The sequence below is a fragment of the Epinephelus lanceolatus genome, chromosome 10 (assembly GCF_041903045.1).
Source record: "Epinephelus lanceolatus isolate andai-2023 chromosome 10, ASM4190304v1, whole genome shotgun sequence".
Lineage (NCBI taxonomy): Eukaryota > Metazoa > Chordata > Actinopteri > Perciformes > Serranidae > Epinephelus > Epinephelus lanceolatus.
The window spans coordinates 18534151-18606239 of record NC_135743.1 but is presented as its reverse complement, the minus strand read 5'-3'; the positions used below and the strand labels follow the sequence as shown (position 1 = coordinate 18606239).

General features: G+C 43.6%; 3 protein-coding genes across 3 annotated transcripts in view; all 3 read left to right on the top strand.

The window, feature by feature from the left end:
- Nucleotides 1-2647, top strand: part of LOC144464503 (uncharacterized) — a 2926-nt gene extending 279 nt beyond the window's left edge. Inside the window, exons 1-7 of the mRNA XM_078171722.1 lie at nucleotides 1-11; nucleotides 152-463; nucleotides 581-865; nucleotides 943-1167; nucleotides 1251-1370; nucleotides 1512-1552; nucleotides 1642-2647. The exon at nucleotides 1-11 is cut by the window's left edge and continues 279 nt beyond it. Of these exons, the coding sequence (XP_078027848.1) occupies nucleotides 1-11; nucleotides 152-463; nucleotides 581-865; nucleotides 943-1167; nucleotides 1251-1370; nucleotides 1512-1552; nucleotides 1642-1761 (1114 nt within the window). The 3' untranslated portion in view covers nucleotides 1762-2647. The remainder of the gene's footprint in view (nucleotides 12-151; nucleotides 464-580; nucleotides 866-942; nucleotides 1168-1250; nucleotides 1371-1511; nucleotides 1553-1641) is intronic.
- A 377-nt stretch (nucleotides 2648-3024) lies between these two features.
- Nucleotides 3025-5404, top strand: med18 (mediator of RNA polymerase II transcription, subunit 18 homolog (yeast)). Its single transcript, XM_033640868.2, has 3 exons — nucleotides 3025-3394; nucleotides 3570-3670; nucleotides 4721-5404. The coding sequence occupies exons 2-3, from the start codon at nucleotides 3598-3600 to the stop codon at nucleotides 5275-5277; spliced, it is 630 nt and encodes a 209-aa protein (XP_033496759.1). The 5' UTR covers nucleotides 3025-3394; nucleotides 3570-3597; the 3' UTR covers nucleotides 5278-5404.
- A 7335-nt stretch (nucleotides 5405-12739) lies between these two features.
- LOC117266516 (forkhead box protein O6-like) lies at nucleotides 12740-47335 on the top strand. Its single transcript, XM_033641763.2, has 2 exons — nucleotides 12740-14043; nucleotides 45474-47335. Exons 1-2 carry the CDS (start codon nucleotides 13555-13557, stop codon nucleotides 47193-47195), a joined length of 2211 nt encoding a protein of 736 aa, XP_033497654.1. The 5' UTR covers nucleotides 12740-13554; the 3' UTR covers nucleotides 47196-47335.
- The last annotated feature ends 24754 nt before the right edge of the window (nucleotides 47336-72089 follow it).

Genomic DNA, 72089 nt, shown 5'->3' with positions numbered 1-72089 from the left:
CTCAGGAAACAGTAAGTAACTGATGACATTATTGATATTACATTTAGGATACAGTCTTGTGAAGTGAGTGTTGTTTGATGATACATTATTCTTATTTTCTCTGTTTTAAAGCTACTGTATGTGTAAAATGAAAACTTTTTTGTGTTGGCAGCCACAAATCTTAAATTCTCGCTGGGATGTCAAGCTGTGATACCTTGTGAAAATTACAGGAGTGATTCAAACTCTTTAAAATGGATTTATAAGAAAGATGAAGATCGCAAAGAAATCCAGTTATATCTTATAGACAGAAACGGAATAGAACGCCTTCAGCCACTCTTTCGCCCCAGAGGGAAGGTTCTGCCCGATGGTTCCTTGGTTATTGATCCTTTCACGGAGGATGATCAAGGCCTTTACTGGTGTAAACATTGTTTTCAAGATAGTTGTCGGAAAAAACAGCCCTCATCATTCATCAGCGTGAAGAAAGGTCAGATCTATTGTGATAGTCATGATTTGTTCTTTTAACGTACCCAACTACTTTGTGTATGCAGTTCTGTGCATTTACCTGTCATCAATTAAAAAAATCTATCTTTTTTTTTTCCAGAAATTCTCAAAGAATCTCTTAAGACAGTCTACATTATTGCAGGCAGCACTTTCACTTATTCATGTCCGAGTAAACTGACTAACTTAAAATGGACATTTGAAGCAAGTAGCATGACTGCGCTCAGGAACTCGCTACGAAAACCAGAATCAAACTTTGTGACTTCCTACAAGTCTCTACACATTGTAAATGTCACAAGAGCAGATGCTGGGAAATATTCCTGCTGGAAAAGTGGATGTGATGGTCACAGTCAGAAGCTACTCACCATCAACTTATGTGTAATTACAGGTGAGAAAATAACACGTAACATGTTTTACACCAAAATTGAACAGTACAACTTACAATATATTTTTTCCATATTACAGTAGACGACAGTGAGGATTCATCTGTTTCTTGTGCTGTTATGTGTGACACGGAATTCAGAACCATCACACATAACAGCACATTAAATGCGGAAATAGGCACAAGGACAATATCAGTTTTTGTAGATCCACATGGGTCTTTAAATTGCACTGTAAAGCAGATGTTTAAAGGACACAGTGCAGTCAACAGCACTCATGGACCGTCAGATACATTACACAGCACAACAGGTGAGCATTTTGCTGTATCTCTCTTAGAGGAGTTTGTGGCCTTAATTAAAAGAATATTAATTCTTGTGTGTTTGGTTTTGCAGGTGTACCTACAGAGCCTGAATATCAGTTTCCAGTTATTTATGGGACATCAGTAGCCCTTGTGTGTATTATTTTAATAGCACTTTTGGTAATTTGGTACTTACGGCCAAGACTGCAGGCAGGTAAGATATAAAGCTCTTTGTCTTGTTGAGTTTCCTGTTCTTTGTTTGTTCAGTGGTCTGCTGCCTGGAAACAGAAACAGATATTTCACATTGGGCTACGCATGTGGGCCCCCTCCTAATTCTGTATCTTTCTCCTCAAAGCATTTCCTGTTCATGTTTGTTGCTGTGGCTTGAATGGCAGGGTAAGTTTACTTGATGAGGATGATGATGAACCTAGTCTCATATGTGTTGTTGTTGTTTAGGTAATGGAATTTCTTACTTCTTACTGCAGGTCGAAGAGGAGACGCCAGTGGTTTACTCATCCATTGTCATCAGGAGACCTGCTAAGACAACAAACATTGATATGACTTACTTTGACAGTAGTTGTGTGTATAGTGAAATAAAAATATAGAGAAAAGTTACCAAAGGAAGCGAGGGGAAATTCTCAAGCATAATGTTGGCCTTTTTTTTTAATTATAAAGTTTCCTAACTGGGTGAAATGATCTAAGCGGCAAGTGTGATAAAAGCTGATTGAGCTCCCTTCACAATAAAAAATAATTTATTAAACACATGATAATTCTTTCCACAATTTCCTGTTTCGAGACAAAATATTTATAGGCTTTTGTTCCGAAGAATTTTAATGAGAAACTTAAGTTTGCCACAAATAATGCTTTATGTATGGCGTTCAGCCATAAACACAAACGAACAATGAGGACTTTTATTTTTAATTCTGGAGGAAATTTTACTGATTGTACTTTTAGCTTACTACCTGAGGTGAAATCTATATGCAGGGGTTTTATTTAAGTATTTTAAAGCAGCAGTAATTCACCTTTTCCATCACTTTTGTCTGGTTGCAGACCTTTGAATCTGCCCATTCTTCTGAGTTCAAGTCAGGCAAACTATAAAGAATGGAATAGAATATAAAGCCTTTACTGTCACTGTACAATGACATTAACTACTAGCTACTAGCTACTTCTAGTCAGTGCAATCTGTGCAAGTAATAGGACAAATTAAGACAGACAAGCACTCATTCAATAAATATGAAAATAAAAAAATACTATACAAGAACAGATATGTGAACTGAATGTATTTCCTTTTTTTCTCAATCTTTATTCTTTATTTTCTTTTTTTCTGTTTAACTTTCATATAAACATAAGCTTTGTATTTTATAATGTAAATTGATGAAATTGTATGTTTTATATGTAATGTAGTGTAATATATTGTATGTAAGGTGTGGACCCCAGAAAGAGTAGCTGATTGCCAAGGCATTCAGCTAATGGGGATCCTTAAAATAAACAAATATGCATAAAAGGATGGATTTTTCTCTTAAAAATGTGTGTATTGCATTGCATTTAAATGTTGAGGGTTGAAGGGTAGAGTGCTCAGCAGATGATGGTAATTCTCTGTGGTGTGTGTGTGTGTGTGTGTGTGTGTGGTGTTGGAGTTAAGTGTTCTGATGACCCAGGGAAAGAAACTGTTCTTTGAGCCTCTTTGTCCGGCTTCTATGCACCTTAAGTCGAATAAAACAGAGTCTAACAAGTTGACAATTGTCTGATATCAGGCAACTAACACTCGCTCTGTAGGAAAATAACGACAGGAAAATATGTGTACACCAGTAGGTGGCTGTAATGCGCCATAAAGTTGGACGACAACCACAACCGCTATGAGAAACACCAGACTGAGAAAAGTATGAGCCTCATTCACCGGTGCTGTGGTCATTCATTCTCTGATAACAAACCGAAGAGCTGAGCTATTTTTGTTTAAGCCGGCTCTGCTTTCAAATATAGATATCTGTCACCCCATTCAGTAACTTGACTGACTTTGAAAGCACGGTAATAATTTAGATAACACAGCTTACGGAGTGGCTAACTGAATAGCTTAGGGAGCTGCTAGCTAGCTAGCTGGTTAGCTACCAGCCGTTTGTTCACTGAACGAGCACGGTGAGGCCTAACGTTACCGCATCCTCGGTATTTATTGTGGAGGCTCTACCGAAGACCAACGTTTGTTTCCCAGCAAGAGGACAGCTGCATTTTGTAATTTCTCAGGTAACGTTAACTAAACAAGCTACTCTGGAGACTGAGTTAGCTGTTAGCTAGGTGAATTAGCTACCTAGCTTGCTATAGTTAGCTAACTTTGGCTAACATTGCGTGTTAAAAGTTGAGACGGTCAAATGAAAACGCTGCCGCTTTAACGTTAACTATGAATATTTCCTCCTTACAGACAAAAACAACTCGGTGTCTGAGAGAAGATGGAAGCTCCTCCTGTTACCGTGATGCCTGTCACCGGGGGCACAATCAATATGATGGAGTACCTGCTGCAAGGTATGCTAACGGTAGAGACCTCCACAGCTGAGGACACTAAATGTAACATCTCCAAATATTACCCTACTACTGATGGGTGTTATGCAGTACTCGCATGGTGTAATGAGATGTGATAAATCCTTACTTTAGCATGTGGATATGTCTGAAGGTGGTGCATATATAGACAGTAAATCACAGTTTTTATTTTTAAGATAACTACATGTATCACTATAATGCTCAAAACAGGAAAGAGTCAAAACACAGTGTTCCTATTATCACTCAGAATAGCTATTAAGTGTGCAGGTGGATGAGAAATTAAAGATAAGGGTTTGGACACATCTATTAGATTATTATGATTGATTTAGCCTGTGCCTCTGTGAGCTTATATTTACAAGAGGGTAGTGTTAAGGTGTGAGCCATCTGTTAAGTTTACTGTTGTCGTTAAATATATAATGAAATATTGCAAAAGAGAATGGCAAAAATGTGTTTTGTATATATTTTTGTGCATGGATAAATCTATGGTTATAGGACAGGCATTTGTGTATTATATATTTGAGCTATTTCCCATATATATTTACCTTTAACTTGAAACAAATGTTCGGTGTCAGAGTGGTTTTGAACATGCAGCAACCTTCTTTGTATCCTTGAGTAATAGAGGGAATTTTGACTGGTTGTTTCTGTGTGATAATCAATCAGTTATTTATTTGTCACATGGAATTATAGAAGGTACAACTCCAGTGAGAAGTGATCCCCTCAGTTTCTTACACTTCTGCACTGTTATATAGACTGTGTCATAGCCAGCATGATATATTGACAGCAGATCCTTACCCTGAACAGACAAAATTGAAGAACATCTGCTGTGTTTGTGACAAAGGCCCATTTCCTTCCTGTTTCCTTAATGATATCCAGCTGTCTTAATGTTGGAGCCTTTATGTTTCTTATGTAAATGTACTGTATATTGAGACTGCAGTTTTAAATACAATATCTTGTGCGGTCCACATCATCACACCACATTGTTTTTATGTTGTTAATGTATTCATGCATCTGTTTCTCTACCCTTTATCAATGCAGGCAGTGTGTTAGACCAGGCCCTGGAAAGCCTCTTGCATCGCCTTCGAGGTCTCTGTGACAACATGGAACCTGAGACCTTCACAGATCACGAACTGGTTTATCTTCTGAAAGGCCAACAAGGGAACCCTTTCATTCTGCGTGCCCGGCGCTCCCTCTCCCATCCCACATCACCATGGCACCTACGCTACCTAGGCCAACCTGAAGTGGGTGACAAGAGCCGCCATGCCCTGGTGCGCAACTGTGTTGACGTAGCTGCCTCTCAAAGCCTGCCGGAGTTCCTCAACGAGATGGGCTTCCGCATGGACCATGAGTTTGTGGCCAACGGGCACATATTCCGCAAAGGGGCTATGAAAATTGTGGTCAGCAAGCTGTCACGCATCCTGGTACCAGGTAACACAGAGAACACAGAGCGACTATCACTTTCATACCTGGTGGAGCTGAGTGTGTTGGCTCCCGCCGGGCAGGACACTGTGTCAGAGGATATGCGCAGCTTTGCTGAGCAACTTAAACCCCTGGTTCACCTGGAGAAGATTGACCCCAGCAAACAGAGACACTAAATGTGAACATTTTAAGGGTCAAGTCATCTGTGACCACTATGGACCAATAAGACTTCATTTTTTTTTTTTTAACATTGTTTACATTCGAACTAAAATTAAATACAGTCCAACTTTGGCTTAAAATTTACGCTCTTGGTAAATTTGTTATGTGAGTGGGAAAATGACTCTACGATTCCTAAGTGGTATATCATAGGCAACTAGACTTCCTTGAGTTTTGTGAAGATGTTTCACCTCTCGTGAACTGAAGCAAATCCCCCTTAAAGCTAAGCGAGTCCGGTTTTCTATAATAAGCACTTAGGATTAACATGAACTGGATGACTAAGAACCTTCACCAGCATGACTCTACAGTTACTACAGAATATTACAGCATATCATCAGTTTCCACCAAAGAATTGTCATAGTTTTGAGTTTTGACATGTTAAGCTTATCACTCTTTCACTACATAATACAGTTTGCAGATTTTGGGCTCGTTGCAGACAGGCCGCTATCCCAGCACCTGCTAATGTGTGCTCACATTTTGTCTCCAATAACTTAACCCTATGGGCCCGATCGACGCATAGTGCGTCCAAATTCACACCTGTTCTTCTCTATTGATTTTCTCCGCGACGGTGCGTCATAGGGAGAAGCCACGCATATCACGTGAAACAGCGAAATTGTAGCTTTCCGACAAGGCCAAGCACTTGTCGGTAGTCCAATGTTTTCATAGCGAAAAAAAATGATAAAGTTACACTAAAATCATGAATAACAGAGCTTTCATACAGCTCTGCACACACATTACTCTTGGATGGATTACTCGCGAATGCAGGCTCGCACAGAAATGCCACACATATCACATGAAAGCGCAGGAGCAGAGCTTTCCAATGATATCACACATCATTGTACTGTCATCCCATCATGCTATAAATACAGATTTATTGTCTACAAAATAAAAACCTGACAAATTTCTTCACAACCCATTATAGAGATCTTGTTATCAGTCACTTCATATAGTGAGAAATATTGTATCTTACCACGTCTTAGGCTTGCGTGTGTTTCTCCCTGTCTATCCACATTTGTAGTCGGCTTTCAAGATGCAGATATCTCCATATTGTCCAGTTGACACTCCATCAAACTTTGTATGACAAGACCAGCCACTTCACCTTTGCGCACCCGGACAACTGCAGCTTAATTATGCATGCTGACAGGGAGGTAGTCACCATATACATTGAGGGGGACATGTGTTCCCCCCCCAATGCTCAAAATGCCCCCCAATATATAACTGAAACTGAAAAACAACAACAAACTTTGTTTACTGCAAACAAAGTGGCAAATATTATCTTGGAGGACATCATTGCACTTGGTTGACTATTTTTCTATGATCTTAGATGTAAATATTGCATGTTTCTTTCAGATAAAACACATTTTTGACTTGTGAATGAATCGATGGAATTTCTTGCAATAATGAAAAAATACTGGCAATCATGTCCGCCTGGCACAAACCACATGTTTTGGACAGCTGTGAAGTGACAGAATGTCCCAGCATCATGGTTCTTATATTGCCAGATTCCAGAGAGTCTCCCCTCTTCATATATGGCAGAATATGTCTTCTTCCAACTTGCTATGGTGAGATGCATGTAAAAATGTAAGAATTTAGTTACACGGATTTGTTTTTTTCATTTATATAAAAATTAATATAAAATACAGGCACATAGAAGGACATGAAATCTGGTTAGCTCAGATTGTCCTGAAAAAAAAAACAAGATATAGCATGTGTATGTAGCCTTTATAATGATTGTGATATGAGCTTAAAAGTAAAGGCAGTAAAAATACTAGGGCCCATAGGGTTAAGATCCAGACGTTTAGCAGAATTATCCTCAGAGGTCTCCTCTTTCCAAAAAAAAAAATGGACAAGTTGATTTAAATTGGTAAAAACACTGAATAAAGCCGTTTCATGTTAAAAAACAGTGTTTTTCTGACACGGTTGGGCTCTTTGTGGAACAGCTACTTATTATGGTTGCCGTTGAGAAAGCGCTAGAACACGAATGGCCCTATTTTGAGACAGTATTTGGTTTGTCTGTTCTGGGCTACTGCAACATGGTGGACTCTGTGGATGAGGACCCGCTTGCTATGTAGTTATAAAGGCTCATTCTGAGAGGATAAAAATGTGACTGTAATTATTTTCAGATTATTATACACTAAAGAAAACTTGCTTATTATATTCCATTTCTGCCAATATATCCCCCTAAATTCTACACACTGGACCTTTAAACTGATTTTTAGTTAATTTATATTTTTATATTTGTGATATTAATAATAACTTTATTTGTAGAGCACCTTTTGAGCTGAAAGCACAAAGTACTTTCCAGTGTGCAGATAATACAAAACAAAAGGGATACTAATAAAATATAAGCATTTACATACGCCTACACTAACATATACACTTAAACACATACATACCTGTAAGCATGCATACATAAATACACGGCTGTAAATACATACACTCCCGTACACACAATAAGTCTGTCAACTGTCAGAAAAGGCCAATCTGTCAAAGTTTTCAGATGAGATTAAAAGACGTGAACAGAGTCAGTTGATCTGATGCTCAGTGGGAGGCTGTTCCGAAGCCGGGGAGCAAGAACTGAAACGGCTCGATCACACTTTGTCTTTAACCTGAACTAGAAGACCCAGACTAGCAGACCTGTGAACCATAGTGACTCTTCCCAGAGTATGGTGCATGTTGCATAAAGACCTAACATAAATTTTTTTAAAAATGTGATCTTATTTGTGTTCTTTATTTAAAGCTATTACTTTTTATATCTTATGTTGATTCTATAGCTTCTCATGAACACATTCATTTTTCCCCACTAGGGGTCTCTCTTGCTCTTCATGTAACTGCCTGTCCTGCCAGCTGAGCTACCTCCGATCATCTACAGGAGCTGTGGTTGCCATGGAAATAATTAGCTGTGAGATCTGCACATCTTTTCCCCCCACTCTAATTAGCTTTCTCAATTGCTTAATGATACATAGACCTGTGAAAGCTTTTCTTTCTCCCCTCAACAAAAGCATTGATTTTCCCTCTCTTCCCCTCTCATTTCTACTGTTAACCCATTAGTGCTTCTTTCATGGGAACTTGAGCTGGGACTATTACACGTGAAAGCACTACAGCTGCCTCAGGTTCTTCTCTCCTCGTGCTGAATTCCAAAATGGCTCATACACTCGTGTGTCAACATTATGGCCGATGTGCTGCAGAGACTGAAGTAACTAATGCACATCCTGTCAGTTATGATAATAATGTGGGCAATAAGACATGAGTGCTTCTAATAATACCCCCAACAGGAAGATGCATTTGCAGGGGCTGCGATGTAAAGTGGTCGCGTGCATGTCTGAAGGGAGAGCTGGAGGGCAGATGGCTGTCTGTACATGTTGACCTACCTGTATATCACAGCTGATGAGGACAAGCTCGCTGAGGTGGAAAGGTGAGATGACATTGCCTCCATATACATTTGATGCTCCTTGAAAACCATTTTTCATTTTGAGATGTTACCAAGGGATTTCGAAGGCAGAGCCGATCTGCGCTCAAATTGAATTTTAAAGTTTGGTACTTTGTACACAAAGTTGCCCGTCAATGAGAGACGCGTTATCTGATGGAGACAGTTTTATGTTCCAACAACCACAAGTAGACTACTGGCCCTTAGGACTAAAGCATGATGTTTCAGCTCTGAGTGAATTATGTATTAAAGAGGCAGATGCCTCCTTGCCCAAGGCTTTATATGTCCAGCATGGATACACTACAGTCTGCTGGCTTTCTTCCACTTAAACTTGTGTTTAGCACAGTGCTCTTTGGTGATGAGCTGGACTCCCACTGCACCTCCACTCCACATTGCTTGGAGAACAGAGGCAGAGTTAGGCTAATCAGTGTCTTGGCATCAGGCCTTCTCGGCTATTGTGGATGTAGCCAACCACTGACTTGCACAAGTGAGGGATTTAAGTCGTTGCTGGAGGCAATATGATATTCTGCATGGTTTATTTCAAGAAACTAAAAGGAGCGCAATACCATCTCCCAACACACACATGCAAAAATTCTGAGAACTGTATGAAAATGGTTTCATAAGGGGTTAAGGTTACAGTTTGTGATTGATCATCAAACTGATTGCTTTTCATTGTGGGATTGTTATTCTCAGTTATGATAAATCCGTGAGTTTAGGGTCATATGGGCATTGCTATTTACAGAATTCTTGAAAGCTTAACTGCTGTAGCAGAGCTGCAAGTACTTTCTTTTTTACAAATCAAATTTAAAATGATTTAAATCAGAGAAAAGCAGCAGATCCTCCCATTTAATAAACTGCAATCAGCTACTTTATATATAGATATTCAGATTTATATAGGGATAATATACCTAAATTATTAAAATCATTAATTCATAGATTCTTTGTGGAAAAAGGCAACACAGTACAATAGTATTGCCCTAGTTTGTTCTGTGTATCACACACACCTGCACCGTTATTTAGCTACTGTCCACTCACCTCCACTCTCTTGAAGCATCTTTGACATCACCGATTTATTAAAATACAATTACGCTCGCCGCTCTTTTGGGTACGAGAGCAGAGCACACTGATTTTCCTCATCAGGCCATTTGGTTGTTCTGGGTCTTTGGTTGTTAAATATAATTAATTGGCTAAGGCAGATAGTGTTAGTTAATCATTTTTTGTTAAACCTTTTGAAATGGGGAGAGATGCCATTACCTGCACATGCCTTTACTTTCCATTCCACACAACACAGTCTTAATTAAAACTCTTGGCACCAATTGTCTTTGCTGCCTCTGAACATAATGTTCATAGTTGGCAGCGGCGCACATGCCAAGATGCCACAGAAAGCTGGCTCTTGCTTGGGGCAGGAAGTCTTTAAGTCATCCTACTTTGGGCCAGTGCCATGAAGGGGTGAAATCCAGCTTCGTCTACTCAGGAATGCTCCCAATACTTGGATTTGAGCCCTCTCCTTCATGTGTCATTGGGAGCCCATATGCTTGTTAGAGAGTGTGGGTTCTGTGCTGAGAGGGGAGGAGAACCAGGGGAAGTGTTTTCCCAAACAGGCATCGATCTCCCAAGGGTGTTCTTGTGGCTTCTCCAGCTTCCTCTCGTCCTAATCCCACTGGGCAGAATGGGTTGCAGGGATAAATTGCACAACATCATGAGGGTTGCGAGTGACGTCTGGAGTGGCAGGGGCCAAGGCAACGAGGATGGGCCTTGCGGAAATGGGTGGGAAAAAAACGTGTCCCTTTCCTCATGTGAATGAGATTCCAGAGCACTTTTTCAGGGTGCAAATTGACAGGCACAAAGCTCTGCTTGTTGTTGATGTGGTGCTCTGCCTTGCTTGTGGCTGGCTGAGGTGATTACTGTTGTGCAGAACATGCTGTTCCAGGATCAGCCACTCAGAGCCTGAAGCCAGCCACGCTGCCTCTGGAATGTCTGGTATGGGGACAGCATAGCAGTCAGCCTGGAAGGGACCGAACATATATGTAGTTTTTAAAGTCGTGTTGCCCGGGCCTCCCTCCTCTCTGTCTGTCTGACTCCTCTCTGTGTCCTCTGAGTCTTGTTTTTCTGGAGATCCAGTCCTGCTGTGAGCCTCTCAATCTGGCCATTTGTCTTCGCAATTACATTTCTTTCACTGTATGTGTAATCAAGATCCATTGTGTGGTACTGTGTCACCAAAACTCTGGCACTCAGGAGAATTATTTGCAAACCAGTGTCACAAGTAGCACCTTAGATTTCCACTCCTGGCACAAATTTAACTGACCAAATGATGATTACAATATAATAAATAATTTCTCATGAATCAAATTTGTGAGTGCAATAAGGCCTGGGGACTTTTTTTTACGCAAACTATTAGCAACATGGCATTTTAACCATCTGATCCCACTGATGCTCAGCGTTAAGTCATTTCCATGACACACTATGACACATCCTCCCGCTTTAAAAGTGTGCTATTTTTGACACACATTTCTCAACATCAGTCACGCCTGAGCGCATACAGTGTGGCCGCGTTGAGCAACTTTTAAATACAGCTTCCCTCCAATGCGCACTTGGCACGACGAGGGCGGGCCCCCTCAGACAGTTTCAGGCACCTTGCTGCACAGGTGCTTGTTTTGATGGCGCTCGTGACCTGCGAATGTGTCACTCTAAAATATGAGGGGGGTTTATTTCAACTATGAGTAGAGTCCCCTCCCCATTTTGCTGTTGAATGTTTTGACAGCAGTCCATTCATACTAACATGCCCCCATAGGTCATAGTGATTATGCATGGGTGGCTAAAATGCTCGCATGGAGCAGCCTAACTTCCAAATATTATCAGAAATTGTAGTGTGCAGAGTGAGCATGTAGGACTGCCTGTGAAAGTCCATGAATAAGTAATACTGTCCCCACAGCAACCATCAACATAACAGGTGTGAATGTGCATAAAAATGCGAAGCAGACTGTTGCTGTTGAATAGCTTGTGAGCTCAGCAAATCTTTTGTATAAAGGGTGAAAGGTGAGGGGCAGTGTGGGGATGAAATAAAAAATAAAATGACATTTATGTGTGAAATAAACAGCCAATGGTTTTCGAGCACCTTTGACTGTGCGCCCGCCCTGCTGTCAGATTTTGGGAGGGGGTGGTGTTGGGACGGAGGGGCGGAATCCCCTTCATCCACCCCATCCAGCACACACACGCACACATACACATACACACACGGCTCTGACCACTGCTGCCAGAGCAGCGTGTCTTTGGCGTCGACGTGCAAGTGTTTTTCTGCCTCCTCACTTTGGTTGGAGTGCGGAGCGGAGATGATCTTTCAATCTGGCCTTTGAAAAGCCCCATTTCACCTCACTCCTCCCCGGATTAAAATCTAGGGTTACCTAATCTCTTTTAATCTGGACTAAATCTGTCTAATCGGCATAGAAAATTACACTGGCTGAGGTATAGCTCGCAAATAATCAGCAGAGGTGAAACCTTTTGCGCGCCGTGAGTTCAGCCTGGAGGGCATTTGGACGCTGCGCACGTTGCACGGGACAATTTGTTACGCACAAAGGCAGATCAGACACTGTATTTTTTAAAAGACAAACCTTGTCGAGATTATGAGGGAATTTCCCCTTGTGTAATTTCCACATTGTCCTGTTTTATCACCGCTGGACGTGGTGGCTGGCACACAAAGCGCCGGGTGACGCGCCGCCATAAAGATTATTATGCAGAGTTTTGATTAAGAATTTGGGGTTTGCTCCCTCCGTTCATATCAGGGATGGTGGAGACTAGAGAGAGAGGGCGGGAAACAGAGAGGAGGGAGAAGAGAGAGAGAGAGAGTTCGGGATTTCGCTGTAATCATGTTAGGAGAGTATTGATTTCGTGAGCGCACTCCAATTGGCAGCATCTCCACTACAGCGCCGGCGCGTCATCCTCGGTTCACATCGACGGAACGAGTTGTAAGCAAATGAGAACATGTGTGGGATCTGAGAGAGTGAGAAAAGGCAAGGGGGGATAGAGGGGAGCAAGAGGAGGTGTGATAAAAGACTATTTTATCAGCCTGACAAGTGGATACGAAATTTTGATCGCTGGACTATTTTTTTTCTTCTTTATGTTTTCCAGACTGGGGAATTTATCGATTCGTCACATGCGCACGCCTCTTCATTATAATTGCAGACAGTTGGGTGCTGTTCAGGCTGAATGGACTTGAATGTGCCGCTGCCAGCTTAATCCGTGCAGACTGGAAGATTTAATAATTCACGGTAATCACGCATTATCGCCTCAGTGGATGCTCTCAACACAGCTCTGGTGATTTTTTTTCCTCCCCTTCTTTCCCCCCATTCTTCCTGTTGTCTTCTGGAGGATTTATCGACGACTGCTTTGCAAATATGCTCCTTATCTGAAATATCATCTGTTGCTGCAACTGGATTGAAAAGCCCCCATGTCTGGCTCTGACACGCGTTTGAGCTTCACCGCTCTGAGGTGATGTGGACTGTTGAATAAGAAGCGTTTTTTAATCACGGCTTGATATTTTCACTCCAGGTAAAATGGACGAAGAATTATTATTACTTTTATTACTTCTCTTGTCTCTACACGCGAGGCTGTGATTCTGCTTGTGTTCATCATGATCCTTTTACTCTGCTGAATTGCCTCTTATTGATTCGGACTGTAAGCTTAATAGCAGTATTACAAGGCGAATTTCAACGTGAAGTGAGACTGAAGACAGTTGGATACGCGGATCGTGGAGGTATTTCCCTCCCCTTGCTCTCCCGTTTGATTTATTCCATTTCTCCCAACTGAAGGGTAAATGTTGATGATGGAGGACGACGAATTAGACGCTCATCAGGTTGATTCGGATTTCGAGCCGCAGAGCCGGCCTCGCTCGTGCACCTGGCCGCTGCCATGCCCGGAGGATTTCCCCGGTGGGCACGAGGTCAGCGGGGGTCTTCCACTGGCCAACATCAAGGTGGAACCGGAGGACGTCCCGGCTTGCATAGCGGGGCTCGTGGGCGGAACGCCGGGAGAGCTGAAGCATCCAGCCGGCGCCCCGGCACCCACAGGCGCGACGCACCCATGCCTGGCTGGCGCGGCGCTCGATGTGACCGGACCGCTGCGCAAAGCCAAATCCTCGCGGCGGAACGCGTGGGGGAACCAGTCCTACGCGGATCTCATTACCCGCGCCATCGAGAGCACCCCAGAAAAGAGACTCACGCTGTCACAGATATACGACTGGATGGTCCGTTATGTGCCCTATTTCAAGGATAAGGGCGACAGTAATAGCTCAGCTGGCTGGAAGGTAAGGAGTGAAACACACGACGGGGGTTTTGACGTGTTAATCACAGAGTGTCTAGAGATAGTATCATTCCTATTCACTAAGCCATTATGGTTTTTTCACCTCTCGTGCCATACACATGTCACCGTGGGATTCCGTGTCGGTTACGCATGAATGGTGCCATGCGTTATCTTGTCTTAGTTCATTACTGCCGTCAGTCAGTCTAATAGATCATTGATGGTAGGATGTAATAGACTGGAGTGTAGTCACTTGCTGTGTGTGTGTAACTGGGCTTCGCTCATGATGGGCAACAGCGTCCGTAGTAGTGCATGAAATCCCTTCACCAGGAGCAGGACCACAATGGTTAATGATTTATCTCCAGATTTGCTGCGAATAAATGAGGCAGTTAAAGAGAATAAACTCCTCAAATGCATTTTCATGCAGCACACATTTATCAGTTTAAAAAGCACACCAACAGAGGGACACTTGTAGTGGGAGATCCCAGGGTCAGCTGTCCACAATGTAAATATTCAGATGGGTGCTCACAACTGACCACAGTCCACCACCACCGCTGCCCGTCTGGCTGAGAGCCTGGAGTAACCTCCTGGACCTCTGCCCATGTTATCAGCCTCTGCTCCCAGCCTAATCATGCTCCTATTCATTATGGCCATCTGAGGACAGGGAGAAGGGGCAGGGGAGATCAGCAGAGCTTGTCCTCATGGTGCACCTTTGCTGAGATGAAACCTTGAGACTGGATGTTAAGTTTGCTTCTGAAAATACTGTGGCAATGTGTGAGAAGTTAGAGGCAGGTAGCTCCTTGCGGATGCGTCGTCTCTCATCGGAATCTTGCTCAAGGCTGGTTTTTACTGAGGCAAGATCACTGAACAGGACCTCACATTGGCTCGCCCCACCTGTTTCCTTACATAAACCCAAGATTGAATAGACCGTTAATGCTGATTGTTAAATTTATCCCATTAAATACTTAGAGGAAGAATTCTTCAGTTGGCAGGCACATGATTTTTACCCGCCCAAAACTATCTAGGCGTGTCATTTATATCATCAAATATAATCAAAGACCAAAATAGTGGCACATGTCCAACGACATGCATTCACATTTTTGCCTTTCTGAGAAACCAGTCTGTTGTCAAAACTTGTTGTGTTGCATAACGCAGACTCTGTCACCTCTTGGAGTTCAGCCGTAATCACAAGCACCTGACTTGACACCTTAAGCCTGTCCCATTAAAGTGAACTCTGCTAAGGTGTGTCTCCAGGTAGACTTCGCAGTTGCACCATGAGCCTTCAACCACAGGGCCTCTTTATCTTTAGTGCCAAAGTCCTAGTCTGCTATTTATGAAACTGCAAATTAGGAGGGGGTTGACAGTGGCAGTCTGAGGTCCCGGGCTATTTCAGGCCACCGGCGAGACATGGGGCCCACTCCAGGTAATGACGGGGCATTAGGTAAGTCGTTTAAAGCAGGCAGCCATAATGTCAGTAACAGGGCTGACCTGGTTTCAGTCAGAGGCAGAGTAGTAATGTAAACATACACTTAGGAGTCACATGTACAAACAGGAGCCAGCATATGGAAATTTTCACTCAGCAGCTTTTGTGTATGTACAGTACAAGCCTAATTTCTGATGCAACCGTCTACCTTGGCTATTGCAATAACTGTGTTCAACTTTTAAGTGAACTTGGCTCGTCAAATGAGAATCCCATTTAAATTTGCAGGCTTTTGAATACAAAATGAAGCACTGTGGAATATTTTTTGTTGTTGTTGGGAATGTGACAGAAATTTACATGCAAATTATTTCATTAAGATAGTTACGGAATTAAAAAAAAAAGGGTGCGGACACATAAAACGTTTTCTGTTTCACGAGAGCTTAATAGCAAAGACCAAGCTTGACAAGGTTAATATGAAGTCACATGTTCAGTTTCAACCCCTGAACCCAGCAGCCAAAAAACACGCTACCTCCCCTCTTCACTTGCGCACAGCACAGGTGCACTCTCATACATGTAATTTTACAATCATATCAGGCAATTATATTTGACAGCAGCATTTGCGAGTTGGGAAACATTACTTGTATCATCCACTACATTTTCATCTCAATCAACAATATCACGCACGAGCAAAGCACTGGATGCAAAACAGTCTGCTGTTCTGTTGTTGTTGTGGCAGGGAAAGAGAAAAAAAAGATAAAAGAATTGTTGGTAAGCTGCTGATGAAATAAAATGAAATTAAGTGGTATAGCTTGGCAGTTTGCGTAGGAGGCAGGCGGGCGGGGGGTTGGGTTGGGGTTGATGGCTTGATGATGGGTGCTAGACAGCCAATACACCTAGACAGTGCCATTAAGCTCCTATAAATACCTAATGGCTTCTGACTTCTAGGAAGGCTGCAGTATTCTGAGGTCATGCCTTCCTAATCACGTCCTTACTGGAGGGAAGTTACATAGAATTGTGTACTTGTGAACCTGATTACACTTTCCACAGTCACTCCTGAGGTGTAGATTAATGGTGACTTCACTGGCCTCTATTTTCCAATGTTCTGTAACCGTAACCCAATTGCCAAGATGAATGGTGGCGTTGTACAGTTCTGCAAACCAGGGATATGTTACATTTTTAAATTATCATGAAGCAGATATGTTGAACTTTACATTTCAGCAGTGATGTTGTTAACAGGCAGAAAAACCACTTGGTTATGGTGAGGAAAAGATCGTTTTGGCTTAAGATACTCGCTTTTGGTGGCACAGTCGTGGCTGAAAATGCAGCTACGTGTTGCTAAATAACAATCAGGCCTGCAGTGTCACGCTACCCACGATCCCCTCCACCTCCTGATGATAAAGCCAATATGTATTTAGAACTACGTCACTTTAGAAATGTTGATATGATACGTATAAAACGTACAAAAGTAACACATCCGTGCTCTGCAGAAATGTACAGTGCCCACATTTTCCCCTGGCGACTTGGCCGGAAACTAAGCCGATCCAACATTGGAATTTGCTGGATGCTGAACTGAAGTTAGCGATTGTCTCTGAAGCCATGTATTTATCGTTGTGTTTTATGTCTCTCTGGCTAATTATATCTAAATATATCCACGGGTGCATGTGGACGCATACTGCATTTGTGCGTGGGAGAAGCACATGTCAATTGCAACAAAGCGTCAGGGTTGGCAGTGTTGTGTGTGTATGTGTGCGTGTCTTTGTGGGGGCTAGTGCAGGGGGAGGGGCTGTCTACTTCTATAGGCATGTGTGTTTGGGCCCGCTGATTGGTCTGACAGCGTGTCAGTGCAGAGAATGCTGTGTAGTCTTGCTTTTGACTTCATAATGCCTCTAATGGTGGGGTTTAAATGCATCTTGGTGTGGGGATTGCCCTGTAGGCGCCCTGAAGTTGATTAACTTCAAGGGGGTTGCGTACTGCCAATGTAATGCTGGGAGGGTCTGGTTTATTGTATGTATAACCGTGTGTAGTTATAGGATACACAAGTCCACATTATGTAAATGCTTTTAGTGTATGGATCAGCTTTAAATAAAAATGAGTGATGCATGCCTCCAAGATATCACAGTATGCTTTGGGTAATTGCAACCACAGTGCATCTGTGAAGAATTTGTCGCTTTCTTCCTGCTTTAATGTACAACACATAGCTTTCCCTGTATGTGTTTACAGGGTTTTTTCCGGCGCTCGGGGCATGTCAGATGCCAGGGGATTGCGCAGCAGGTCGGCAAGGGTGCCAGGCAGTCACTCAGACACTTTAATCCAAAGCGACTAGACTGTTATTTATAAAGTGTCTTTAGGTAGCGGGTCTGTGCTGGGCCAGCAGGGCAAGAGGTCATGTGGCTTCCTTTAATGAAAGAAATCAGACAGACCAGAAATGATAGAGCTAAAAAAAAATCGAGAGAAATGTGACAGCGACTGCAGGGCAGAGAAGGGAAAGACGAAGTGCATGTGAGGAAATGAAGAGAAGAGAAAGAAAGATGTCTCTCTGGGTATATGTATAGTCTTATCTTCTGTAAAGGCACATAACCCCTGTCTCCACAGGCAGTAGTATTTATAACAGTGCTGGATCATATCACTTTATCTAATTGATTTATAGGTAAAGAGACAGACAGACTCTCGTAATCCTGTCACTATGCACAGGCTCCAGCAGCTGCAGTAGAGAAACACTTGTCAAATATGAGGGATATGAATGTCAAATGTGCAGCAGAGAGCGTGTTTGACGAAAGCTTAGCATGAAGTGGAGAGACTTGAAACTTTCTAAGTGTGTGGTGTTGCCTGCGTGTGTGTGTGTGTGTGTGTGTGTGTATGTGTAGGAATGCATGCTAGTGTCGCTTGTTGATGGTTGGGGAGTCTGGAGAGACTGGAAACTATCCTAGACTTCAGCTGATTCATATTTTATCCTCCGTCTTGGCTCAGGGGAGCAGAGTAATTTGAGAGTGTGACAGACAGACAGACACACACACGCACACACACATAAATGCACACACACACTTACACACTCAGAAAATGAGAGCATATGATGCATGCTGGACAGATTTATGGTGTAGGATTATGAGCACCTTACATCTCCCCTTGGCCAGCCAGGTTGGGTTCAGGCAGTATATTCGGGTTGAGCTGGGTTTCTGAAGCCAAGAAGCCCGTTCTCACTGCCTTTTCCCCCTGCAGCCGTCAGGCAGCCGTGGCAGTTCATTTCTCACTGAAAATGATTAATGTACATGCAAATTACCAAAGCATGGGCATGCATTCAAATACGGGAGACAGCAATCAGGAGACGGTAATATGAAAAACAATATAATTTTGCCTTTGATATTACTTCGCTCTCTCCTATCACTCCATCTAGCAGACACCCATGTTATCTCCTCTGTTATCTCTCCGCCTTTCTCTCTCCATCCATCTATTAGACATCCTATACATTTTTTCTCTGCTCGTGGTTTTCAGCACAAGGGCCAATTGAGGTGAGGAGTCTTTCTCAAGGGAGCTTTGGCGTCAGTCTCCTGCCAGTGATCGAGACCGCCTTAAGCAGCGTGCCTCCTCTCATCTAAGAGAAATCTCCTATCTCACATTATCTCAAGAGATAATAGGATAACAATGCTGGATTTTCCCCAGCTCGACTCCTCTCAGCTACTGGGTCTCTTGGAGCAGAATACAAGGGGATGAGACCATCAAGTTCCCAATTCGACAGGGTTGAACTAATTTGGATGTTCTTCTCAGCTGAACTGAACTTCAGCTGTTGAAGCATTTCTTACCAAGCCTATTACCCATGGCGCTGCAATTTTTATTTTTTATTTTTTAGAGCCGTTTGGTGACATTTCTCAGAATATTTAATACCCCTTTCAGTTCATTTAGTTTTCCTAAACCGGAATAGCACAGTGAAGCAAAGAGAAATTGTCATTCTTTTCCCATTGCACTATTTAGGGTGATGGTTTTCGACTATTCCCTCTGGCTCATGCACACATACACACGCACATTTGCACGAAACACACAACACACTTGTGCCTCCTCAAACCACCCATGGAGGAACACTCTGTTCTTGGGTGGGGTGAACCATTTTTTGGGGAGAGGAGGGGGCTGACTGAGAGCGGAAGCGACTTTCTGCGGTGCTGTTTTGCTGTCTGATTTGTTTTGAAACCTGTCTGACTCGCGGCGATTGGCTCATGTGGAAGGCGTGGCTCTGTTTGGTAAGCGCCCGCGGAGTTTTTGGCAAAACCGTTCACAGCTGCAGGGACAGAATGTGATGTGTGTTTCTCTCTGAGGCTGTGTAAGTTTGGTGTCATGGAGATTTGATTTGGGGGGGGGCAGCCTTTAGTGTTACACACCAGTGCTGGGTGATTAGAACACATCTCCTTTTATTTCCAGGGAACGGGTTATGCAACTGGGGAGGGGACAGTAAGGTCTTCTTCTGTTGAGGGAACTATATGCAACCTGTTGGCATCTGCAAACCACAGACATGTTAGATTTGTATGCTTCATAAGTATCATATCTAGTGATTAAGATGACATGTATATGAGCCGAGTTTCTCATCAGGAGAAGGTTGGATGGTGGATGACACAATGTTTTTTAACGACAGGTTGGGGCATTTTCAGCCATGCTTGGAGCGACCAAAGGGGTGCTTTTAAAAATGAAAGGTCGGTACATTACCAGACGTATTTGTGACGACAAAAGTGGGTATTTTTTAAACGAGAGTTAGGGATATTTGCCGTTGTGTTAGTAGCGTCAAAAGTGGGTATTTTTTTAACGAGAGGTTGGGACATTTACAGCTGTGTTTGTAGTGACCAAACTCGGTATTTTTTATTGACAGTTCAGGACATTTCAGCCGTGTACTCATCAGAAGTGACAAAAGTGGGTATTTTTTAATGACAGGTTCGGACATTTCCAGCTGTGTTTGTAGCATCAAAAGTGGGTATTTTCTTGATGAGAGTTTGGGACATTTCCAGCCATATTTGTGGTGACAAAAGAAGGTAGTTTTTTACCAACAGGTTGGGACATTTCTAGTGGTATTTGTGGTGACAAAAGCAGGTGTTTTTTAACAGCAGGACAGGACATTTCCAGCTGTGTTTGTAGCTACCAAATCGGGTATTTTTTAACGAGAGTTCAGGACATTTTAGCTGTGTACGAGCAACCAAATCAGGTATTTTTTAATGAGAGGTCGGGACATTTCTAGCTATATTTGTGGAGACAAAAGCAGGTAGTTTTTAACAACAGTTTGGGACATTTCCAGCTGTGTTTGTAGCGACCAAACCGGGTATTTTTTAACGAGAGTTCAGGACATTGTAGCTGTGCACGAGCAACCAAACTGGATATTTTTTAACGAGAGTTTGGGACATTCCTAGCTCTATTTGTGGTGACAAAAGAGGGTAGTTTTTCTTACCAACAGGTTGGGACATTTCTAGTGGTATTTGTGGTGACAAAAGCAGGTGTTTTTTAACAGCAGGACAGGACATTTCCAGCTGTGTTTGTAGCTACCAAATCGGGTATTTTTTAACGAGAGTTCAGGACATTTTCGTTGTGTACGAGCAACCAAATCAGGTATTTTTTAATGAGAGGTCGGGACATTTCTAGCTATATTTGTGGAGACAAAAGCAGGTAATTTTTAACAACAGTTTGAAACATTTCCAACAGTGTTTGTAGCGACCAAACCGGGTACTTTTTTAACAAGAGTTCAGGACATTTTAGCTGTGTACGAGCAACCAAACCAGGTATTTTTCAATGCGGGGTTGGGACATTTCCAGGGAAGACTGTGGCGACCAAAGAGGGTATTTGAAGCCCAAAACATAACGTTTTGCTAACGTTATCCAAGTGTTTTTTGTGCCTAGACCTAACCCCACATTTAGTACAGTGATGTCACAACATAAAATTAAAAGTTGAAACACAGAGAAATGTTAAGTTCCAACATATCTGCTACATATGAAACATATATGAAACGTATTTGTGATTTGCAGAAATGTACAATATCAGCATTTATTTTTGTGATTGGGTTGCTGTATGTTTGGACTCACAGGGAGCTTTAGGCAGCCAGAATGAGAGGGTGTTCCTGCTCAATTTCTCTCCATCCACATCCGATTGACACTAGTACCCAAGTGACTTCTTCTCCTACTAATAAAATCTCTATTAATTGCTTATATTATGCTAGTTTAGGGAGAGGGTTCACATATCCTTGTCAGCTAAGTAACATTACTCCCAGAATACACTTCTTAGAATTAAACATTTTTCATTCATGACCATGAATTCTTCCCAAAATGACTAATAGGCAATAAATGACTCATCATCTAATAACTGGCTCGCCTTTCACAAATGAAATACCTCAGTATGCTGTTTCTCAATGTAATGCAGTTAAGAAAATACCCATTGTTATTACACATGCTTGATCAGTAGAGCACACTGAATGGACAAGAGTCACTCACTGAAAACGGTGCATCTGCTGTGTAAGATATTTGGCATTTTTCAAATTCAGTCAAGTGTTTTGTTGAAGTCGCTTATTCTAATACATAGAAAAGTCTGTCAGTTTCAATCTGATGGCAGCATATGAAGTTATTTTGTCCCAGAGAAATGTTATTTGTATTGCAAATGTTGTAAATGGCTTCGGATATTCACTTCGGCGTGCGAATAAAATGTGTTAGCCCTTGTGGTGCTTGAAATTTCAGTCTCTGTGTGTAGCAGCATGCTTGTTGCTCATCTGTGTCAATGTGCATAATGTGTGATTGTCATTGTGTGTGTCTGTGTGTGTGTGTGTGTGTGTGTGTGGATTATGAGTGCATTTCTCTCCCCTTTTCCCTGCATCAGTGTATATGAGTGTGTGTCTGTGTGTGTGTGCATGTGGGTGTGTTGGGGGGGGTTGATGGGCTCAGTGGGAGCCCGGGTCCCGGGGGAACAGCTCTCGTTAATAATTCAGACGAGGCTCATTATCAAGGCAGCGCAGATTTCTCCCTGATTCCACCTTAATTGCAGGCAGGCTGCTCCACTCAGGCAGGCGGTAGTCACGCTGGGTTGACTCTCTCTGTCTTTTTCTCTACCACTACAGGGCCTGCTCTGCTCCACTCTGTTCTGCTCCGTCTCCAGTACTCACCCCTATCACAGCAAGACGGCCTCGGGCTAGCCTACTCAATATTAGCGTTCACCTTAATAGCTGTAATGTACTATGTACATGCTATTTCTTTGTACTTAAAGATGTGCCTCATATATTTCTGATTAGAAGCAGACCATGCACTGTTTGGGCATCGCTATGGAATGTTTGGTTTTGTGGGCCAACAAAGACCTGCTCAACGATGTGGTTGGTTGTAGAGCTGAAAGAATAATGGACCATATCAGCTGATCAACACAGAACGAATTGGCAGCTATTTTGATAATCAATGAATCATGTCTGTAATTTATCAGAGTTAAATCCCAAATGTTTGTTGTGTGAAGTTTTGCTGCTTGAACGGAATATTTTTGCATTTTTTTTCTGACATTTTGTAGACAAGGGGTATTCAACTTGCTCCGCCTGGGGGTCCGTTTTTTGCAAAATGATTGGAGACCACGAGCCAGTTAATAAACAAACATTAGTAATATTTATCAGTATATATAATAAATGAATTGCCTGTTTGATTGATTGGATGAAATAATGGATATAGCTTCCCTAGAGTCACCCATTGGCCCAGGACTGCTGTTTTGAAGCCTCGAAATTTGGCATTTCAGCTGTTGCCATCTTGATTTTTTGGAGCCAGAAGTGACCATATTTGGATGAGAGCGCAGGGATGTGGAGGAGTGAGGAGTGGATCTGACTCATAGACTGTAGTGACGCCTTGCAGACGGCCTGTCACTGCAGCAGCCCTGTCCTTAAATGTGCTTATCTTTAAAATGTAATGGGGTGAGTTGTATAAAGATTCACCCCACGTACAGTTGTCATGAATGTCATGAAACCTGTTTTTTTTTACCAGGCTGTCAACATGTTTATTTATGCTATAAAGTTGGGCTATTTTACATGAGTGTCTGTGGGGATTAACAGGCTTCTGGAGCCAGCCTCAAGTGGCCGTTAGAGGAACTGCAGTTTTTGACACTTCATTATTGGCTTCATTTTTCAGCTCTGGAGGTTGCTGCTTGTTTTCAGCTTGTCCACACTCCTCTTTGCCAGATCCAGTCGCAACCACCCTGCACAAGTCAGGTGTATGCAGGGGTGTTTCTGGGATTTGAGGACAATCGGGGCTTAGCTTGGACCTCTGTCAGGGGGTCCAGGGATCCATCCTGGGCACTGTTTTTTTTTTAACATAAACAAGCTCCATTTGATGTCTTGTATGGACTCTGGCACCTTATTTACATTCAAAATACAAAAATAATCCTCATTATGAATCAGTCGTGGCCCAGATTTGACCCATAGACCATAACTTGAGTTAAAATGACGTTTATTGATCAGGTAAACAATCACTAGTTGCAGCCCATATGATTTACGTTTCATTATGACTGAAGCATCATTGTGTGCTTGCAGATCCGTCTAAAACATAAGCTATATAATGCCTTACGATGATGCACACGACACAAAGCCTAATGTGTTTTGCTGTGGTTATACGCTTTGTGAAATATTATAATAGCAAGTTTATCCTTGAAATAGCCTATAGCATATTATCATACTGATGACACTATAGGACGTGTGTTGCCATGATTGATACCGGGCTACAATAATACTCCTCTTCATGCCCATCTATAGGCTTATGTAATGTATCTTGTCTTCATAATTTACACTGACTGATGGGCTCCCATTCAGTCCATTCACCGAAGCCCCGCTGAGAGAGCAACATAATGGGCCTGATCTTGTCATACATGTATATGAATATTTCAAATCAAGCCATTGTAACTAGATGGGGCTTTAGATAAACAACACAGATGCTTCTTCGTCTTTGCTCTCGCTATATGATGAAGTGCGCTCCGAGCTGTATTTCTCTCCCGGCCACAAAACTCGCTTCCCACAAATCATGGTGCCCATATTTCCTAATTCAATTTTTCTCTTCGTCGGATATCTCTTCCTGTATGCAAGGGATTGATGGCCGTGTGCATGTGTGCAAATGTGTGTGTTTACGTGCACGTATATTGCCGTGCCTGTCCCTGAGAAAGAGATGATGTATACCGAGCTAAACGGTGTATTTCACAACGCTCCATCTCCGGACCCTTCCTGGCAGCCACGTGACGGGTCCCTCGCTCCTGTCTGCCTGTCCATCAAGCCCCTGTCATGAGCCAAAGGATTGCAGGAGGGGAAAGGAGAGCGTATGAGGGCCGTCGATCAGTTTACCTGAGCTCGGCGGTCCCGGCAAGTGATGGAGGGAGCCGGCTCACAAAGGGAAATGTAGTTAACGTTGACTGATCGGAGCAGGTGGATAGAAAAAATAGGAGGGCAGCGGAGAGGAGGAGTAGCAAGAGTTATGTTCAGGAAAGATGCTTGTTATGCTAATGGCTGGTAGATATGCTGCGGCTGGGGCGTGCGCCCACGGCTGATGGATGGAGCTGTGGAGGTCACCTCGGGTAGCGGCTGGTCAGGAACTGGCGCAGCAACCCCGCTGAGCTGTAATGTCTGCTCACCTGAGCTGAAAAGAGGAACTGACCTTGGGAAGAAATCGCTTTACATGTGTGGCTCTGCCTGGGCGTGTACATTTGTATGTGTAAAAACAAGCCATGTGTGAGCAAATCTGCGTGGGAGCCAGCATATGTGTGGGGAGGTTACAGGATTGGGGCGAGGTTGTTGGGTTATGAGGTGACTGTGAGACCAGCTGGGATTGAGGGGGAAGGGGGGGGTGTTTTTGTGTGTTTGAGGGGAGGTATGGTCAGACGCGGGGAGGGGGGGATTGAAATTCTTCCCTCCCCAATTGGATTTGTATGTCACTGGCTTGAATCTGGGTCAGGACACTGGGTCCGGTGTTTAGTATGCTGGCCGTGTGAGGTCTGAACTCCGAGTCTGCTCATAGCCCTGAATGAACCCAGCACGTCTGCCTCGCTCTGTCTCCTCTCCCCCTTTCTCTCTTTCTCTTGGACCTTTTTTTTTTCATCTCCATCTCTTCCTCCTCTTTCTCCTTCGTTTTTTCTCTCTCTCTCTCTCTGTGCCGAGAGCCTTTTTCTATCCCCTCCTCTGTCTCTCTGCCTTTTTTCTTTCCGTACCCCAGGCTTTTTTTTCATACCCTTCTTTCTCGTGCTCTCTTTTTCACTGTCAGTCACTCACGGCCTTCTCTTCTCTCCTCACTTGTTCTATTTCACACTCTCAGTCCTCCCCACAAAGTAGCCTTTTTATCACTCATTTCCCTCTTCCCTCGCTCATTTCTCCTGCTCCTTTCATGTGCTTTTGAAATCCCCTTTTCATCTTTAGCTCTCTCTTTCTCTCTCTCTCTTGCCTGCTCTCTCCTACACACACACACGCACACACACAAACACACACACTGGCTCATTCAGTCATTCCTTTATTATCCCAAAACTAAAGTGATAAATGGCTCTCTTTCTTCTCTGTAAATGTCACTCGGGGAATTGTCTCTGCTCATTGATTGACTGGAGTAGAAGGATGGCCACACATGCACGTGTGCCAGTCGCGCACACACGTGCACAAAAGGGAAAGACAGAAGAAGAAGAGAGCGACGGGGAAATGATCTATCATTAGAAGTACAGCTTGGCTGGGACTGCAGCCGTCAGGGTTAACATCTGGCCCTCACAGGTCCAGCTTTCTCTCAGAGGCTGATGCATCATTTGAAGAACTGGTGCGGTTGGTTTATAATGAAGCATCAATTCTCAACAGGACTTGGCATTCACGGGAGTGCCGGGAAGCGGGAGCTCGACAAGGGATCAATCACAGTTAAACAATCTGAGCAGGCAGGCCGGGCCAGTCTTTCCATTCTTTTCATTCTAAAGTGATGTGACGCAGAATGCATAAGCGTTATTCCCAGTCTGATCATTTGTCTTTTGCATATCCTTAAGTGTCAGAAAAGTGGCGGCCGAGGAAATAGGCATCAGAGCCGTTGCTCAGACTAGACGGTGTGCCACATGTGTGTGTAAGTAAGTAGGGGTTAATAATGCTCAGTCATTTTCTTAATGTCTCATTCACCCTGCCTCAGGGGCTCGAGCCTGATAAAGGTCAAGACTACTGGTGGTTGCACGTCGTCTTCCCTTATTTCATTCTCTTCACTGCACAGCAGGGAGGAGGGAACCATGAAGAAAGAAAAGTCCGCAGCCAGCGACGATCCACGTCTCTTCATTCTCAGAACCAGGATAAAGAGATTTAATAGGGAGACAGAAGGGAGACGGGGGCAGCCGGCTCAGTCAATGAAGAGAGGATGAAAATATTAAATTGATAGAGAGGCAGAGATAGAAAGACAAGGAGAGGGAAGTGAGGAAAATGGAGAGGGAGAGGAAAATGAGAGCTGGAATAGTAGGGAGTAGATTATAGGGCATCCAAGCAGGACTGGAAGCCAGACTTGGCTGCACTTCAGCTACACTCTGCACTTTTCAGCTCAAGTGTGCGTCCATTAGTGCACTCCCATTGCACTCAGAAAGCCATGCACTCTGAGATGCAACACACACGCACATGCATGCACACATGCACACACAAACAAATTTCTCATATGCCGTTCATACATGCAGAGCCCCATATACGCACAGTACAGTAAGCTTACAGTGTCCTCACACACATTTACCCAAAAAGCTACGCTGACCTAGTCCTGCTGCGCCTCTCTCTCTCCCTCTCGCTTTCTCTCTCTCGCGCACACACACACACACATTCATGATCCCTTCACTAGCCACCAGATTGCTTCCCGTCAAAATAAATAATTAAATGTGTGCAATAACAGCTTCCGAAAAAAGATCCCTCAATTAGTGCAAAATGGGTAAATGGCATGGGGGTAGGAGCTGCAGGGGGGGGTGGTATTTCGGGAACACACACACACACACACACACATGCATACATATACACATACACATACACACACACACACACACAATCTATTACATAAGGCATGACCCAAGAAGGTTTTTACGCAGTTGTGCAAGGGTAATTTCCCCCCTCCCCTTTAGCAATCAGCTTAGCGAAGTCTTTTCTCAAATCCTTACAAGTGATCCATGCCCAAAGACCGGCCGGGGAGAGATCTAGATGAGCGCCAAGAAGGTGCAAGAAGGGCAGCTGAGGGGATGCTGCAAGGGTCAAGGCTGTGTGTGTGTTTGCGGGGCTGTCTTTGTACATTTCCACGGCTGCGCTATCTGGAATGGTGATTAGGAAAAAGGTTGCAATTCATGCAAGGGATTTTGTGTGTGTGAGAGAGATAGAGATACAGGGCTAGACGCTGGTGTTCCTCTTGAAAAAGGTGTGTGTGAGCGTCAGGGTAGTGGCAGAGGATGCGTAGTAAAGGGCACAGGTTGCGATGTAACCTGGCAATGATGAGAGAGTGGAAACTGTAGGGGAGTTATGTGTTTATTGACAGGGATTGGCGTAGTGGGGAGCTTTACAGCCTGTTTGACCGTGAAGATCAGTAATTACATTGGAATTGCCAAATCCCCTCATGGAAATAAAAGCATAATTTAAGACTTTAATGGGGCTGCAAGTAGCGATTATTTTCTTTATATCCTAATCTATGGATTATTCTAATTGATAGATTAATTGTTTAATGCATAAAATGAAGAGAATAGGGACAAAAGCATAATGCAGGCATCAGAAGACCTAGGGGTCATCTTCTCCATTTCCCATTTGCCACTTTTCAAACCATCTCCAAGAAACGGAGGCTTCAGCAGTTTCAGGGTTTGCCTCGTAGCTACCGTGCTGTCCTCTGTTGCACCTGGCCGGTCACGTGTTCCTTTTGCAAATGCTCACATGCCAGTTTCATTTCTGACTCCATTGCCACGCCAAAAATCTTTTAGCACAATGGCATCTGGCCAGATTGTACTGTTTTCATCAGCAGGGCTATAATACTAAAGTAGGCTCACAGCAGGTGCCAAAAGCAAGCTCGCAAATGTTTTACTGGGACAAATATATTACAGAATAGGCCTAATCTGTGTGTGATAAATGCTACGACAGTACAGCAAACAGATGGATCCCTGAACCTGGAAACCTACTGAGTAAGCAAACTAGGGCAGAATTAGCACTTGTGCTAACACAGCTAGCTTTGTCAAAGCTGTGCTGTTTTTTAAATGTCAGGCATGTTTATGCTAGTATTCAGCAGCACAGGTCACAGACCTGGAGGGACAGAAGGAGATCAGAGCGATCACTCTGACTAAAGAGAGAGGGAGTCGGTGAGGGGAGTGATAGAGGGAGGCTGACGGTGGAGTGGTGCACGAATGACTGTGGACATGAAGCATACTGACACAGAGTGTCAGATAAATGGATGGATTGATGGGTAAACGTACAAATGAATAAGCTGGTGGTTGAAGGAGTGAAGAGCTGGCACGAACAACATGCAGGGGATGAAGTGCCGAGACGGAGTGTGTAAGTGACGGTAAAAGAAGTGAAAAGAGCTCGTGTCTCACATGTGTAGAACAGTTGTTTCACCTTGCTGCGGTTAAGAGTAGGTCAACTTGCAATGATGCTTAGTGCAAGGAGAGGAGCGGCTGTGCGATGCAGAGTGAGTGAAAATGGGAGCAATGGGCTGAAATGGAAAGATGTAAGCGGAGAAGGGAAGTAGGATGGATAAATCTGGAGCTGGGGAAATGAAAAGCTGCAACGCACCGTGCTTAAGTGAGGGCACGGCTTGAGAGATATGGGGAGGGACAGAAAGGGTCAATCAGAGATGCAGGGTGAGAGGGGGTAAGATGGATGGAGGGAGGGAGAGTGACAGAGGGGAGAAAATGACAGAGGAGGGGGTCTTTGCGGTGGGGCGATTGCGTGACTGAGAGGAAAGTGCACTGCTGTGTGTGTAATGCTCTCAAGACGGATATTAAGACGCGCTGCCCGACTCACACAGTCACTGCCCCTCTCTCCCCTTTTCTCCTTTACTCTCCTCCATTCTGCTCCCTCTCTTGCTCCCTCCGCGTCCACTAATGATCCTCGCGTCCTGCCACACTGCCAGGCTGAGTGATGCCCACTGACAGTCGCACTCAGGCGGAAACGCTGCAACCCCCCCACCCCCTTCCAGGAGTGCTGTGACACACACACACACACACACATAATATGCAGAGGTGTAGCACTTTCTCACATACATGTATCAGCTCATGCAAAGCTGCTGACAGATGTGTGTGTGTGTCTGTGTGTGTGTGTGTGTGAGTATATGACCATTGCCCTCGCTGCAAGCCCCGTCGTGGTGCTCACAGTCACGCACTTACTGTAAATATGCCTCCATCCAGCTGCATCTGTCTTCAGGAATTTTCATGTGATGGATAGACGTGGGCCATCGAGGTAATCACAGGGTACAGCTAGCTCGATAATGATGCTCCCCAGTCTGCCTTTTGGCCTGTGAGCTTGATGACAAACGAATGTGTGAGAGCGAACATGGTGAAAATGAGAAAACAATACACAACAGATAATAGATTTGGAAGTCAAGAATTGCTCACGAGAGATGCGAAATGGTTTGCATATTGCTAAGCCACACAGACTTTCTCATTTTGTCTCTGCAGGTACGGCGTCAAAGTTGCAGATTAGTCATTTGACATACTGCATATGAAATCCACTTTATTTTGCAATTTAGATGACAGAATTAGACAAAGGGTGATAAATGCACTGGAGTATCCTGTTGACAGCAAAGTGAAATCTTGAACTCAACCTCTTAAAGTACAGTGAGCATTGCCAATGCAGTCCCTTCTGAAAGGTTAATTCCCCTCTCAGTACCTCCGCTGGTTTCCCTCCATCATACCTAGAATGTTGGCAGTCGAGACAGGGAACAGGGGGGAGAGAAGGGGAGAGAAAGCCGCCTGTGGTGCTGCTCATTTTTAAGTTACTGTCTGTGGCTGGGGCCCAAATACATGAGCGCATGCTATCGAGGCAGCATTTGTAGGTAAAAAATAGAAGTCTTTAGTAGTAGGACTCGCTCCCTCTTTTTTTTAGATGGCCTATATATGGTAAGCTTTCCTTTATACATCACCTTTGGCTGATCTTGAGGGAAGAATACAATGGTTCCTCAGGCAGAGAAGGAAATTCCAACACCTCGCAGCATAAACTAAGACGATGTATAAAACGTCTCCTTAATGTTGTAACTTTAATGTTAACTCTTCTTAAATACATTTACTTGAAAAAGTAAAATGTAAGCAAATGATGAGCAATGTTGGCAACTAACTGCCATGGAAATTGCACTCAGGCAAATACAATTAACAATTAGAATAATGCAAAAAAAGAAAGAAGACATTTTCAGTTAATTATATAGGTTTGTCAGATATAGCATCCTAACCTAGCTAATAGCCTAATAGCTGCTGTGATCACCATACAGTAAGCCTTGCAGTAGGTTAAAGTCTTTCTCAAGACACCATTTAAGTATGTAGAAGTAATGATACTAAAACTAATATTTTCGTTAACATGATTTTTTTCTCACATAAGAGTAAAAAAAAACTTTGTAAAATTGAGGGAAGCAGATTTACTCTCTGTTATTGAGAATTTTGCTTGCGTTTGGTTTTGCTTTCCGCTTTCCCCAGTGCGGCTTGGACATTTTGCCAGTGAAAGGGCAGTAAGCACCAAAATGGCTAGCGTTAGCATTAGTAGAAACATCGGAGAGATTCAGCCGTCCATGTTTGAGCTGCAGTCAGACCCAGACTGAGATAAGGACTCTGTTGTGCACCAAAATTGTCAACTAACAGACATATCAGAATGGTAAATGTTGTTAGCATTGTTTATTTATCTTGTTTGTTAGCTTGTTAGCTTCTAGAATGGGTTGGCTGACACTGCATTAGCGTTTATGAAACATACAGTAATATCTTCTTAGGTGGGGTTTAGTAGTGGAAAGAAGCTCCAGGGGCCATTTCCATCCAAATCTGCACACTCTTAGCCTACATGCTTGCTGTCAAAATGTTTATGAAACTATTGCTAACTCTCATTCTTTGACAAGTCCACTCTGCACTGGAGGTTTCAGGTTTCATTGTAAAAGAGACATTTGTAAAACTGTTGATAGGACACCTTGAACTGTTAACAAGGTCAATTATGACTCTTTCTATTTTGATTTTTTGATCTACAGAGGGTTGATATTTGTAAAACTTTCCTTGAGCTGAGAAAAACTAAGTCTATGAGACGAGCAGGAACTCTCCGGCAGTCAGCGGGAGAAACACAGTTGGACATTTTCAGTGGGCCTCATACCACTGAACTAAACCTGGAAGCCAGAAACTGTTTTTGGTGTATGTGCCAGGTGAGCATTTCCACTGGACTGAATAGGCGCCATCTTGGGGTCCGGTACTTAGTTATTATTGTACATAGTGACCTACCTAATCTAGTTTGCCTGGCAGATTTTAGGGAAATACACAGACATTGCCCCCCCTCAGTAAAAGAAACACTTGTCTAGTGACAAACCTTGCACAGATACAAGTTAGTATAATGAAGGTCAGACATTTTAGGGGACATAAACATAAGAAAAAACAGATTTTTGAGTGGAGGGACTTTAAGTAATTGCGCTGTGTCCACATTATCTACAAAAGTGCATGATTACCTTTTACAATTAAACAAGACAACAGATCTAAAAAGCACATTGCGTTTGTTTTGAGGACACTCTGGAAAAAGTCATCTGCCTATAATATTAAGTAGTGACGCAAATTTCATCTACAAAGTCAACTTGTGGCCAACTTGTAAAACCTTCAGTTTCATAATGTCTGATTTATTCTGAGAAAAAAAAAACAGTTTAAAGTGAAATGTATGGTGTGCATTATATTACATGATTGCACATTAAATTTAGCTGCAGTCCCATGACGGTGTCTTGTCACAGTCTCTGCTACCTTAACCCTGCCTCCCAATTTTCCATACTTAAAACCTTCCCATCACTACCTCTCTGTCCAGCCCCTTTCCATTCCTGTACTCCTCCCTGTGAGGCACCTTCCATTTTCCCGCCCTGGTCCAGCCGATTCAAGCAGAGGCTCCAACCTATACTGCTGAGCAGAGGTTAGGAATTAGGTCACAGCATCTCACTCCTCTAATTACATGCTGTGAGTGTATGCATGTCGGTGTATGTATGTGTGTCGGTATATGCGTCTGCACGCTGGATGCTCTTAATCCGTAGGTGGCCTCTATGGTAATGGAGTGTCCTGGGAAGACGCGTTAACCCGCATTTCTGTTACTCCACATGTGATCAAAATGTGTCGGTACTTGAAATGATGATGAGGAGAGGAGTCCGTGATGAGGACGCTGAGGCAAAATGAATCCCAGGGGTGAGAACGCGGGTCAGATCCAGCCATAAAAGATGCATGTGAAGCATTAACATTCCCAAAGAACAAGCTGCAGTTGAGAGGGTGCTTTGGCCTGTACACGCCCCGCGATGCAAGCAGGTCAAGGTTCAGTTCGAGTCATCAGTGAGATGTAACTTCGACTTTGCCGCGGAAGTAAATGGCATTTAATGTGAAGGAGCTCTTCACCTTGCTCCTCAGAGACGTGTGGATTGTCTTCCTGAGATGTCTCCACGCAGGGGGCGAGGAGTGACATATCTGCCTCTGCAGTTTTAATGTTCACTTGTGTTTTTGTTTATCTCGGGATGTGTGTGTGCGTTAACATGGCTGAGAAATTGACGTGTTCATAAAAAGCCTGCGTGAGTCATTTTCAAGTTTTATACCCAGAGATCTTTTGTGCATCAAATCAGCGGGGTGTGTGCAAAAGGGCAAGGGGGTAAACAGTTGGCATGCACTGGGAGGAGAGAAGATGAGAATGAGGGATCGTAGAGAAATTTTTTACGTGTGTGTGTGTGTGTGTGTGTGCAGGCATGCGAGTGTGAGCCAGAGTGTGTGCATGGGAGAGGGAGTAAAAGAAAGGAAGAGTAGCGCGGGGCTAGTCTTAATTAAGTTTTCAGGAGGCTCTTAAAAGGTCATGGCACGCCGCTGCACCCCCCTCACCACCGCCACCATGCCCCGCCGAAATTTCACTTTCCCCCCCTTTCCTTCCCTCCCTTCCTCCTCTCCCTCCCCTCACCTCCCCGTTGCGATCTATCCAGTCATCAGCCCCCCATCTGTGCACATTAGCCATTCATGAACACACTCATTAGGGTGGGAGTTTGAAGCGATTGTGTTCACTAGTCTGCGGCTGGAGCGTGGCGATTAATATTTCAGCGTCTCCCGTCGAGGAGCTGAGAGCAAGTTTGGCCCTCTTAGGCTAGAGAGATAGAGAGAGAGAGAGCTTCACCCCTCCCTTTCTCCCCCGCAACCCCAACAAACCTTCCCCCTTCCCCTCTCAGACAGTCTCTACAACTTACAGTACGTTGCCCCCCTATTTCCATTTATTGCGCACACACTTACGCTTTGGATACACATTTCTTGCCAGCGCACACACAGACACACACAAGACCCTAACTCAAACTGACTTAATTGGGCTCTTTTTGTTTCAGGAAACGGAGAGGGGAGGGGGACGGAGATAGGAGAGGGGGTAAATCCTGTCTTTTCTTGTCCCCCATCTCCTCATTCCTCTCAGGAGTGTCTTTCTCTCGCTACCCTTCATTTTCTCTCCTCCTGAGGTCGCACTGAATTGGTCAGGCTCGGGGTCAGGATGGGGGAGGTTGAGGTGGGTGGTGTTCTTAACCGTATATAACCGCACGGAGTTCATTCAGACTAAATCGATAACTCTCCCTCGTTCGTACTGTACACTGGTACTTAAAGTATGAGAATTCGAGGCAGCCAGGAGCATCATAGGTTATCAGGCAGTCAATATTTGAAGAACTGCTCCTGAATACAGAACTCACTTTAACCCGACAGGAGCTGTGTTCTCCTCTCCTTGATTTCACCAGCAACATCCTTCTGTGGTTATGTCCACACTAACGTGGACTCATTTTGAAACACATCTTTTTCTCTCTGAATGGAGACTCGGTACAAAAAAAGCAGCACTTTGAGAATCAACAGCTGATGTCTTTGAAAAAGGAAAGGTTTGAAAATGCTGGTTCTGTAATGGGGCCACGTATCCTCCTACGATGGTTTGTATGATATCTAACGAATTGATGAATGACGTAACATACTTACGTCATTCATCGTGTCGGAAAAGAAACATGGTGACAACGTACCTTAAAATAACTTAGAGTTCACTTGGTTTCACATACAATTATGAACACTGGTCTCCTGGGGGAAAGTCCTGTGTTGTTTGCCTCCTTACACAGATTTTGGTCCTAATACTACTTACTCATTTACTCCTGTCAGTGCATTGTTTATGTGATCACAGCCTTCCCCATTACGTGGGTTATATACTAAGTACTGACTCATGATTACGTGAGGTATAGATTAATTGTGCATCACTTTTTGTAAAAAAGTTTTCTTGTATTTTAAGCAGTTATATATAGTCATTATTTTCAAGCATTTTATTGTCATGATGTTGAAATGTTTGCAATCTCAGTACATTGACTAGCGGTCTTACAACAATAAGCCTCCGGAGACAATGGCCAATATTTACGGACATCTGGTGTAGCCGGCAGTTACCTGGGATAAGACTCCCTCCTTCGTGCCTTGGTCATTTCGGCTAATCTCTTTAAACAGATAAGTGTATTTGAATGCAGATACATTTTTAAAAACCTAATAAAAAGCTAATAGCCATTGGGCTCCAAGATATTTCGGACAGTACTTTCTGCCTCTCCACACGGACTGTGGACGTACAGCTCAAACATCATTAGTCAATACTACTCTGACAAAAAAAAATGGAACACAGAGAAAATTCGTACAAAGACTGGATAGATCTTTTTTTCTATTTTCTTTTATCGGTCTGACAACAATAAGCCTTTGGAGGCAATGGCCAACATGTTTGGAGATCTGCTGTAGCCAACGGTTACCTGGGATAACTCCGCCTTCAGTGCATCGGCCATTTCGGCTGATCTCTTTAAACAGATATTTGCACGTGAATGCAGATACATTGTATTTCGGCTGGTTCTTGTGCCTCTCCACGCAGACTGTTTACTTACAGCTCATTTGTCATCATTTGTCAATAATACTTGGACTAAAAAATCGACACCAGAACGCTTCCGATACCAAAATCTTGTCCTGTTGCCTACAGATTCTGCCCACAGGTGCAGCTATCTGTTTATAGAGATTATGTCATTTATAAAAGACATTTAAGCATTTTGTGATTTTTAGTGATTCAGTTAGCACTGCAGACTTGTTCACAATCATTTCCAAATGCCACTGGGGAGGGAAGCTTGTGACACACAGTCAGATTTTTCAAATGTATCAAAGTCTGCGATGACAGTCTTGAATGATGTTATCAATGACTCACTTCTCTGCTTGATTTTATCCTTATTTCTGAGGACATGCGTGCTCTTATGGATGATTTTTTTTTTAAAAAACAAAAAAACAACAGTTTTCTCTGTTTTGTCCTTCCATCCAAATCAAAGTGAGATTCTTTACACCTGAAAATGAAGCTTTTCCTTCCAAGTAGACGAATCTGAAAACTGTGATGGATGCTTATAAATGCTTCCTATTAAACCAAGGCCAGTGGTACTTCTGGGCTGCCACATTCAGATAATAGAAAACAGTTAATTGTAAATCTGGTTACACATATAGACAATTTAATCAAATTAATTAAACTAATAATCACAGGCACATTTATGCACAAAGAGGAGGCTCCTTGGCTGTGTTTGCAGAAGCTTGATTAGTTGTCAGTGATATGTTAGTGCTTTTGACAGCTCCGTGAACAGGTAGCGTTTAAAGCCATCATTCACAATCACATCGCTGTTTTATAGTCTGAAAACAGAAATTGAAAGATATGTCAGTGACAACATCTGCAGCGTGTGTTTGGCTGCAGTGAAACACAAAATAAGGGGTGGCATGGCAAACTTTGAGAAAATGATCCGTAAATTAATCGAAAAATATTTAACATGTAGATTGTATTTCTTTTACCATGGACGTGGCATAAGAGAAACATGTGATCACACATTGTTAAACAGCTCGCAGTATGTTCTAAAATAACCTTACATGCTATACAGAGGAATGATTTCAGTTTGTCATGCAGCTGTATTGTATACAGAAAAAGCATTGTATATACAAAGTGCTGTATGTGTTTGGCTATTCTATGGTTTGGAGGATGGAAGCTGTAGCTGAAGGTCAAGGTTGGGTAGGAGTAGGAGGAGGCACCGTTATAAAGGGAACTGCTTTCATACAGCCTTTAACTACCTAAGAGTCCGCCACTTTTTCTAGCGGGCCCCCACATTCAAGACCCTCTCTAACTCTCCTTTGTTCCCCCATCCTCTTTTTTGTTCTTCACCCACCTCTGCCCTCTCAGCCCCTCCCCCTGCAGATACACTCGACCCCCCCACCCCCACCCCCATCCGCACCCCCCCTCGCTGCCACCTCCCTGCTTTTCATTCTAAGCATGCCATTCTCCGTCTTTCTCTCCGTATAGGTGTGCGAATAAGTGGGGGTCTATGGGCTGTGCGTGAGTAAGTGGGAGTCTGCAGACTGAAGTGTTGCATGTGGGTAGGCATTCATGGGAAGCAGTGGTTGGTGCGGCGCACACTGATGGCTAATGAAGTTCCCCTGCACCTCATAGCCCTATTAAACCGCTGCCCCCTACCTCTACCCACTTCACCCCCCACCTCTTGCCTTGTTTCTCCCCGAGGGAGCGAGTTGGCAGGGAGCGAGCTGGCTGCTATGGCAACAACAAGGAACCCTCCCTCTCCCACAGGTCTCCTTAGCAACTGGTAGCTTGGCATTGCGGTAATGAGTGTGCCCGGTGTGCCAGGCTTTGTGTCATGTTGGCATGTGTGTGCAATGTACGTGTGTGATGGGAGTGTGTGTGTGTGTGTGCATAGGTGCGTATGTGTGGTGCAGTTTGCCAATTTAGGTGAGAGTTAAAATGTGTGATGACAAAGAGATGTGGAGCCACTACTTGGTGCCGGTCCAAAAAAATTTGTGAAGCTTATTTTATTAAAATGTAACCAAAACTGGCACGTGACTGAATCTACTTCTCTCTGCTGTTTCTCTGTGTGTGCGAGTGTGTGTGTGTGTGTGCTGCAGATGTGCGCCCGTGTTACTGTGTATTTTGTGCATTATTTTTTTCCTTCACCGTGATTGCGGTCATTCTTCTCTGTACTCTGAAAGTGAAGCAATTAAAGGGACGATCCGATGAATTTTGCATGGCTGCCTATGAGTTTCCTGCTCTGCTGAAATTAAATTAAACGCCGAGAATGATGTTTATTAAAGTGTGATCAGAGGTGTGCGCTGACCTTTAGAATGTGGGAAATGAGATTCTCATTGTTATGAATGAGATTATGTGGAGGCCGAGTGTGAAAAAAAGCTGGGGCCTGCATTGATTCCATTGTTGGCCGACAGTTTCTTTGTATATAGCAGAGGGAGGTTTCAATATAATCAAATCCACACTGTGCCTGTTGGCTATTAAATGGACTGATACACAAATATAGACACACAGGCGCTCACATAAATGCAGATTGACTTGTGCACGCTTGCACACACGCATATCATGCAGATCTTGTAAAAAGAGCCGTAAAAGCCTCTCCAGAAACGTGTTGGTCTTTAACAAAAGCATGGCAAGCCCAGTGGAAAATGTTAGTTTGCTCCCTAGACGAGGTGTGAAGTGCGAGCAGGCGGCCGGCCCCACAGGTGGCTCAGCCCAAACACCTGTTGTGTGAATCCTCAGTGGGAGGGCGTGAGCTCTGCCTACCTTGCAGGTCCCGGTGGAAAAACCACACCCATGCTACCCTGTGGCACGTGCACACTCATGTGCTCGCACTCACTCTGAGGCTCCCCCATTTTGTGCGTGGGCGTCAGACGCGAGGCCCAGATTGTGTCCCCTTTGCGCCCACCGGAAACACTCAGCTGTCCCTGGCATCAGGCGAGCGGATTTTCCGATCTCCTGTCCGGGTCTCAGATGCTCTACTAATCTGTCAGCATCTATTTTTACCCACCAAAGCTGCGGCAGCCCTTCTCTATCCCACACCCTGCCACCCCGATGCCAACCCTTCCCTTGGCGCCGGGGTGGGCACGGCTGATGGCTCGCTAGCCATTGGATGCAATTAGTGCACAGTCAGGCAGGAATCCCCTACCAACTCCATTACACCCCTCTCCACAGCCACTTCCTGATCTGAGGCTACCAGACACACTACCACACACTTGCTTTCCATTTTAAGCCTTTTTATAAATGGCACTCCTGCAGTGTTGTGGAATAATAGGGTCGGATACAGAGCACCTTTCACAGTGCTTGAATCACTCTACTGTGCAAACTCAGTCTATTCAAGTGCAATGGCAGCCGAGGGAATGCACATTTGAATTGTACCTGCTCAGATTTGGCGTTGAGATTAAGTGAAAGTTCTGTCTGTAATAGGACAGCGATTGGTGAAAAGTCCTTGAGCTACTCCGGCTCACTTCAGCCCTTTCTGTAATGATTCTAGAAGAAATGAGAGTTTTCGGCTCGTTCCTGTAAATCGTATTTATTCAACAAGAAATTAGAAATGCTGCCAATCCACAGAGACCCCACAGTGATACTGCGATAGATGCAATTCCTAATCCCAGGTTTATTTCTTCCCCAACAAGGGCTATAATGCGCCTCGCATGCCAATGCAGTCGTGACCACTGCTGTGGAGGCGATGATGGCATGTGGCAGAGAAGTAACTGTTTCTCACCTCCTAATAAAAGAGACTCCTTTTTAATCTTTTCAATTTGATTGCATTCCAAAAACAGGCCTGTCTGCCCATCTGTCTCTCTTAAAGAAGCCTCCTAAAGGGATTTTAATCATCTGACTCTGGGCTTCTCAGGCAAATAGCTACATCTCTCTCTTTCTCTCTTCACACACACACACGCTCTCCCCCTCTCACACACATACACACACAAACAATTTCCAATTTTCTTTCTTGTACTCACTGTCATAGTCTCACTTGTCTTCCCTCACTCTCTGATACACCATATCGTCTCAGCTCCATTGTGCCATATCTGTGCAGCCATTAGGCCCTTCAGTCCCTCTTCAAGTCCCCCTCAGACACATAAAATTCCCCCAACCCTGTCCCTATTAATCCACATGGCTCTAAATTCTTTATTTCCCTTCAAAGGGACAACGCGAGCCGTGACATCAATCATGGAAAGCGAATATTTAGCCGGCGCTAATTTCCACCAATAGCCTGGAGACAGGCTTAGCTGACAAAACTCATTCCTGTGCTGAACAAAACTGCTTGTGTTGAAACCTCCCCTCCCCCTGATCCCTCCTGCCTTCTGCACAGGCAAAAACAGCATCACAATAAACACAGTTAGTGCTTCTGTTACTCCCCCTTGATTTAGGCTTATCAAATGAATGTGCACCATAGAGGGATACCCTTTGACAATACATAATGGCTCCATTCTGCATGAAATGGTTTGGTAATACCAGTCGAGTGTGGCAAACAGCTTTACCCGGTGCCACTACAAGAACAGCTGCTGTGTTCTTAGCTGGGCAAGCGCACCACGCTGCTTCACCCTTGAGGTTGTTTGAATCGGGTGAGTGGTTTCTTTTTGCTGGTTCCCAGACCCCACTCACAGGCCTTAGTTCGTCACTCAGTTCTGTTTGAATGAGTGCACATTCGCCACAAGATGGGTCCTATAAACCGTTTGACCTGTTTCCTCGCCCCTCTGTGTGTGAGCATGTGTGTGGGTGTGTGAGCGGGAAAAATCCTTGAGTGAGTTCTGATGGGGGGGCTAATGGAGGGGGATGGGGCGAGTGGGGGGCATTTTGAGGGCACCCCTTTGTGTGGCGTGGAGGGGCCCCTTACGGTACCTCTATATTCCCAGCCCTAAGCCCCAGGCCCCTCCACCTCCTGCTGTACCCCCCAGCACAGCTGCCCCCATGCCAGTCAGTCAGGTTATCCCACATGAACCATTGGGTCCCAACATGACAACCCCTGCCCCCACACTCATATAGTCCCAATGCCTGACTGACATCTTGGGAGAGGCAACAGAGGGATGTGTTAGGCACAAAGCCAGTTTGTGGGCGCAGTCACTTAACTGTCAAGCCTGTGGCAGTTAGACGTTGTGTGAACAGTGGGGATATGGCATATTGAGCACCCATATTGGCCTCATAATGCAGGTGGATTGTGTAGTTAGTCAGACCTTGATGTGTGCTAAGCCTCAGCACTGATAGCCATTAAACTTCATCGATTCCCAACACTAAATAGGCCTCTCCAGTCCCTGAATCAAACCGAGAACAATTGATTGGTATTGTAAGATTTCCAAGAGCCAAATGAAAGGTTCTCAAAGAGATTATTATTGATGAATTCCAGGAACCTGTTTCTGCTCGTCAACAAATGTTGAGCAATAATCTGTTGGACCAGATTTACATAAGACATTTGTGTCTGTCTCCTTCTTTGAGCCAGTGAAAAACACTCTCACTGCTCAGTCCACCTGTGTGAAGGCATGAGATGATGTGAAAATTTAATGTCATGATTATCCCCGCCAAAATAATGATGATTCATGATAAAGTTAAAATGTGCTTAAAACTCTTAAAATGGTACTAAATCATACTGGCATCACTTTAAACAAATCTGATCTTTTTCTTTTTTTTTAAACATCTTTTTTAGTAAAAAACAATCTTAAAAAGCCAGGCTTATTAAATATTTTTGAATAGCATTGTATATTTTGATATGAAATATGACAATGCCTGAGTAAGAGGAGATGCTCCAGGTGAATAGGTTATCATTTTTAACTAATAGATACCATTATGAAACTTCCCCAGTCAATGACCTACAGTAAGACATTTTGATATTACCAGTTTATATTACAAATTTGCATGTTTAATTATGCAAAATATAAATTATCTAATTAAAAAATGCACTGATTTGCATACTTTTACATACACAAAAATATGAAAATTGGGTAAAGCCAGATTCAAAATTCTTGTTTCATTTTGTCGTCATATTATTGTCAAAGGTATTTAAAGAGGAAGAATTGGATAGCTCTTTTTATCTCTCCATAAATCAATAAATACTGTCAACAGCCATTAAGAAACAATTTTCTGCCATGTTTTTATGAGTAAAATGTTATAGAAATAGTGTATAAATGGTATAAAAACCTTCAGAACATAGATAAGAATACAACTTGAACGTCTGGCGTATGGAAGCGCTATTGAATTGGAAACTTTTGGCTCAGAGTTCGAGAAAAAACTTGGCCTTTAAAGATATGTATCGGAAAATTCCATACATGTTTAGACAAACAATAAGACACTAGAGTAATTTTAACTGGCATATAATTATGAAACTTCCCCAGCTGATTACTTACTTTAAGACAATTATTTTTTGTATTGCAGGTTTTCTAAAATGTCATATTTAAATATGCAAATGGAGTATTATCTCATTAAATATGCTCTTTTTGCATAAATTTCCAGAACGAAAATTTGAACTTAAATAAACACCTAAATGTGTATTTTGGACATTTCCTTTTAACTAGTCTGAAAGAAGACATGGAGACAAAATATCCCCAAATCTCAGAACTAACTGGGGTCTTTTTATAAAACAGTGTGTAAGAGCAATACTAAAAATATATGTACAGACAAAAGCTGAAAATGGTGCATGCCAAAAAAAATTAGACAGTTTCTACAATCAGGCTTCCACCTCACCATCTGTGTCGCCAATTTCCAGTCGCCAATATGTTTGTTTGCACGGGTCAAAGTTTCTCCCATCAAGTCTGTTTTTATAGATCACAACTTTTACGTGGGAAGTGGCGTATGCCTCTTTCAGGCCTCGTTTTGTGCATACGCAATGTTTATAAATGGGACCCCTGATCTTTTGCATTTTTGATCTTTCCATCTCTACCTGTGTGTTGTGATAAAAAGCATCACCATGTTAGATTTGCTCAAAGAGGACAAAGGACAAGGACAAAGAGGGCCGTCCTGCAGCCTGGTATCTATTGTCTTAATATCTAAATCAGGATTTTTAGGCCTTAATGAGAGTTGAACTCAAGCTGATTGTTTCCTGCAGCCGAAAGCACCTTGTTCACCTTAATTGGCTTTGATTGGTCCATAACCTCTTACCCTTATCCTCTTTTACTTTATGTCCAAATTAACCCCTCTCAGCCAGACTGGGTTGTGTTTGTCGACAGAGAATGAGGGTGGATGTCCCTGATAACAAAACAAAGAAGTCACACCACTACTTATGACTCTGTCTGTTCTTTTCAGTATTATGGGACCAGGCAGTGCATCTCTCCGCATAAGCCCAGCCACTGGTTCATTCATTATTTAGAGCCCTCTCCACTAGGCCCATTGTATTAAAGGGGTATGATTTGAATAGGAAGCAGCTTCCTGGACCCAGGCGTGTGATGTGTGTGTTCCTCTCTGTCATTGTATGTTTCTGTGGGCTTCATCCGTCTGCCTCGGCAAGCCAGGGGGCTGAAAGAGAATTTCCATTTTATGAATATTTAATACATAATAAAGTTTTCAATTTTATTCTATTCAACCCGTAGGGGTAAAAAATGTGGCAAAGCCAACCCTCAAGGACAGAACACAGAGTAAAGGTAGTTGATTCGATGGAGGCATCAAAAAATGCGGTTAACATCGGATCACTGCCTCAAAAAAATCTACTAAAATGCGCACACACAAACATTAGGAATAGTTTAACACTACATCCTATAAGGGGTTTATAGTGTCCCTGTTTCACACATCTCAAACTTCCCTTATGCTGTATTACTATTGGATCATAGCATATCCGGGCTGCCCGCTGCGTCCGTGGTGACCTGGCACGGCTCTGTGTGAGACACCCAGCTGGGAGTGCCCCTGAATCAACTTGGGATTAGCCCAGGATTGTCTGGGATTACTCGGGGATGGAGGGGGATTAGCAGTGACTGCTTGTTTCGGGGGCGTGAGGGCCATAGGCTGGCCAAATTGCCCCTGACTCAGAGTGAGGGAACAGGAGGCGGACAGAACCACACCCACAGTGGAACCACCTGCAACCTGAGCTATTCTTAGATCCTAAAACACACAAACAGGATGACAGAGAAAAACATGTGGTGGAAAACTACACGACAGGAAGCCGGCAGCTAGTGATGATGATGATGATGCCACGGCTGGCCACCGTCCGAAATCTCTCAAATCTCTCTAGCAGGTGGATTCATCAGATAAAGAGGGTTTGGGATGATGACAAATCCCTCCAAGTTCAATGGGGCTGCTCTTCCCTCATACAGGGATAAATCGCGATTTGAATCAGACAGGTCACACAGAGTTGCAGCATGAAGTGGTTCAGCTCTCTGAAAGATGCCCCATTTACAACCGGCCGTGGTGGAATGGCATGAAAGCTTACATATGTTTTAATTCAGGCATGCACAGGACTTGATGGGGATGATTTGAAGTGGTATGATAGGTTGATGATCCAGCCAGGGTGAGACAGGGAGTTGGCGCGGCACGTAGAGAAGCCGTCAGAAGCAGGGAGCGGGCATCCCCTGCGGACCTGCACTGCCGAGATGAAAGGCTGTTTAGTGTTGGAGCAGCAGCATCAAACAACCGCCTCCTCTTGCATCCTTTTCCCCCATCCCCCACTCTCCCTATCTCTCTCTTTCTCTCTCTCTCTCTCTCTCACTCTCTTGACTCTCACCACAATATGATATAGTTCTGCCGTTGCACGTTTACCCGGTTGCCATGGTTACCCAATGCCGGAGGTGTCACAGCGAGATAACCCAAGGAGGCATTCACAGATCACCTGAATTCAGTTCGCCTCCCATTTCTGTGTTCTCCGCAGCAATTTGATTTATTTGTTTCCCTGCCGTGCAATTCAGCGTGAATACAAATAATCCGCAACATAATGGAGATGGTGGAAGTGTGAGTACCCCTCAATCTGAAACAATCTATTGTCCCAGTATATTCCTAAACCACAGGAGGTGCTTTTGATTTGATATTTTCCTCCATGAGCGTCAAAATGCCTCACGCACAACAAAGAGCCGAATTGCGACGACAGACTCTGTTGCACACCAGGAACCTTCAGCATTCAACAACCCTTGAGATGTAAATGATACCTAAAAAAAACTATATCCTATGAATTACTGAGTCAGTGACTGTACATGCGGGTGTGGAGGATAATGGGAAAGTAATTGGTGACACACTGTATAATTGAAGGCACAGAGATTGAAAGCAGAAGTGGAAAATGTCTGTTGTGTGCACAGAAGTGTGTGAAATAAGAAAAATACAAAGTATGTATTACTCAGTGACAAAAGAGGAAGAGGCATCGTGATGAAGACAGAACAAGGGAGGGAAAGAGAGATAGGCAGTGAAGGTAGATGTCGGAGGGTGGGATACATCCATTAGCCTGCCTTGCTCCCGGCTCAGTCTTGCGATACATCCCCCCATTCAAGCTATGAGAGCGAAAGAGACAGGGCTGGCACTAAGCCAGACTGGCACCGACTTCAAACATACAGTACGCCCAACCACAGCAGCTTACATCAGCCCGGGTGAAAGGAAAAGTAGAGGAGGACAGATGGATTGATGGAAATGAAAGTGGGAGGATTGACACACATAAGGAGTGTGTCTCAAGCCCAAGTCTCAGGTCGTCTCAGGTTGGTTGAGGCTGACAAGGTCGTACTCCGTGCCAGCTGTAGCTGTCCTTTGAACATGTTTGTGTTTTTGAACGTGCTCTCAATTTTCTGAATTTGGTTGACACTGATTGCACAGGGGGCTGCGCATCAACTTCTGTGTGTGTGTCTTGTTTATCTCATAAGAGATGTGGAAGCGACCTGATAATTTGGCATTTTTTTCTATGACTGAGCATGTATAGGCTGAATGATTTATAAGTGGGTTTGTCTGCATTGCTGATTTTAACGTTTGATGTCAGAAAACCTTATTTTCCTCTTGTACATTTTATATGAATCTCATGCAAATTTCACTCATTTAAATCGTTCACCTCAGAAAAGCAGTTTGTGTACAAATGATAAGTGATGTGATGTATTACGGTTTAATTTGATCTCTCTCTCTCACTGTGTGCCTCTCTGTTATCTCTCTGCAGAACTCCATCCGACACAACCTATCCCTCCACACACGTTTTATCAGGGTGCAGAATGAGGGAACAGGGAAGAGTTCTTGGTGGATGCTGAACCCAGATGGAGGCAAGATGGGCAAGGCTCCCCGCCGGCGAGCAGTCTCCATGGACAACAGCACCAAATACCTTAAAAGCAAAGGCCGCGTCAGAGGAAAGAGGGTTGGCCGTCCTGGGATAGGAGCAGGGGCTGTTGTTGTTGGGCTCCAAGGCTCCCCCGACCACAGCAGCCCACCACGGAAAGGCCTCCCCGGAGCTGGAGCTGCAACTGGGACAGATGGAGAGTTTGATGCTTGGACAGATCTCCATTCCAGGGCGAGTTCTTCAGCCTCCACACTCAGTGGGCGTCTGTCACCCATCCTTGCAGAGGGAGAGCCTGAAGAACCAGAGGAGGGCGGTCTGTCCTGTTCCACCTCCCCCCACCTCTACCCCTCACCGACCAGTGCCCGCTCTCCGTCCATGGGGGCAGGGAATCGCTGTCCTCCCCTTGAGCAGCTGCCTCAGCTGGCCAACCTGACAGGTGCAATCAGCCTGGATGAACAGCTGATGGAGGATAGTTATCATCACCATCACCCATCACAGCAGCAACACCAGCAGCATCCAGCTGTTGGCAGACATAAGCACCAAACCCCTGTCTACCACTACAACTCTGGAGTGAAGGGACAGAGCCCCTACGGTGCAGGCGTCTATGGTGCTACAGGCATGGGGATGCTGCGCCACCACTCACCCATGCAGACCATTCAGGAGAACAAGCCAGCAAGTTTCTCTGGAACCATGCGGGCATACTCCAGCACCAACGCCCTGCAGAGTCTGCTAACAGGTGGTCCAGCTAGGCAGCAATACTGTTCCAAGGACATGATGCTGGGACAGGAGAGGGAAAGCCACCCTATGATGGCTCAAGCTAGTAATGGAGTGGGCTCCAACCATCACAGCCACCACCCTGGCCACCACAATGGCCACAGCCACAATGGACCTCATAGTCACAGCTCAGCTCATAGCCATAACAGAACTCACAGCCATACTAGTAGTCATAATCACAACAATGTCACCAACCACAACCACAACTCACCTCACAGCCTCGCTCACAACGGTCACAACCTCAGCCAGAGCCATAACCACACACCGCCCCGGGCTGTGGCCCTCATCCCACGTGGCAACAGCAATCAGTTGCAAACCTACAACCACAAAGCTCCTTACCTGTACAGCCCCCCATCACATGCCCACCTCCCTGCCTCCACCACCCTCCCCCCAAACCCAGCAGGCATGCTTGGCATGCCCCAGGACTCCTGCCATGTGGCCACTGCCCCGCACCCCCGTCACAACCATTACCCAGACCCACAACACCAAGGCATGACTAACGGACCATATCACCATGGCCAGGGGATGGGGAATGGTAGTGTTGGGAGCAACTACCATGGCTATCACCAACCTCACCTCCCCGAGAGACTACCAGCTGACCTGGACATTGACATGTTCCACGGTAGCTTGGACTGCGATGTGGAGTCCATCCTCCTCCATGACATTATGGACTCTGGGGAGGAGATGGACTTTAACTTTGACTGCTCCCTAGCGCAAGGGGTGGGCATTGGCATGGGTATGGGCATGGGTGTGACCATGGGCATGGGGATGGGAATGAGTGGTCTGACTGGTCCACAGCAAGCCCACAGCAACCAGAGCTGGGTGCCTGGCTGAAGTCAAGGACAACACATCCTGTCCTCTGAACTAAAAGAACTACCCTACCCATGAAGCACTGTGCTCAACTGTGACATTCCTGACTTGACACAGAGACTATAGGACCAACACTCTCGTCTCGCTTTGTTGTCTTGACAATTCTTCTGTCACCCTCTCCTCTTTTGATTTCCCTTCCCTCCCCGAGAGATCTAGTTCATGTCACATTAGGTTTTTCTTCATATCAGCTATACTGTGATGACAATCTCTCAGCTGTGTTCGCCCAACATCGCTTCTCATCTACCATGAGAACTGAACTCTCAATGCACTTTATTGCAAGTGGGTCACATCTCGCAGTGCCAGGCGTTCACAGAGCAGCTCAGACAGAACTTGGCATATTTTGTAAGGTGACTGCGGTATTTGACAGCAACAAATGAGGAAATTACAAGCTTCGTTGATAAAGTGTCACATCTTGGCATTGAAATAAAATTGGACTTCTTTTCTAATATGCTGTCATTGTCAGTGGTGGGGACTTTTTTTGCATTAAGTCCTTAGTTGCTATGTGATTAGATGATTGGTTTTTTAAGTTCAGCGTTAGCTCAGAAGCTTAGACATTGCCTGTTTCTTATCACTCACCTTACCATTTTTTGAAAAAGTGAATTATTCAAAATTGTTAAATTTAACCCTGATTTGACACTGGTTTTAATGTAAATATAGTATATTTACATAGAGATCTGATCTAAAACCAATTTACCACTTTAAAGGGATAGTTTGGATTTATTGAAGTCGGGCTGTATGAGGTACTTATCCTTAGTCAGTGTATTACCCACAGCAGATGGCACGGAAGCTAAGCAATGTACTGCTATGGAGGGGGGCAGCAGCATAACGTATTTTAGCTACCTAAAAATATCTACAATAGTTTAAGTGTACACTATATTGAGGGTATTGTTACTGCTTTACCTTTCTGTCAGACAGTCCACACAGATGGGGAAGTCGTTATTTGCCTCAGTCTACGCGCTTGGCAAAGCCACCAGACTCCACTAAAAAAAAACAGTAATTTTTGCTCACTGAACAAGGGAGCTGCTGATCAGTCGGTTAGTTAAGTTTGTGTTATTGTGTGACTTTGATGAATCTAAACTAACCTTTTTAAAAGCCAAAGTCACACAATAGCAAAAACAAACTAACAGGCCAAGGCAGCAGCAGACCAGAAGCTCCTGTGTTCAATGATGTTCAACGAGAGCTTCAGTTTCTCGTTGGAAGTCATCTGACGAAAGGGTAAAATAGTGAAAATATTTTTAGCATGTTGTTCACTTACATTGTTTTTTTGAGGCCTTTATTTGATAGGCAGCCTCAGGGTGAAAGGGAAAGAGAGAGGGGACATGCAGCAAAGGGCCACAGGTTGGGCGTAGCTTTGGTACATGTGGTGCCCGAGGTTGCTGACTCCTCCACAGCAGTTCATTGCTTAGCTTCCATGTAAGGACTCATGTACGCTCAGTGTTAGATATGGAGACAGACAGAGCCTTCTGTCCGTACTCTGACTTCAGTTCGTCTGTCTTTGTGCACGTTTTTTGAAAGCTTACAGATACGGACGAAATGCAGTACCACCAGAGATTATGGAGGCAGGGTAGCGTAGATCAAGCAAGATACGACAATGAAGAAATTTGAATAACGGCGGAACCGAACAACGTTGCCTCAGTTTAAAGGCACAATTATTACAACCTCCTCCACCATTGCCTCATTTGTTGTTGTGTGAAATTTTTGACTCTGCCATCTTGGCTGTCTTTATACCATCATAAACGACGCATGGAAGTATGAGGGCAGTAACGTTTGAAACAGATGTATCTACTGTCGTACGTAAAGGGAGTATAAATGAGTCTACATGCTTCCCTAAAGTGGGAAGGTAAAACACTGACTATGGATAAGTACCTTATGCAACCCCACCTCAAAAGATCCGAACTGTCCTTTCACTAATGATGAAATTCACATGCTCATCAGATCCAACTAATTATCTTAAACCAGCGGTCCTGTTATTTAAAGCTACATGCATTTAGTCCTTGGCGCACTTTTATCTTGGATGTCACATTTTGTCAGTGCCCTTTTGTCACCGGTTGGAAAATATTGTCACTACATCGTAAAATGGATTCCATCATTACTGGCTAGCATGCAATTTGGTGAATTAAAACGTCGTATCACCTTGTCTCACCTGGGCTTCTCGTGCCAGTTTCTCTCCCTCTCTCTGCCTGCCAGTGGAGACAAAGTGACCATTCCTCACACCGAGCCATTAATGTGGCTTGATTGAAATTCAGCATCTTGTTTTTAATCTCCAAAGTGATGCGGCAGCGATGCGTCATTATTGAGAATCTAACGCGTTGTCCTCCCATCTCTCACCCCGGCCATCCGGGCAGCCGCTCGCCTCCGCGACTTAATGTGCCAAGAAAGCGAGACAAAACTGTGATTAACGCCAAGTCACTCTGCCTGCTGTCCTGCTCTGAGAAGGGCCAATGTCACTGTCCGCTTGCCTGCTCACAGAGGGTACAAATAGGAAAAGATGGAGACAAGGATAGAACAAAAGCCTGTTGTTGCAGTGGGATCAATCATCAGCCTCAGTTTCCATACTCTTTGGGTGTGTGTGTCTGAAAACAGGTAGTGTATTCGTATTGTAAACCATCTCCATCCTCTGTATTTTGTATTCCCCTGTTGCCATGTTTTCAGTGCTTATACCCTGAGCTTCAAATACTCAAATAGGTGCAAAGGGAGCGATTTGAGGAGAAACAATCAGCCAATCTGAGTGGCATGAGTCTATGTCAGACAGGGTTGTAATGCCCCACAGCCATCCACATCCACTTTTCGTGTGTTTATTCTGTTGTCTTGTAGTTGTTGTTGTATTGTTGAAATTCTAAGGACCAACGAGGACAGCACTGAAATACCCACAGTGTAAGGATGGAATTCAATGGTGAAATGTTGGTAGTCCAGTATGACCTTCCTAATACCGTGCACCCCACCCACACTTGCTCTGCTCAATTGTCTCTGTTTGTGAGTGGGGGAGTCTGAAGCTTGTTTCTCACCGGCCTTTAGACGAGAGAAAGAAGACCGCTCTTCTCTCGTTCCCTGAGGGAGACTCTCTGCGCTTGGTCTGCACCGAGTACGGCACACAAAGGAAAAGATGGGGGGTAAGGGTGGGGTGGGGGTTATTGTTACAGCCAAAGGTCAAGCACGGCACAGACTATCAGACCCGTAATTGAGGTAAATACCTTTATTTCAGGGCTTTTAGTCGCGTTCCAGCTAATCTCCGTGTAGAAAATGTGTGGAATTTTCTAAGCAAAATGGGCCTCACAAAGCAGTTACATTATAACCTATGCTACAGACATTTAGCAATGCCCTGCTATTGGAAAGAGAGCTATATATGATGTCTAATTTTCCTATATTTATTTATGAAAGAGATTGGTCTTTGTCACTCCTCAATGTGGTAGTTGTTTGAGTCAACTCCTATCCCCCATCCTCTTTTTTTCTCCTCTCTGTTTTTTAAGATGTCCTTCTCCCTTTGCCCTTTTACTGACTTTTATTTTGTACAAAATCTATATATTAAGAATATTGTATAATAGTTTTTAAAATCTCAAAAATAATATCAGTTTTGTTGTCTATTTCTTTTTTAAGAGAATGTATCTCATCATCTGGTGACTGTTAAATAAATGAAATGAAAAGAAAGTCTCTGTCAGTGCTTTTTTTTTTTTTTTTTTTGTGAATTTGACCATGAAGACAGATTTGTTTTTGTTCATGAAAACGCAACAAATTGACCTTTTCCTTATAATTCAGAGAGTCTGAAGTGGATTCTCCTGAGCTTACTTGTGCTTGTCAGGTGCTATTTCTCTCATGCGCTCGTATACAGTAGCTGACAAGATGAATGAATGTGGGCTGCTTGGTAATTTATTTCTTCATTGTGTAGTCTGTTTCATTTTTAATACATAAATCCTTTGGCACATGCAGACAACCCCTCTTGGCAGTCGTGTTTGACCAGGACACCAAGTCGCTGAGTGGGCGGCAGGAAGAGTGGGCTGTATGAATGAAAAATGGGAAAAAAAATGCACCTTCACATATGTCGGGAAGCATCACTTGTGCAAGAGGCTGCATGAGAAAGAAAGAGAGAAATAGGGTGAATTTATTTTGTTATTTCTGTGTGTGTGTGTGTGTGTGTGTGAGAAAGAAAAAGAGAGAGTTCCTGACAGACAAAACAAGGACAGACAGCCAGACAGAGTCGGCAGCATTGGAGTAATAGGTGTGTACATGTGTGTGTGCAGGTGTGTGTGTCATAAGTCTTGTTATGGCCCATGAAGCGGTATAGGTTGGCCACAGCTGTCCCGGTCCCATTGGAGGAGTGTGCAGCACTACAGCGCCATACTGCCAGACCCCAGGGGAGCCTCCACCTCTACACTTACTCAGACATTTTGCACACACACACACACAACACACATTCACACACATACATTTGAAAATACCACAAATTCACACTATTACACAAAGAAGCACACAGCGAGGTTATGAAACCATACGCACTGAGACGCACACTCAAACAGACATTTCTCACTTAGATGTACCGTTTTAATTGACTCCACTTGGCAAAGCTTCTCTGCAGGGAAAGGAGTGAGAAGTAGAGGGAAAGAGAAATGTATAGGTGTTGAGGGAGGAACCCAGGCAGCATATATTATTTGCTAAAGATGCCTGAAACAAAAACAACACTTTCAGGCGTCTGATGAGCTCAAACATGGTCCGCTAACTTTATACGATGTTTTATAATTTCACAATTAGACCAAACGGAGTGTGATTGAGTGTAACCGAGAGCCTGGCGTACAGCCAAAGTCTCACTCTTCCCTGCCCATCTCCTGAGAGAGAGACAGAGGCTGAGGTAGACAGGAAGGCAGTCCAGTCCAGGTGCTGTGCCTCGGGGAGGGTCTGCTCTTCTGTTCCTCATTATCAGAGAGAGAGAGCCAGAGAGAAGCTGTGTTACAGTGTCATTATTCATCCACTCAAGCATCTGGGAGCAGGTCCTTCCTTACTTGGCCCACTGATATCGCTGTAGAGACCGCCCTTGGAGCTAAAGGCTGGCTGGGGACACCGCTAACTGCTAACAGACAGACCCACCCAGGCAAGGCTCCAGGGTACTGATGTCCTTGAGTGCTTATGAGGATTCAGCAGTTCTCCTTTTCCGGTCACGCTGCAAAGTGAAAAACTGCTATATCTCCAAAGTTCAATTGTTCATAGAAATGATTAATACACCAATATGGAAGGGTGGAGTCTGATGTAATGCCTCCACAATGGCACCTTTTCTCAGCCACTGCAGTCACTGTAAAAAAAAAAAAAATAGTGATCACCATATTGCCAATAACACTACATCATCGTGATCTAGTCTGTCAGCTGTACTTTTAAAATCTAACTAAACTCCACATGCACATTTCTGTGATCTATGTGGATTAAAATACACGATTAAAGCCTCAAAAGTTCAGTGTGTAGGATTTAAAGAGATATACTGGCAGAAATGGAATATAATATGATAAGCATGTTTTCTTTAGTGTATAATCACCTGAAAATAAGAATCGTTGTATTTTTGTTACCTTAGAATGAGCTGTCTATATCTACATATGGAGCAGGCCGTTGTCTGTGGAGGTTGCCACGTTGCTGTGCCATGTTTCTACAGTAGCCCTGAATGGACAAACCAAATACTGGCTCTAGACAGGGTAATTCACGTTTTTGCATTTCGGCCACAATAGTTCGCAGCCCCTCTGGAAGAAACGTGTTAGAAAAACACAAACTGCTTTATTCAGTGTTGTTACCAGTTTAAATCATCAGGTTTGTTTGTTTTGGAGAGAAAAAGAACTCTGCTGATGATTCAGCTCCAAGTAAAACCTCCTGAGTGCCTGGATCTTAAGTTATAAGAGAAAAAACTAGCAGGTGCTGGGCTAGCCCATCTCTGACATGCCCAATAGCATCTGAGAAACACTGATTTGTAATGTGAAACTGCTGATTTAAATTACCTGGTCCATTGATTTTGAAGAGGAGGAGACCTCTGCGGACAGCTCGGCTCAGGGTAAAAATCTCCTGAATGTCTGGATCATAAATAAGGTAAGCACACATTAGCAGGTGCTGGATGAGCACCCCATGTCAAGCACTGATTTGTACAGCACGTTCTAACTCCAACCTCGACACATATCGACGTTTGTTCATGGACTTTCCACGTCCAGATACGATGTGAAAGGTACCCTGAGTGCGCTGGTTGATGTTCTGGGACACTGTGTCAAGTTCTGCCTGTTACATGCATTGTCTTCTTTCAAAATACACTTCTGTTTTCACAGGAAATTTAACGTTTACATACAGTCTCTTTCAAAATAAATGCACAAACACACATGGTTGGGTTTAGGCAACAAAAGAAGGGGGTTAGGTTTGGTTTAGTTTGGCTTTATAATCGTACAGGGCATGAACACCACTCTCCCGGGTGAAAGTTAGTGTTTGTTGGACCCATCCACCACCCTCCTACCTACCCCACTTGGAGTTTCACTGCTTTAACTTTTGTTCTTGTTCCACTGCGTTTTCCCCTCACGCCACTGTGCGCCGCTAAACTATAATGGGAACCGGCCTGTATCACGCCGACGTTAAAGGACAGCTTTTTTGGTTGGTGTCTGACACCGCAAGTCACTGCCTAAGCGCCAGATTTTGACGACTTCAGAGTGAGATCGGGTTTATGCTTTATTCAGTGTTTTTACCAGTTTAAATCACCAGGTCTGTTTGTTTTGGAGAACAAGAGACCTCTGCGGATAATTTAGCTCCTGGTAAAAAAAACTCCTGAACAATGAACACTTAAGGAATTCTAACAGTGAGAATTTCAACTGGTTGCGAAATGCATTCCTCACTGCTAGATGCCACTAAAGCCCCGTAAATCACACGTACTATTCCTTTAAAATCAGTCCTAAAGATAAGATTTATCTAAAGGCACCACGGTTGGTGCAACATGATCTTGATTTTAAATTGATTAAGGAACACACAGAGTTAAGGTTATTGGAACAAAGAGGGATTGATACATGGCGGATTTTCACAGATCAGTTGAGGATAAAAAGGGTTATTTGTGGAAATATTTTGTAGTGGAAAAAAGTCAGGTTGCATCCTTTTACTTTAACATACTGTGGTGTCCTGAGGATGCCAAGTGATTCCAATGATGGTCCTCCAAATTGGCTCCACATGGGAGAAGAGCTCAGAGAGCACACCAAAGGACCACCAGGAGAGGGTTGCTGCAGGCTGAGCTGTTGAATTTAGGGATTATATTGTATCCTTAAAGCCAATACCAATGAGTTGAAGCAACATCATGATCTGCTCCAGACGGAAGAATGAGGACAGTTGAAGGTCTCAGATATTTAAATGAAAATGGAGCACTGTATCTGCTGGTAAACTGAGGACAAGAGCGGTCTTCGTGCTCTTGTATTTCTAAGATTATATCTAAAGATATCATTTGGCCTGATCCTTAAGTACTGTAAAAGCACTTAAGAGACAGGCGCAGTTCACAGGATCAAGGGTTTTCTTAACGAAGGCATGAGCCATTGAGGGTTCAGCTAGAATGAAAAATATGACAGTTCTCTCAGGAAAGGACAGCAAATGCCCAACAGCAGTGCATTACAGATTATGATCCCGAGATAGTGATGTCTGTGGAGATTTTGGCAAACTGTAAAAGAAAGTGGTTACTCATAATTGCATTGTGCAATCACAGCATTTCTTTATGTTTTGTGCTCTCAAAAGCAGCAACACTATCAAGAATACAGTCAAAGAAGAGGTGTTAAAAGGGCGAACAACCTTCTTGGGGTTGAGGCGAGGCTCGGAGGTAGTGTTAGAGGAGGTTGTCAGGAAGGCCTCTGAGAATTCTCCGCTGAAAGCAGAGTTAAATGCTGTGGGACTGGTGCACAGAGACCGGTACAACAGTAAGACAACAGCGCGTTCAAACTGGCCTCACGGACAGATAAAACCATGTCTTTGAGCGCAGCAAATGATATGTTACTGTGTCTCTCGCTCTTTCACTAAATGACTAAAAAAGCATTAAATTAACACCGTGGTACAATATAAAAATGTTATTTTAGTAGCTTTTGTGCCAGTTAGTCAGACAAATCATGAAAGATTGCACAATTTAGTTTTAAGGCTCTATAAACGACACCACAGAGAGGTCTTTGCATCGCTTCACACGGCTTGAATTTTCCTCACATTGATGTAAACAAACCTTAACAGCATCAGCAAACATTAATAACGTGGATTCAGTTGTTGTCTTGTGTTGGAGCCTGTATTAAAAGACCTGTCAATCTATTTGGGAGCGATTGGAGTTTTCAGTCTTGTGTTTTTTTGGTAGTGAGGCTACTCTTTTCTTTATCCTTGAGCCTTAGCAACATCTCACCATTTAGCTTCCTCATAATAGATGTTTTGGGATATCAGTGCATCAACCATGCAATCAACTATTTCTTGTCAGCTCAAGCTGAAAAATAGATTGAGTAGCTTACTGAGATAAATCAAGGCCAGTTATCATGAAACAAGTCTAATAATCTGGTGCATATGGTGCTTGATAACAGTATTTATCTTTAATAAGAAACAAATGAGATCTAATCGTTCTCACACAGGATCTTGTGACTTTTCTAAATTTGTATTTGCCAGTGCAATGAGATTTTTCTTAACATACTTTGCTTGTATAAGAAGCCTTTCAGCTACAGTTACTCAATCCAGCCATGATGCACGCTGAAAAATGAATTGTGGACACAGCTTGTCCAAGTCTTCATGGCCTGGAGAGCTGGGAAACCAGCTTCAAACCAGAAGGCAAATGTTCAAGACCCAAGCCTCCACCTTGCTGAAGTGTCCCTGAACAAGACAATGAATCCCTACACGCTTCAGGGTCCCTATCAGCTCTGACTAACCTCTGCAGGGGTGTTGTGGGGGATGGATGGGCTCTCTGTTCAGTGATCGATAGCAAGTACACAAAAATCAGTCAGAGAGATGCCCAACAGTTAGTTTCAGTTGCTGAGATATACTGTAAAGCCATATAACCTCATGAAATCTGCTTTAGGATTCGGTTGCACCAACTATTTCTCCATCCGTCAGTTACTTTGTTTGCAAAGTTCATTATATGCTCTTGGTAACAACTAGCTAGTGTGTAGTATGTGCATTTCAGAGTCATTAGTATTGACTTAATCTAAATTCAATAGCTCAGTGGTTCCCAACTGGTCCAGCCATGGGGTCCAGATTTCTCTTAGTCATTAGTTCAAGGTCCACACAGTTTAATACATTCAGCATCACACTTGCATTTGGCCATGTCATCGGGCTAGATTGCTGTCTCTGTCAAGTAGCTGTCCATTTATCCCCCACTCTACAGTAGGAAATGGTACTTCAAAATAAAAGCTCTGTGCCAGAAATTCACTGTACTCCAAAATTATTCATTTTTTCTTTACAAACCTGACATGTTCCTGAGTCACTTGCAACAGTCAAGAAAGAACCGGCAACCCTCCAGTTGAGAACAAATTCAATGCTAATGCTAACCTACCCAACGTAAGGCCTATTTAATAACGTTTGTGCCACAACATTTTCCAATGTGTATTTTTGTTGAATAAAACGAAATCTTTCTAGTTGACATTAATATTAAACAACACTGTGATCAAGTGTCAGGTCAGATATTGTCAGCCACATCCCATTACTTCATATTTCTAAAGGTACAGCCTACTATTCAGGATTGTATGTTAGCCTACTGTTTGTTACAGTGAAAGTGAAAGTAAAAGTCAAGCCAAAATTCACTCTCGTTTGATGTTTCGCCTCACTATATTTGCGTGTCTCTGACCACCCCTCCAGCCCACCGTAATCAGACTTTTGCTGCCTTAACTTTCGTTCTTGACCTGCCATGTTTCCCCCTGATGCCGCCGGTCGCCGTTTAACTACCACAGCAATCGACCATGTATCATGCCAACATTAAAGGACAGCTTTTTCCATCAGTGTCTGACACTGGAAGTCACTGCCGAAGGACTGGATTTCAACGACTGGGTTGACCCCACAGACACCCATGTTAAAATGCGAAGTACTGTAAGATGAGCTGATTCAACACACTCCCAAAACACACATTAAACATGGTTTCCTAGTGACAATCTCAAACACAAGTACACAAATTGGCTTCACTATAACTCACAGGATTCATAGACAAAGCATTTGTCTTTTGCTTGACACATTTTCCCCACAAATACGACATGCTAACGTTATTAGCATAAGCCTATGGCATTTTATAGAGGGCCAGAGTAAACAAACTAAAGACTTAAAATGCTATTTTTTGTAGTTACATTTCTGGAGAGGTGCACATCAGGCTACGGCTTAGGCTCTTTGTTGATGCAGAGCCTACGCTGTAGATATAGCACCGATTTGACGCAGAAGTATAAATCCCACTTAACTGTTTTTTATGGAATCTCCTTCTCTGATATGTAATCAATATCATCACTATCGAATTTGAATCTAATACTGTCACAGTTTCGCAACTGCTGCCACAGAAAACTCCACAGGCCGAGTCCTTATCTTAAACCTTTGGAAAAGTGTTTGTTTTATATCCGTGCGCCCATGTGCATAAGGAGGGCAGAATATTTACATTATAACTCAGCTAAGTTTGTACGTAAGAAGACTAAAAACAGGGAACGAGGGAAACTGTAAATTTTGACTCAAAGCTTTTCTCAAAGCCCATGTCGTTAATTATTTCTCAAAAAAAATCTCCATAACATTATCCAAATCCCCAAAATAAAACAGATTACATAATCAAGTCTATCGTCCCTTGGGTGTCCAGGGGTACTGAGCTTCTCCTGATTAAAAGAAAATGACCTACCAGGAAATCCTCCTATCCTCTATCGCTCTCCTTCGCGCGTTATTAAACCAATCACTGTCCTTAATGACTCCGAGCCCCCACCCTCCTCCACCTCTTCCCTCTTGTCCCCGTTTCACCCTCTTCCAGTGCAGACAGTCAAGACAGATCTAATCAGACCTTTTCTCTTCTCATCCGCCAATGATCCACTCATCAGGAGTGGGAGAGGAGGAGAGGTGTGTGTATGTGTGTTTGCGGGGGGGAAGGGGAGGTGGTGACCTAAAGCGGCGATGACACAATTAATGTCAAATTAATGCTCCTCTTGAGCACCGACATCGCCTCACCTCCTTCATGTATTCCTCCCCGCCCTCACCTCGCTACCTCTGTCTTCCCCACCTCTCTTCCTCCTTTATTTCCTCCCAACACACATCCAGCCTGCCTCCTCCATCCCTCCCCCACCCCCTCTCCTATCTAACCGCACGTGGCCTAATCTCACACATGGGGGATCATCTCAGCATTGTGCTATACTGTGCAGCAACTAGCTTAGCTCGCTAGCACACAGGGTACGGTGTGGAGTGCTAATGGGGACTGGGGGGTTGGGTGGGGAGTGGGGGGCAGAGCGGGGGCCTGATTGGTGTCTCTAATTACAGCTTGATACTAAAGAGTAATTAATGAGTTTGTGGCTGATGGCAGCAGCTTTGGAGCGTCAGACTCGATCGCAGGAGATAAGAGCTGTTTGTGCCGAGGCCAGGATCCCACGGGACGGGCATATGTACAGGCACACAGACATACAGGCACACACATAAATACACTGAATATACTTATATAATTAACAGTTACTCTTTAATGAGGTACTCTCCTGAGGTGAAACCGGGTAAAGTAGTGTATCTCATAATTTACTTTCATTAAACCAATCACAAAGGAGAAGAGGCAGATAATGTCGACTTTTAAGCATCGATTGACATCATATAGATTTTGGTTACACTATATTAGCATCTGTTCTGTACATTCACTACAGTACTGACTAAATGTATGATTAATATCTAAAAAAAACTTTCCAAAGTGTATAAAAAGTTCACCTTTCTAGAAAGTTTTTACTTTGCCAACTAATTATGCTACAGCTGCTTTAATTTTGTAATGGCAGTCATTTCATTCTATTTTAAGAATAGCAAGTACTCTTTAGTTGCACTCTTATGTTTGTTGCTCACACACTATAACTGGGTCTATTAACTAAACATCCCAAACCACGACACCATCAACCAAAAGACAGAGCTATTTTCCAAAACTATAAACACACTTCTGCAAAACCTTGGACCAAAAGTGACCGGATAAATCATTCATTGCACTATGTGTTCATTCAGCAAACACATGCTCTCGATATAATTAACAACCTAAACTCAAACATTCCACCTTTCTCCAGGTGCAAACACTAAACTTCAAAATTGTTGACACACCAATCACAATTGCATTGCAGGCGCCCCATGTACAAAGGCTACGTCCTTATTTCAGTTTCGGAACACTGGATTCATATTTATATAGCCCAATATCACAAATCACAATTTGCCTCAGGGGGGCTTTACAATCTGTACAGCATATGTCACCTTCTGTCCTCTGACCCTTGCAGCGGATATATAAAAACCTCAGGAAGAGCAGCTGAGGAAGGATCCCTGTCTCAGGATGGAAAGATGTGCCATAGATGTACAGAATAAATCAGCATAGTAAAATAACAAAATAGCCAACCCATATGACAAAATGATATGTAAAATATCAACATCTATGCAATTCTGAATTTGCACGACAACAGAGAGGACAACCCAGTCTGTCATCGAATATCAACACTTGGGTAGTGACTTCCGGCGTCAGACAATGACAGAAGAAGCCGTCCTTTCACATTGGCATGATGTGCAGCCGGTTGCCCTGTTTTTGTATTTCCGCCTGGCGGCATCAGGGGAAAATGCGGCGGTACAACAACGTAAGTTAAGGGGGCGAAAAGTCCATGTCGGGTGGGCAGGAGGTGTGGTGGATGGGTCCAACAAACATAGACATTCACCCGAGAGAGTGGTGTTTGCGTCCCATAAGATTGTACAGCCAAACCCTGTTCTTTTTCCTAAACCCAACCACGAGCATGTGCTGGCTAAACGTAACCATGTGTGTTTGTTGTTGAATGAGAACATTTCCTGTGAAAATTGTGTATCTAAAAAACAGACCATTCATATAACAGGCTGAAGTTGACACGGCGTCCCAGAACGTCAACAACCAATGTATGCAGAGTACCTTGCACTGCATACGTCGACGTGGAAAGTCCATGACCAAACGTCGATATGTGACGAGGACGGAGCGAGAATGTGTTGGAGAGGAAGCAAAGGAAAACACCAACAACAAAGACAAGTGTTACTTTGTGCTACCCACAGGAGAACTGTCAGAGAAGCTGGACAGCCAGTGTAACCCAACCTAAGCTGCTACACGGTTGTATCCATTGTCATTTGCTGTGTTGTTACTGTGGTACATGTGATACTGTAGTGCATACAGTGGTGGTGGTGGTAAAATATGGTGGTAAAAACTACACTGAGGTATATGGTATGGTGATAAATGACTAAAGGTCAGTAAGTAAGAGGCAGCCATCCACTGAAGGTAGGTAGAGCCTTCTCAAAGATGAGCAGGAGATGGCCCTGCTGAATATGCTCTCCATTGTGGAGAATTCAACCTGGAATAGCTTAAGACCAGGCAGTTTCCACCAATAATGGACGGACGGCTGCCTGCAGTGATGTGTCTGTAAACTCTATCCAGAGTTGGACACAAGGACATTTTTCCTGAGCTGCCTGGCAAGAGCAAACATGTGATGTTGATGAGACATTATGGCCCGACCCAGACCTGAGACGAAATGATGACAGCAATGTTGCCGAGTGATCTCTACATTAGCTGCATTTAGAATTACACTTTATTTTTAACTTGCTAGCATCTTTGGTCGTCACAGCTTCTAATCTCTTAACACAATTAGCACAACATGCGTGTGTTGTGGAACATACCATTCCAGTTTTTATCAGTCGCTAAGACATGCTTAATGAAACTGGGATCCATTTGATCTTCATCATCACCTTCGTAGCACAGCAGAGGTCTTCTCTTACAAGTGTCTTCACACTTTTTCATTGGTTTCATACATTTTTCAAACCATTTTGCAAAACAGTGAACACAGATCTCATAGACTCACAGCTCTATTGGATTAAGTGTGTTAAACAAAACGAAAACATCTATTCACAGCTGATAGAAATTACCTACATAACTGTAAATCTCTGATGCACCTGTGTGAAACTGCTCTGCAGATACAATCCATGCTGTGATGTGCCCACTTGCCTTTTCTGGCACATACTATATATATAATTTTGTGTTTTGTTGTCCATTGTGTAATGATTGACTAAAACAATTTATTCATTTGATCAAAAAATGTGTTGTTTGGTGGAAACATTTGCTTCTGTTGCATGATTAATGTTTTGTAATGTGAGAGCATTTTGCAAACATGTCATTCTGACCAGTGTCTTTTAGTTTAGGCCTTCTGTAACTTCTCCATGGACAAATGTGTTCAAGCAAAGGAGAAAAACTGTAACACATTTTCAGGCAGACATCTCACGTTTTAAATGTTTATTTCAACAGCACAACATAGGCTGAGTTTGGCGTCTAGATTCCGGCCTCATCGCTCCCCGCAGATATGTTTACATGAGATAATGGGGAGTGATGATTAAATATTCCTCCCCTTAACCAGAGCCTGCAGGTGGATGCTGGTGAGGAGGTGGGGCTAAAAGAGCAAGCAGCAGTACTGATGCAGGACAGCAGTGGCATTGACAATGCAAAGGGAGAGCTGGGAGGATTTGCAGCTTAAATAGGCCTCCAAATTGAGAGGGTGTGTTTGCAAATGACATATGGAGAGTGACGTATGAGGTGTGTGTATGAATCAGCGCAGCTCGAGTAGGCAGTCTGAGCTATTTGTGCTCTATTTGTGTTGCTTTCACAGAATATGCAGTCAGTTAACACTTTTCTAAAATGCTAAAACTTTTATTACATACAAGCTTACCCAAGATCCTTGAGTTACTTAGAAATGCTTGCACACAGTACGCCAGAACTTAAAAACCTGGTTTTCAAAACCTTAAATGTGGTAAAAAGCCTCAACAGCAGCTTAAAGCTAAACTGAAAAGAGCTGATGAGCACGAACAGATCATTGAAACACGGAGAAATACCTGATTGAAGTTGTGTAAACGACATAACTCAGGTGTTGAAGTTCTTTCACTTATACATACACATATACAGTGTAAATGGAACTTTTTGGATTGATTTTGTTTAATGAAGATACAGAACAACCCAGAGGAGATTGTACAGATATGAACTATGTTCTATGTTTTTTTGCTGTGTGCCTTTGTTTTTCAATTCTTTCACTGTATTTTTATATCTTATTCTTGCACATCGGGCCAAAGGTCGTGTATGTTTGATTGTTGTTTGATCACTGGCAGCAATTCCATGTTGCTAATGACGTTTTTGCTGCAGTTTCTACTGTAGGCTACATTCTAAGTAAAGATGACTCATTTACTTTTAAATAGTATGTTGCCAAAAAATGCTCACATTTGACTCTCAATTAAAAACGTGGAGTGGTTTACAGTAAAAAGAAACTGAATATTAAAAACAATGGCTTTTATATTGTTTACTGTACGCAGGTAGAAGTGAAACATGAAAAGTAGTGCATTTTTTGTACTGAAAAGCTGCAGGTTGTTTAGCCCTGTTCAGCAGTATTCCCTTATCCACTGTAAGAGGTATACAGTACAGTATTTTTCTCTCCAGACCTGAAAGGGTCATCTGGATAGCTGGCACTGTGATTGCACAAAGTTCCAGATTATTTCTCCAATAACATTTCAATCAGGAGATTATAGGAGACTCGTTTTTGTGGTAAAAGAATATTTATTAACATATAATACAACATATGAATGAAAATGTGGAAAGTCTTTGGCGATTAGACCCCGTAGAGATGGTAGGATTTAAGGAGGGTGATGAATCCAAAGTAGAGTAGGGAACGCCCCCTGAGTCTTGATGCTGATGGTGGTAGATGTGGTGAAGATGAGATGAAAGGAAGATGGAGAAGTGCTGATGATCTGGATGAGTTGAGGAATGAATCTTCGTTGAGCTTGTCCTGGACTCTGGATACGGTGGCTGGAGGTGAAAGGGGTGGAGGAGGGCGCGAAGATTCTGCGTAAAATGACAGCTAACAGCAGCAGAGGAGAGAGCAGATTTAAAATTTACCTAGAGGAGTGAACACCCATAGTCAGCTGATTAGAGGGAGTAGAGTGCGATGGAGGGAAATGTGAAGGGATGAGCACAAAGAAAGTTGTCCTGATTGAACTTACACTGAGCTTCATATTCTTAACATTTTGATAGCAGTTTTGAATTGATCCCTTCAGTGCGTACTGTAACAGTCATGTGTTCTGTGTTTTTAATGGCGTGTGTGTCGACTGGGGGCAAAGTCTGAATTGGACCCAGATGTTAGTTTTATGATGTTGGGCGTGAGTTTTTGAAAATTTGTGTGAAGTGATTTTAAAAAAAAAATGGTGAGTTGTTCCAGGAATTGTGTCCAAGCAGCAAGTGAGGGGAACTGTCAGTCTTGAACTCACTGACTCCCACATACATACACTGTGATGTACAGTACAGGCCAAAAGTTTGGACACACCTTCTCATTCAATGCGTTTTCTTTATTTTCATGACTATTTACATTGTAGATTCTCACTGAAGGCATCAAAACTATGAATGAACACATGTGGAGTTATGTACTTAACAAAAAAAGGTGAAATAACTGAAAACATGGTTTATATTCTAGTTTCTTCAAAATAGCCACCCTTTGCTCTGATTACTGCTTTGCACACTCTTAGCATTCTCTCCATGAGCTTCAAGAGGTAGTCACCTGAAATGGTTTTCCAACAGTCTTGAAGGAGTTCCCAGAGGTGTTTAGCACTTGTTGGCCCCTTTGCCTTCACTCTGCGGTCCAGCTCACCCCAAACCATCTCAATTGGGTTCAGGTCCGGTGACTGTGGAGGCCAGGTCATCTGCCGCAGCACTCCATCACTCTCCTTCTTGGTCAAATAGCCCTTACACAGCCTGGAGGTGTGTTTGGGGTCATTGTCCTGTTGAAAAATAAATGATCGTCCAACTAAACGCAAACCGGATGGGATGGCATGTTGCTGCAGGATGCTGTGGTAGCCATGCTGGTTCAGTGTGCCTTCAATTTTGAATAAATCCCCAACAGTGTCACCAGCAAAACACCCCCACACCATCACACCTCCTCCTCCATGCTTCACAGTGGGAACCAGGCATGTGGAATCCATCCGTTCACCTTTTCTGCGTCTCACAAAGACACGGCGGTTGGAACCAAAGATCTCAAATTTGGACTCATCAGACCAAAGCACAGATTTCCACTGGTCTAATGTCCATTCCTTGTGTTTCTTGGCCCAAACAAATCTCTTCTGCTTGTTGCCTCTCCTTAGCAGTGGTTTCCTAGCAGCTATTTGACCATGAAGGCCTGATTCGCGCAGTCTCCTCTTAACAGTTGTTCTAGAGATGGGTCTGCTGCTAGAACTCTGTGTGGCATTCATCTGGTCTCTGATCTGAGCTGCTGTTAACTTGCCATTTCTGAGGCTGGTGACTCGGATGAACTTATCCTCAGAAGCAGAGGTGACTCTTGGTCTTCCTTTCCTGGGTCGGTCCTCATGTGTGCCAGTTTCGTTGTAGCGCTTGATGGTTTTTGCGACTCCACTTGGGGACACATTTAAAGTTTTTGCAATTTTCCGGACTGACTGACCTTCATTTCTTAAAGTAATGATGGCCACTCGTTTTTCTTTAGTTAGCTGATTGATTCTTGCCATAATATGAATTTTAACAGTTGTCCAATAGGGCTGTCGGCTGTGTATTAACCTGACTTCTGCACAACACAACTGATGGTCCCAACCCCACTGATAAAGCAAGAAATCCCACTAATTAACCCTGATAAGGCACACCTGTGAAGTGGAAACCATTTCAGGTGACTACCTCTTGAAGCTCATGGAGAGAATGCCAAGAGTGTGCAAAGCAGTAATCAGAGCAAAGGGTGGCTATTTTGAAGAAACTAGAATATAAACCATGTTTTCAGTTATTTCACCTTTTTTTGTTAAGTACATAACTCCACATGTGTTCATTCATAGTTTTGATGCCTTCAGTGAGAATCTACAATGTAAATAGTCATGAAAATAAAGAAAACGCATTGAATGAGAAGGTGTGTCCAAACTTTTGGCCTGTACTGTATATACAACCACACCCACACCCAGCATCCAGTACAGTCACAGTGTAGCCAGGACTTTAGAGATACTGAAGTTATGAGTCCAAATATAAAGACACATTTAATTTATTTTAAATAGTTAACTGCTTAATGATATCATGTGCAGTATTAGTCAAAATTAAATGCATTGAGTCTAAAAACATACTGGTATCAACCTGTGAAATACCCAACGATATAAGATCTGAATTTCCTAGAATGCCCCAGATTTACTGTACATATACAAAAGGGTTGCACATCCAGTTGTGCACAAGATCCTTGACTTCACAACAAATCACACATACCACGCTGTGTCGTGTTTTAGACTCACATGATTTAGCCGAGAGAAAAAGAAATCACGAACAAGTTTTAAATCTGCACTGGAGCCGCTTTCTGACAGTTAGAGGGCAGAAAACAGACTCCAAAACAAAGTCACAACAGGAAGCCGGGGACAGACTGTATCAACATGTCCTAAAGGTTTTCTGAGGCTGGTCCACTAATTACTCGTAATATTTCCAAGACTTTACTGTAAAAGGCAGTGATTAGTTTCCCTGTGCTGCGGGAAACAGATTTAGATGCGAGGGATAAAAATTCCAGGTGTAAATCAGTGTAAATTGCCTCCTCAGTTGCTACTTGTGCTTTTATAAAAATCAGTGTGTTTTTTTGGAGTGAAAATCTGTAATAAGCTAAATTGATGAGCCTTGTGATTAGTGGAAAGAAGTGGGCAAAGAGAAATACAAAGCTTGAAGGACAATGTGTGTGCCTGTGAGTGTGTGTGTGTGTGTGTAACGTAGAGAGAGGAAGCTGTGTGTGGCTGTGAGAGAGGGATAGAGGGAGAGACAGCATGCTGAGGAGTGTCTCTAAAACAGGGGCAGCTGTAGTGTAGTTAATGAGGCCTGCAGTCGAAAGCCCAGTGTGTGAGCACATTGAGTGTGTGTCGCTGTGTGTGTGTGTGTCTCGGAGAGAGAAATCGAGAGACAGTAAATGTGTGTGTTTTCGTGTGAGCGAGGTGAGTTACCCAGTGTGCAGTCTTGCTTGACCCTCAGTAAGCCTGTCACCTGGAACCAACGGGCCTTGGAGAGGAGACGGAGAGCAGGAGGGAGGGCGTGGGGATGAAACAGAGACAGTGAGGGAGTTTTTTTTTTTTTTCTTTGAAAGGCGGGGCTTCTCACTCAACCAAATAACTGGAGCAGACTTTCAGCATGGCTGCTAACAAGCTCTCTGTCTCTCTTTCACTGTCTCTCTCTTCTCTGCTTCCTTTCATTTGTCTCTCTCTCGTTACCCCTCCGATTCTTCGCCCTCTCCAGAGTGGCACTTTAATGAACAGAGTCTGTGCGTGCAGCGGCCAGGTTACCATAAGAGATGCCTCACAAGGGCTTCTGATTATAAAAACACATGTAAAGAGACAAAGAGGGAGAAAGAGAAAGGCCCCTAGTGAGACAAGCTCCAGCTTTTCACAGCTCACCCCCACAGGGGACTGAGCTGACAGGCGATATGAAGTCCACTGCCTTCATAGTAGCATGCTAGGCTAGCCACTAACAGCTGCTTACTCAGTGGATTCTTAATGGACTTTTTGTTAGCAGCACAGAAAAAAATCTCTCACTGAGTCATTTTTGTCCAAAACTGAGTCCTTTAACCTTTTATTAGGAATAGTTATTTAAGGGAATACACATACCCTCTGCTTTCTGTGAACAGAAGAAGAAGATTAATCATGTCCGAGGCTGATATCGATCTTCACATCACACTATCAAGAAGAAAGCAATTCATCAGATCTCCCAAAATGTTACACTATTCCTGTAAAAACTTGTGCCAGCGCAGAAACAATATTTCAGCCTTTTTTGATGCAGCTTATTTCTAGAAAATTATGGGAACAGCTTAACTAGTAAAGCAATAAGCCACAAGACACCATCGTTTATGCCCAGTTCCGACCAAAGATTCGCCACCAGACTAATTTTTTTTTAGAACGTTGCAGACTCAAGCTGGCTGATGGTGTCACCTGTAACTCCACTGGTCAAAGCACTGGCGGCCGTTTTTAGGACGTAAAGCACATCACCTGTTTCTACAACCAATCAGCTTGTAGTGAAGTCCACTGGTCAATTCAAAATGGCCGCAGACGGCGTGTTCGCTTGCTACAGCGGGTGCTCCGTCCTCGCCAAACCCTTTGTTTCCATCCTCACGGTGTGCTGGTGTCGGCTGCTGCTGCTCACTGTATGTGCTTATGCCCCCCCCACACACACACACACACACACACACTTTCACTGACTAACTAATTGACGCTGCTTACTTATATTATTGTGGCCTATTTATTATGAATACAGTCCAGTTTTGCCATTCATCACTACTACAAATGCAACTGTAGCCAGTATCTCACTATCACTATCCTCATTCATATTCTAAGAAGCTACAAAATAAATTCAGCCACAAAACGAGCCTGAAAATCTGGAAGTCAGAACAGAAGTACAGAGAGTTGTTGCATAGAGATGATACACCTCCTCATCTTGTTGCAATGGTGTGAACCGCATTGCAAGTAGTTGCATGTTTTAACTTGTTGTGAATCTTTGGTCTGACCTGGGCTTTGCTGTGATTTTAGAACAGCTAAGAGGTAACGTGAAGCTGAGTCCGCTGAGCTGTTCTGACTGTAAGCCACAACCTCAAGTGAGTCATTGCTCATATAAATTGGTTACTACATGGCCTGCTCTTGGCAATGTTGCACAAAACAACCATAGTTATTCTTCCATTAAGCAATGTGGCATCATTGAGCAGAATGGTTGCCAAGCAACACACGGACGCTGTTGAAAGTGCCGCCTACTTTAGGGGTCGGAACACACACAGCGTCTTTAATAGCCTGAGAAACGCAAGGTCAGGTGCTGGGTGCTACTCTTGTATCTACTTTGTGTGAATACATACTAAGGTTAGGGGGGCATATTACATCTGAGGTTGCTAAGCAACCATAAACAGCACCGCATGACAGCCTACTTACCTGTAATGCAAAGTTGTGGAGGTGATGTTCTTTCAGGCGTTGTTTTTTAAATGTGTATTAGGTATTAAAATGTTGCCTGTAGAACGGATGTTAACCCATTTCCACAATTAATACTTGTTATTCCTGTGGTCTACGACAGTCCAAAAATAATTGTAAATATGAACAGCTCTTCCAAATCCAAAAACTATTGCGCTAAAACTCAAATTTTTGATTTTTTTGATGATGATATAAAGTCTGGAGCTGTTCCATTGAGAGTGAATTGGGTAAGACGTTATGGATGACACTGAGAGCAGCCAGGGGAATGTCCTGAATATACAGGCACACTTTCTGTTTTAGAGGTGAGAACAGTACAATAGAATAAAGCTCACTGGGGTATAAAAATGAAAACAAATATTATGTGGATCCAATTGCGCTGCCATTCATTGTCTATAGAGTGGCTCCATACTTGATACCCTATGACATCACAAGTTTGAAACTGACTTCTCTGGTTTCTGGCTTTGACAGAGAGAGAAAGTAGCTCATGTTCACAAATATTGCTAACACTTTCCTAGGTCATGGAAATAACATACTGCAATTCTTAATTTAGGTGGCATTCCCCTTTAAGCTCTGGGAAGCCCTGCTGTAACGTGATCAACTTCTTCATATTTATCATAGACTGATATTTACGGAAGAAAGGGAAGATATCCACTGGCTGTGTTCTCTCATCATGTGACATGCAGTGAGTGTTGCTGCATTCCAAAAGTTGGAAGAATGCTTGCACGCCACAACAATGTCGCTCTTGTTTTTGAGTGCACCTTCTGTACGTCTACACTGAAAACCAACCCGGTCTCACTCCAAAGTCATGGAAATCTGGAGATTGGCAGTGACTTGCGGCATCAGATACCGACAAAAGAAGCATCCTGTAATGTTGGAATGATACATAGCCAGTTGCTGTTTTAGTTTAAAGGGGCCCGGTGGTGTCGGGGAAATTCAACTGGACAAGAACGAAAGTTAAGGTGACAAAAGTCTGAGTGGGGTGGGTGGTGGATGAGGTGGCGGTGGACTTTCACCCAGGAGAGCGGTGTTCGCATCCGGTAAGATTATGAAGCCCAACCTTCTTCTTTTTTCTGAAACTTAACCACGTGCGTTTATGTTGAAGGAAACAAAAAATTGTGGTGTTGTACCAGCGTTGTGCATTTATTTTGAAAGAGACTGTATGTAAACAGTAAATTTCCTTTGAAAATGGAAGTGTATTTTGAAAGAAGACAATGCATGTAACAGGCAGAACTTGACATCCCAGGACATCAACAACCAATGCACAAAGGGTACTTTTGCAGATCGTATCTGGACGTGGAACGAGGTTGGAGTGAGAATGTGTTGTGAAAACAATGAATTTGAGGGCGCTAAAATCATGGCATGTGTACGGGCCCCTACAAGTTCACCCCCATGGGCACCAGTAACTAGAAAGGAAAAAAAGAGAAAGGAAAAAAATTGTTCTCATCATGTGGCAGTTACATTATTAGCACATATGTTTCCACCTTCTGCACCTATTATGCTTACTTTCCCTGAGCTGTTGTCATTTGCCAACAATATAATTTTGTTGCCGTGTAGCTCGGTTACCTGCTAAGTAACCAAGCTAGACTGTAACAAAACATTGCTAGCAATTGACAACAAGTTACCTCATTAACTTGCCATAGATAGTTGGTGTAGTTTGTCCGCTTTGAGTGGAGATAAAAGGCGGATGGATTTGGCGGCAGCGGCAACAGGTATTTCTCCAACGACGCGACAGGACACAAAGGCTTCCATGCCTGCTCAGACGTAATCCCTATTGTCTCTGCTCTCTTTGTTTCTTTACCAGCATCTTTGTGTTTTATGTGCATTCATTTTTAAATTTCGTGCAACATCACGAGGGAAGAGACGTTGGTATCTATCAAGCTTCCTTGCCGGTTTTGGTGGCATTTTTTTCCCCTTTATGCTCGTGAAATATTGAAGCAGCCTAATGGCTAACGGAGACAAGAGTGGAGATGGATGCTGGGGAACATGTGTAACTGAGTACTTGTGATGACTTTGCCAGTGGAGAGGTCTCACCAGAACAACAGAGGTCCCCCTGGTGTAAGCAGAGGTCCCCGTGGTGGAGCTCCGCCATGGGCTTGTCTATGAGGAAATAAAAGAGGCCTCTGCAAGCTAGAGTGTGTGTGATGGTGGAATTTTGAGGGCAGATTTTTTTTTTGTCAGCCTGTGAGAGTAGAGCCCTAACAGGCAATCACAGTGGAGGAGGGTGTGTGTGAGGGCATCCATCATAATATTGTCTGCCCAAGGGCCAGTTTCTCACACACTCGAATTATAGAGATAGCAATGACAGTAGCACACACTGTCACTCAGACATGTCTGTGCACAATATACACAAACAAGACACACTCATTCCCCACAAAATACAGCTCTGCCAGTGTACCCCTCAGACACACACACACACACACACACACTCACACGGCCAGTGCCTTCACATGCTGCTTCTACACACCTCCTAGACACACACCCTTCAGACACACCACTCTCCACACACACACAAACCTTGCCTCTCGCTATTCCCTCAGCAGCAGCAGCAGCAGCAGCAGTAGGCAGGCAGGGTACAGTGTGTGTAGTACAGTGCAGTGTGGTGGTGGTGGTGATTCTTTGCTGAGAGGAGCTGCCCAGTCTAGACGGAGGCGATAGACATCTCATTAGGCTTTTGCTTGCTCTCCCTCCTCTACAGCACCCGCCGGCTAGCAGCCTGTCCTCACTCTGAGGGCCAGAATAGAGAGGAAAGAAGGGAGGAAGACGATGGAAAGGAGGAAAGGTGGGAGAGAAGGATGTGAGAGACGTATCAGAGAGGGAAAGACGAGAGAGAGGCAGATGAAATAGGAAGGATGGCGGGAGGGAGTAAAGGAGGGGAAAATTAGACAAGGATAATAGCAATAATAGTCTTGATCCTCCAGGAGGCCCACTCCCAGAGGCTCCTTCTCTCTCCTCTCCCTCTCTCTCTCTCTCACGCTCCTTCTCTCCTTCAGTCCCTCAGCCGCCCTCCCTCCCATCTTCCCTCCTGCTGCTGTTTCACTCTTAATTAATTTCTCACTACTCACCAGAGCCCAGAGCTGCAGCTCTCCTCAGCCGGCCTCAGAGACTGCTCTCAGATCAGCGCTCCCGTTGCCTCACAGCCACAGCGGCTCATCTCTGCCTGCACCGCGTTTGGCTTCAAATCAGTGCTGAAGGTAGGCCTGCACCGTGACATTGCCACGAGGCATGGATCTACACTTAGATCAGTTTCACTTGCTAAAGTCACTGTGAGGCTATGTGCTCTGTCAGTCCATTAGGCTTCATGGGGGTCAGATGATGTGCACTTGGGTGTGCGGCAAAGTCAAATGGCCTGTACTCAAATGAGATTGTTTTCTTCCATGACCGCAAACCACTTGTGTGATTTCTAAACACCACACCAGTCATCTGCCTGCATTCGGTGCTCAGCAGTGAAATCCAAACAAATTACACCAAAGAAACAAATTGCCTTTTAAACTGTCTTCTTTAAAGGTGAAAGCATCAAAAATGGTGGAAAATATTCAAGAATAAATCCAGTTTATTAAAACTTAGATCTCATTCTTGTGGTTTGATCACTCCTACTATCAGTGTTAGTAAGATTTTACTTAGGGTTGGGGGTAAACCCTGACCATTGTTTTAACCCCCCAAACGTAAAACCTAACCGGCATCCTTTAAGTATCTTGTTTTGAGATTTTCATGTGGATGTATTATACTTAGAGGAGGTAATAACAT

Excerpts from the sequence above, each read along its gene's own strand:
- LOC117266516 (XM_033641763.2), top strand. The coding sequence starts at position 13,555 with ATGTTGATGATGGAGGACGACGAATTAGACGCTCATCAGGTTGATTCG. Across the intron at positions 14,044-45,473 it reads ATAGCTCAGCTGGCTGGAAG|AACTCCATCCGACACAACCT; the intron begins GTAAGGAGTGAA and ends ATCTCTCTGCAG.
- med18 (XM_033640868.2), top strand. The coding sequence starts at position 3,598 with ATGGAAGCTCCTCCTGTTACCGTGATGCCTGTCACCGGGGGCACAATC. Across the intron at positions 3,671-4,720 it reads GATGGAGTACCTGCTGCAAG|GCAGTGTGTTAGACCAGGCC; the intron begins GTATGCTAACGG and ends TTATCAATGCAG.